At 38.5% G+C, this 72,089-nt stretch overlaps 2 protein-coding genes across 2 annotated transcripts; one reads left to right on the forward strand and one right to left on the reverse strand.

The window, feature by feature from the left end:
• The first annotated feature begins 21,457 nt into the window (after positions 1-21,457).
• On the forward strand, positions 21,458-25,479 carry LOC107789291 (uncharacterized). Its single transcript, XM_016611066.2, has 4 exons — positions 21,458-22,372; positions 23,321-23,473; positions 23,563-23,768; positions 25,139-25,479. The coding sequence occupies exons 1-4, from the start codon at positions 21,887-21,889 to the stop codon at positions 25,344-25,346; spliced, it is 1,053 nt and encodes a 350-aa protein (XP_016466552.1). The 5' UTR covers positions 21,458-21,886; the 3' UTR covers positions 25,347-25,479.
• A 96-nt stretch (positions 25,480-25,575) lies between these two features.
• Positions 25,576-44,613, reverse strand: LOC107789290 (protein DETOXIFICATION 29). The gene is made up of 9 exons (XM_016611065.2): positions 44,189-44,613; positions 43,628-43,823; positions 43,119-43,464; positions 41,502-41,588; positions 27,213-27,269; positions 26,864-27,102; positions 26,371-26,489; positions 26,158-26,244; positions 25,576-25,804 (listed from the first exon to the last, which is right to left on the reverse strand). The coding sequence occupies exons 1-9, from the start codon at positions 44,549-44,551 to the stop codon at positions 25,724-25,726; spliced, it is 1,575 nt and encodes a 524-aa protein (XP_016466551.1). The 5' UTR covers positions 44,552-44,613; the 3' UTR covers positions 25,576-25,723.
• Positions 44,614-72,089: the final 27,476 nt, after the last annotated feature.

The following is a 72,089-nucleotide window of genomic DNA, read 5'->3' on the forward strand; positions in this document are numbered from 1 at the left end:
TGAGTACAATCAATGGAGATAATATGTCTGCATCTTTTAAATCCAGAAATACAAGGTTTGTGTTAGTGTTACGAACCAAGCCTATGATACGTATTGTCCGCTTTGAACCTAGGCCCGCATAGATTTGTCATTTTGGGCTCCGTCATCTCGAGCCCTAAAAGCGTGCGTACCATGTGAAATTGTGTCATACCTTATAAAGCTCTTTACTTTCCTCTCTCATTCTGATATGTGATTCGCCTAAGGTGACATGTGCACCCCTTCTTCAGAAACTTGCCAGCCTAGAAGCCTGCAGTCCTGCTTGAACCGCCCTCATCGGTCTGCCCTCCATCATGGGCATCACATTCACCCTCTTGGGATTCAGTGTCCTCGCCGAGGTTTGCTCCACCACCGAACTGAAGGAGATTCAACTCTAATATCACACTTGTCACGACCCAAGCCCATGGCACGCATTGTTCGCTTTAAACTTAGGCCCGTAATGATTTGTCTTTTTGGGTTACACTACCTCGTGCCCCAAAAACACACGTACCATGTGAACTTGTATCATGTCTTATAAAACTCTTCACTTTCCTCTCCCATTCCGATGTTGAATTCGCCTAAGGTGACATGTGCACATCTTCTTCAGAAACTTGCTAGCCAAGAAGCCTGCTAGTCCTGCTTGACCCGTCTTCATCGGCCCACCCTCCATCATGGGCATCACAATTTGAATGCCAAAAAATATACTTAAAATATTTACCTCCATTATTGAATGATCTGCCTCACCCATTCCACCACGGTTCCAGGATAAAAATGTTGTAGTACATTCATGATCATAGGAAGCTGCAAAATGACTTATCAAAGTCACCAAATATTATCTTGAATGGACGTCTTCGACCAAGCCACACTTTTTTGTGGAGTGTATGATACTACAACACTGACTGTAGTTTGCAGATTTTTAACCTTAAATTGAGGGTTGTTCCTAATGGGAAGTAACAACAAAGAAGCAATAAAGTTAGTATGCAGTTTATAATGATCTTCTGGGATTACCCTCATCTGACAGATGTGCTTGGAAATGTATTTTTCTATTGTCCACAGATTTGTTTGAGTTTTCCTGTCTCTAAACATCCACTTACAACCAGATTTCCACATCCTGTTAGGTTTCGTGAATTAGCCTCATTTTCATACATGGAAAAATTCTGAAATTCTCCCATTTTCTTTGCATTATTTTTCCAAAACAAAATATAAGTGTCATGTTTGATTTGCTCCGCCTTATTGCGTTCGCTGAAACACTGGGGTTTGAGGTACCGCTACACCAGTGTGGATAATCCATTCTATCCCAGTGTGGATAATCCATTCTATCCTGGGAGGAAATAATCCTAAACCTCGGGTACTAGGAGGAGATTAAGTTCCTTAAGGATATACTGTGAATTCACTCAGATTTAATTTTGTTCTTCCTATGCATTTCTGTTTCTCTTTTACTTTACAAAATTTTCTGGTTTTGAAACACAGGATACCAACAAGCTTAAGGAACTTAATATTTAGTTTCTGTGTTTGTCTTAACATCTATTTGTTGGAGACTAAACAAGAAAGAGAAAAATTCAGTGAGGAACTGTATGAATGTTGGGCACGACGTATTCCAGGATGCAAACAAAAGTGCCTTTTACGCACTTGATATGAATACTAATTATCGTTTATTTGTCACTGAAGTTTTAAGCTAGTGCTTTATGAAAATCAAGGTAACTATTTGACTTGAAATTCTTGTATGATTTAGTGGTTCTAACAATTCTGTCCATATTTTTACAGAGCCGCATGGGTGATATTTACAGTAATACGAAAAGTTGTGACTGTTGAAGCCTTGGAGAAACTCATCTTTGTTATACTTCCAAATAATCGATCCAAGCATGAATAACTAATAATTGCGAATTGAGTGACGGGGATGAATCGTGCTTCTTATCTCATGCAATCAGGATGATGAATATTTCATTCGGAGAAAGGGAACTCATCAAGGAATAAACTTTAAGATAAGTTTCAGATTTTTTGTTAATTTTTCTTGTTGGGAAAAAACTTTCGTGATTTTCTGGTAAGTATTTCCATCACTGCAACAATTTTGATTTTGAATGTGCAAAGGAAAAGATTTTGGTTGTCTTTGTTTCCACGTCAACGTGACAACGGTGCAAAGATTCGTGATTGAGGATGTTTCTACAAAGAAGAAATGTCATTGCAAAAACTCTTAATATGCACCCAAGTCATGAAAGGAAATGGCATGAAACTTGATCCTTTGGGTTGGCAATTACCGGTTGATAAACTTTCTGCCAAATGAAAAATTTATTTGACCAAAAGGATGCAGATTGAGAGTGTGGACAAATGAATATCTCCGGTAATAAAAATAAACACTTGATATTTCCTATTATGAGCACTACGGATATGGAACCATTTATGAAAAGTGCTAATGGCCGGAAAAGTCACAATTTAATCACTGTAAAGGCAAAACAGTGAATGTGACAATTTAAGAAAGTGATAATATATCAGGTTCTACTTTTATGGCGCTATTCATTTTTCTTAATTAAATTATTTGCTCAATATGATTTATGAAATCAGATTCTACAAATATAAAGGGCAGATGTTCATTATGTGATGATCTCAAATCCCATTGGATTGGGGGCGTGTATTGTGTGGCGTTGTAGACTTTGGATAGAACAATGTCATATGAATTCTTTCTGAAGCGAGAAAGCAAAGTGGAGGAACTCCTTATCCGTGGTGAATTGTAAGTTATCAAAATCGGGTTACCCTTTCATACTCTACTTATTTTTAATTGATTTTCTATCCTGTGTGAGTTATGAAATTCAGTTTCTATAATATTAGGATAGATATTTATTAAATGATGATCTCATATTACAAATCTAGAATTATATGCATGATTAAGAATGGCACGTATTTTTGTTATTCCTTTAACCAAATGAAAAAAATTATTAGTATTTGATATACAATTAGTAGCATGCATGGTTTCTTCAAGGAAGTAAGACATGAATTAGCCTTACAGTAATACTTGAAGTATTCTTGAGATCATGAATATAATATATGTAAAGATGAACATATATATGTTTGATTAGAGAAAGAGATCAAACTGTTTAAAGCGTTATAATGGTTTAGTTGGAAAACCATTTGGAAAGGGAATTAAAATTCTCGTGATTTTCTACACCCATTATGGAGACTAAAATCTTGGTGATTTTCTACTCCTGCTTCGAGATCAATATCTGCGTGATTTTTTCGTTGAGATTAAAGTTTTCGTGACTTTTTACTCATTTATCGAAAATTAAAGTCTAAGTGACTTTATACTTGTTTTGGAGATTAAAATCTTAATGATTTTCTACTCCAATTTATTACTCGGTTTGAAGATTGAAAAACTTTCCAGTTTATTAGATTTGTTTGTATCAAATATTACTCGATTTGAAGATTAAAAACTTTACCGTTTATTAATTCTGAATGTGTTAGATTGGGTTGAAGATTAAAAGCTTCGCCATTTATTAATTCTGGCTCTATTGTGATACAAATAACAGTTCATGTGGTTGGCTCTACAAAGTAATAGGGACAATGAATGTGAATCTTCTTTTGAAGAAATATGTTTGGAATATGGTATTATTCATCAAACGACAGCCCCTTAGTCACCGTAATCCAATGAAATTGCGGAAAGAAAGAATAGAACCTTAAAGGAGATAATGAGTGTATTGTTGATAAGTTGTGTTTACCCCAGAACTTGTGGGGGGGGGGGGGGAGGAGCTACTCTTTACAACTAACCGAATACTCAATCGAGTTCCCCACAACAAAATGCAATCCATTCCATATGAAAAATGGAAAGGAAGGAAGCCCAACTTAAAACATTTTAAAGTGTGGGGGCATTCTTGGCTAAAGTACAAAGTTCCTAAATCCAAAAGGGTAAAGATCGGACTGGAAAATATTGATTGCGTTTTCATAGGATATGCAACAAATACTAAGACATAACATTTTCTGGTTCATAAATCAGAAAATTCCGACATTCATATCAATACGGTAATCGACTTAGATAATGCTGAATTCTTTGAAAATATTTATCCGTATAAAAAGGAATGTGAGTCGTCTAGTGAAATATCTAAGCGACCTCGGGAAAAAGCAAAGAAAAATACACCTAATAAGGTGAATCCAAGACGTAGTAAACGTCAAAGGACAACTACTTCCATTGGATCAGATTTTCTGACATTCTTGTTCGAAAATGAGCTTCAAACTTTGAAAGAAGTTATATCTTCCTCGGAAAGAAGCAATCAATAGTGAGATAGAATCCATATTAAATAACCATACTTGGGAGTTAGTTGATCTTACTCTAGGCAGTGAACCATTGGGTTCCAAATGGATGGCATTATTGACATGTATAAGGCAAGACTTATTATCAAAGGATATAGACAACGAGAATGTCCTAACTATTTTAATACATACTCATCGGCTATGAGTATTACGTACATATGGATGTTAGTAGCATTGTCTATGGTGTATGGTCTTGGAATCCATCAAATGGATGTGAAGACAACCTTTTTAAATTGAGATTTGGAGGAAGAAATTTATATGTAACAACCTGAGGTTCGTGATTCCTGAAGGAAAAAAAAAGGTTTGCCGACTTGTTAAGTCACTTTACAGACTAAAACAAGTACCCAAACAGTGATATGCGAGATTTGACCAAATGATATTGTCAAATGATTTTAAAGTTAATGAGTATAAACAAATGTGTTTACGTTAAGAATACTTCAAATCATATAGTCATTATTTCATTATATGTGGATGATATGTTGATGAAATATTTGAAATGTGGGGGCTTTTAGATTATGCATGACAAAAGCCAATGTTAGACGTAATGTCTAAATGATATAATTTTTGAACCTCACCATTACTTAGTGGATATTGATATGATAGTCGGTGAATTCATTACTTGTTCGGTCTTAGTGATGAAACTACAAATTCAAAAGTTGTTTACGTGCCTTTTCAGAAATGATTTATTCTTTCTTGAACATTTATAATGTTTAGCTCTTTTATGAAAGGGTGTCACCTGGAAGGCTATGACTTTTCATGAAAAATGTGTTTATATATTTTGTATAAACATGACCATTCATGAACAAATGTATTGATAAGTTGGTCTATAATGAGGTGAACCAACTGATGAACATGACCAAAATTCATTGCAAGTTGGATTTATTTCATGAATGAAGGTGTTATAATTTGCATATCATATAGAGATATGAATAAATATCATAAAATTGTTTGAAAATGGCGGAGTGATTGCGAAATATATTTTATATTAAAAGGTTATGGCCACAACTGATGCCAATCATTCCAGCTGTTATTATAATATACTATTGTCACATTAAGTGTAGTCAATAATCTGATATGCAATTAAAAGTCGAGACATATTAGTCTACGACATAATGAAGTTTGCATTGAACTGTCATGGCAATAAAATGAGTTGGGATATTTCAAATATATCCATGACTATGCATTGCACTATAATAACTATACTGCGAGTATTGAAGGGTATAGTGATGCAAATTGAATCACCGGATAAACCTAAACTAAATTCACAAGTGGATATATTCTTACAATCAGTGGAGGAGTAGTGTCTTGGAAATCGTCCAAACAAACGTGCATTGCCGCTCTACAATGAAGACTGAGTTTATAGCCTTAGACAAGGCCGATGAAGAATCTGAATAGCTCCGGAATTTCTTGAAGAAATTCCATCTTAGCCCAAAATATTGGCACCTATATGCATACATGGCAATGATCAAATGAAAATAGGAAGGGTTGGGAGCATTATGTACAACGGAAAATCTTGTCATATACGAAGAAGGCATAAAAATGTTAGGCAACTACTCTCTAGAGGAATTATCATAATTGACTATGTAAAGTCAAGCGATAAAGTGTCGGATCCACTTACAAAAGGCCTAACTAGAGAGGTAGTTGAAAGTAGGGGTGTTCAAAATCGAACCGAAACCGAAAACCAAAAACCGAACTGCAAAAGTGGCTTAATAGCTTATTGGTATCGGGTTATCGGTTTAACGGATGGAGAACTGATTGAAATTTTATTATTAACGACTTATCGGTTTGGGGGAGGATTATTTAATTTTCTTATATATATATCGCTAACCCGTTATATAAATATATATATATATATATATATATATATATATATATATATATTCATATGTATATTCATATGTATTCATATGTATATTAAATATCCCTTCCACATTTTCACTAATCCACTATTGAAGAATTTTTATTTTTTCTATTGCTCAAACCTATAACATGCCGACAATCTCCTTCTTTGCGTGTTATAAATGTATAGGTAAATGGGATCCTAATGCACCAGCTTGTTGGCCAAAAGAAGATAGTAACAAGCAATGGCTTGTGTTTTACAACCATTGAAGGTAAAAGTGAAAAATGGTGGGAATACATGCAAAGTAAACTGATTTTTTGCTGGTTTCTGCTATTAACAGTGTAACATGAAGGACCAAAATAGGCCTATGTAATACAGATTCAACTAGGAAGATAAACCGCCCGATAATAGCTAAACCGATACCAATCCGCCCGATATCTTATCAGATGGCTAGCAGATTAATACATTTAAAAGCCGATAACCGATAAGCCGAATCGTTAAAAGTAAATAACCGCCCGACCCGCCCGATAAGAAGCCCTAGTTGAAAGGTCATTGATGGGAATGGGACTATGGCCGAGGACAAGTCATTGTGGCGGTAACTCTACCTAGAAAACCGGAGATCCCAAGATGTTGGTTCAAGGAGATCAAACAAAGTCATTTGTAATGGTTCAACATTGTCAAATAAAATTTTGGTCCATTGTCGTGATGAGATAATGTTCAGTATCAAAGATAAAACGTTAAGGTTTTTTAATGGTTTCTAAGTTTGATACGGGGTATATCAAATCGTGTATCTGCGGGATAACACGTTTAGGAATCATCTATGTAAGTGTGAAGTGTTAGCCGCTTCAAGGAAAATTCTGTAAGGCCAATTCTCTATGCACTTACGAAACCAGGCGGTGTTCATGGATGAAATGAACACAACAATGAGAACCAAAGACGGTTAAGGGTTGATTGTGTGACTTATAGTTGTCTAGGTATACACCAAAGCTCGACGGTTCAAATATATCAAATCTACCGATTGACCGAGTATATCCGACATATGTTCACTACGGAAAGTTCAAAGGGAAACCTACTTATCCAAATGTGATTAATCCTTACTTGCGAATCACACAAGTTTTTTGCATGTTTTTTAAAACATATTACCATTCCCCATTCATGTGGGGGATTGCTAGGTTTCGTGAATGGGTGTGAATGAGAATGGAAGAGGCACCTTTTGAATTGCACCTCTTCATCTCACCCTTTCATTGTCTATAAATTTTAGATGCTTAGCCTCATTTTCATACATGGAAAAATTCTGAAATTCTCCTATTTTCTTTGCATTATTTTTCCAAAATAAAATATAAGTGTCACGTGTGATTTTCTCCGCCTTATTGCATTCGCTGAAACACTGGGATTTGAACTACCGCTACACCAGTGTGGATAATCCGTTCTATCCTGGGAGAAAATAATCCTAAACCTCGGGTACTAGGAGGAGATTAAGTTCCTTAAGGATACACTGTGAATTCAGTGGACTCGAATTTAATTTTGTTCTTCCCATGCATTTCTGTTTCTCTTTTACTTTACAAAATTTTCTGGTTTTGAAACACAGAATACCAACACACCCTTCAATGAATGGTCCATGATTTTATTTTTGCTTCCAATACCTTGAACTCCCTATTTGTCCCTAAACTCCATAATTTCACAGCACTTTTCAATCTATCCTTATTCTTTACTAGGGAACAACATTCCAGGCTCAAAAGCAATTGCATTATCATTCATCTAAAATTTGCAACGAACACTCTCTGACTCACGGGTAGATGCAAACACCTTTGGATGACCCCGAGTATCATACAAAAATGGATTGTTCTCCTTATGAAATGATTGTGTGTGCTGTTGTACATCGTCAACTCGCGGTTGGCTATCATTCTCACATCATGATCAGAACCAGAGTCTTCAATCTCACCTGACTCATATGCATCATTCGGAGCATCGCTATCAGAATCATCACCCCTTCATCGATATGAACATCAGCTTCAGCCTAAGCCACAATATCAGAAAATACTGGAATTTGCAGGATTTCGGTATTCACAGGTATACCGACTGCTTGTTAGTTCCTGGACCATCTCCAAAACTATGACAGTGATAATTACCAATAGAAAATTGTGTGCCAAGATTATTACATCCATGGCCATATCTACTAGGTGTTTCGTCAATTTGTGGTAAAAAATTATAAAATTCCGAATAACTACTCATTGGATCAGTAACATGGCTCATACACTGCAGTCATAGCTCATTGAGATTCAAAGATGGCACATTAGAAATTAGAGAAGAATCATAAAAATTACGTGGGGGCTCAACAATCTCCAACACTTCAGTTTTAACATACATGTTAAGCAAATCAAGATTCATCATTTACCGCATTGTTTCAGGCGCCCTCAATGTTTTTTGCAATGATTCATTATTAACTATGAAATTTCTAAATAACGAGCAATACCCTGAACAATAGAAGATGGCCAAAATAATAAGCCTTAAAACTTTTACATCAATAATTAATAAATAATAAATACATTTGGCAATTAAATAAGAAAAATAAGAAAAATTACTGACCTTTTCGCTAATCTCTTGTGTTGCTATCTTTTGATTAACTATATTCAAGAATAATGTACATTATATTTTATGCACTTTGTGATGTAACACAACAAGCAATTGCACTGGTTGTATAGAGTCCGAATGCCTAATACTAAAAAATAAAAAGCGCGTGAAAATATCGCGCCTATGAGAAATACAATTGAAGGCTCGCCACTAACACGAGCCTGCAGTGTATTTTAAAAGCTGTAATATGCAGAATCTTTTCATATCAATGACAAACCTAAAGGTGTGATCCAGAATCACACCTTCAGTTGTTTTTCAAAATACACTGAAGGTATGATCCTTTATTGCGCCTTTGGTTACTTTTTCGCAAATATATTAAAGGTGTAATGTTTAATAGCGCATTTAGTGTGTCTAAAAGTTCACGTTCAGTCTGGAATTTGACGTTAAACTTGTTCACTGAAGGTGCATTTTTTAAGCGAGTTTTCACCATTAATTGAAGGCAAATGGCCCTTCATTTTGTCTCATTTCGAGAATCCCTTCAAAATTTTGAGAAATCTAAATATAGGAAGAGAAATATCAAAAGCGTATAGAACTGAAAACAATACTCTTTTAAAGATACAAAATTCTTTATCTATATTTGAATCGTATTAAAACATCATCTATTCTGACATGGATAATAAATAAACCAAAATTCAAGTTATAGTGTGAGGAATGATCAAACTACTATTAGAATTTTGAAAAGAGAAATAAGGTTGGAAAAAAAAGTACAGCCAATACAAGTAGGGGGTTATTGAATGATGAAAAGAGTTAAGTTTATCAAATAAAGAATTCACCTTTTACACAACTTATTGAGTAACTAAAAGAAACAAAAGAAGTCTGAATCCTGAAATAAATAGAAAAGGAAAAACTTCTTCAGTTTTATACCATAACCTAGAAACATTAAGATGAAAAAGAAGAAGACTAAGATTTTTGATCATACAAAAAAGAACTGTATATACTAGCAATTTACATTAATTTATTTTTCAGGTCAATGACTTTTGTGTACTGTATAGGCCAAAATCCGCCCTAAGGATATTTAGCGTAATATGACATTAAGTAAAGAGTCGGTCGAGGTCACCCAAGAAGCAACAAAGTCATTGGCCGAAGTGTCGACATGAGCCGTAGTCGAGATGTCGACAAGAGCCGTAGTCGAGATGTCGACAAGGGTCGAGGTCGAGGTTGAATATTGATGATAGGAGCTATAACGTCTAGTTTGCCAAGATAGGATATTAAAAGGGAATATTCTAGTGGATATTCTCTGCACTTGTACTATTAGAGTTTCTTAGGAAAATATCCCGTATATATAGAAAGAAGAGACAATGATAAGGGCATGTAATATTCATTTAATAAGAACACTTTTCAGAAGAAGATTCTTTCTCTCTTGTGAAAATACAAAGATTACCTCTTGATAAAGATTCTTGCTCATATCATTCCATGCTTTTCCGTCAGATCCGAGGATTGTTTAAACAAATCTTGGATCTTTCTGTCACTCATCATTGTGAGGAGCAACATTCATCCAACCCATCTATTATTGGGTGGATCATTCTCCATATTTACTTAAATGCCATTTATTGCTATTTATTACTAGTTACACCTCCATTATTTCTCATACTTTAAGAATATTTTGCACTTATTGTCATCAATTATTTATGGGATCTGTCCTCATTTTCCTTACTTTTTCAAGACTTGCATCTAGAGTTATTATCTTTAATTAGATTTAACCCATTATTACATAAATTTAACAGTTTAGCTGAAAGTTACACTTTTTGGTCAAATAATTTGGCGCCATCTGTGGGGATACTTCTAGCTAAGTCTTTTAGTTTCTTCTAGATCTACAATCGACACTGGTTACTGACGTAAAAAAAAAGAAGAACATTTTTATCTTTGAATGCATAGATCTGATATGGAAGATAGCAAAGAAGAAAGAACGAGAATAATGAGTGACCTCCCAACCAACCTCATAAACATCATCCATGAAAGCTCCAAAGCAGTGGACTAGGACACAACGCCCAATGCCTCTCATAGGCGAGGTGGATCACCCCCTCCCCCACTGCAGCATCAAAAAATCTCTTGGTACAACCTCCACATCCGTGGGAGAGGAGGCACCACCAGCGATAAAGAAGCTCCTTGAGGCCTGGCTAACTGATACACTGACCAGCGTCCTTCACAAGCTCGTTTAGGACACGGCTGCAGTAAACGCAAGAACCTGTGCTACACCACCAGTGGACGGGCAACATGATCAACCTCCTCCCACGATGATAGGTATTACTCACAATGTCGTTAACAATGCATGCGACGACGCTCTCACAACCATTATGAAAAGGATGTAGGAAATGGAAAACGAGAACAAGGCACTTCGAGACCAAATGAGAGAACACCAAGAAAGGGTCGATAAGATACCGGTCGCTCCTAAGCTATTGCCGAAGAGAGATGCCGGTCGGTTCGTCGAGCAACCGTACAGTGATAGCGCTGCCCCACATGCCATACCAAAGACCTTTAAAATGCCACCCTATCTGAAAATATACGATGACACAACTGACCTCTAGGATCATGTGACCCATTATGTCACCGCCGTGAAAGGAAATGACCTCGCCAAGGAACAAATATCCTCCATTATAGAGAAACCCTCACGGGAGGTGCATTAACATGGTATTCGTAGCTGTCTGCACGTTCCATCGAAACCTTTGAGGAAATGGCCGATAAGTTCGTGACGGCCCATGCCGAGGCCAAGAAGGCCAAGGCAAGAGTAAATAAAATCTTTTCTATCAAACAGCCTCCGGGAGAGGGGTTGAGGGACTTCCTCGCTCGTTTTAACTGAGTAAGAATGACCTTGCCCAATGTATCAGAAGGAATGGCGGTAGCTGTTTTTCAAAACGGGCTGAGAAGAAATGGTTCAAGCGCGACAAGAAAATTATTAAGTCGGCTTATGAAGTATCCCCCAATAACTTGGGATGAAATACATAATGCATATTCTGCCGAAGTTCGAGCAGACAAAGACGACCTCAACGAGCCGACCCATCGACTGACCTCGGTACAAGCAGAATCCAGAAAATATCAGAGAAATGATATCAGAAGAGATCCCATGGCCTCACGACCAAACCGGGAACGACATCTCCCATATGTCAGAACTACTGCTGCGTCCTCATCTCGCCATGAAGAAGACCCATCCTGATCAAGAACATGGACTCACCGGAATGAGAGAGGTATGCCCCATTTACTATCCACTCACAATTTTTGCGTGTCACTCACAGAGATAGTCTACGCCTTGGAGAAGCTCGGACTGAAGGTTAAATGGCCACGAAAGATGAGGCCGGACCCGAATACTAGAAAATCAGACGCCCTCTACGAGTTCCATCAAGAGCGAGGACACAAAATCGAAGATTGCGTTGCCCTAAGACAGGAGGTCATAAACATGCTGCGACAGGGACACCTCAAAGAATTGCTGAGCGATCGGGGAAGGACCAACTTTGCCAGGGGACATGAACAACATCAAGGGCTGCCGAAACCGCCCTCTCCAGCCTGCACCATCCACATGATCATCGGTGGTGGGGACGACACTTCCATCAACAATGTGAACTTCACCACAACCCATAAGCTCAAATGGTCGATCACCCATGAACGGTATGATGAACTCGAAGAAATTATCATCTTCGATAAGTCAGATACCAACGGTTTGGCTTTCCCTCACTATGATGCCCTCGTTATTACTTTACGAATTTTAGATACCGATATAAGGCGTATTATGGTAGACAATGGAAACGGCGTGTGTATTATCTATCCTCGAGTACTCGCACAAATGAAACTCGAGGATAAGATAGTGCCACGCTACATCACACTAACATGCTTTAACAATGCAGTTGAGCGAATGTCCAGCGAGATCACACTCCCCGTCCTAGAGAGTGGCGTCACTCTGGAGACCATATTCCACATCATGGACCAGGACATGACATACAGCACCATCATAGGGCGACCATGGATACACACCATGAGTGCTATCCCCTCCAGCTTATACCAAATTATCAAATTCCCAACTCCATAGGGGATATTCAGTATACGATAGGATCAACGGACATCCCAGGAATGCTACTGCATCGCCCTAGACTGTACGGCCACCCAACAAACAAAGGACAAAGAAAAAGAGGCATAGCAATCAACAGGGTCGAGGTCGGTAAACGATGACAATGAGGACGTCATCAGAGACCCGGATATGGTCGATCCTGTGTCGAGGCCACATGATCGACTATAGATGACCTCGACCCCGTTCAACTAGACAGCATTGACCATATCAAGAAAGCTTACATCGGCTGCAAACTTTAGGAACCAGTTAAGTTTAGTGAATTTTTAACTGCTAATGTGGACTTGTTTGCTTTTAGCGATGCAGATATGCCAGGTATCCCAATGGAGATTGCCACGCACAAATTAAACATCGATCCGCTCTACCCCCGGTGAGGCAGGTTCGGCGTAAGTTCAACTCCGCAATCAGTGACATAGTGCACAAAGAAGTGAAAAAATTATTGGAAAATGGCTTCGTCAGAGAGTCGAAGTACCCCCAATGTAGTCATGGTGAAAAAGAAGAATGGCAAGTGGCAGATGTGCGTAGGTTTCACTAACCTGAACAAAGCTTGCCCCAAGGTTTCATTTCCATTAACTCATATCGACCAACTCATCGACGCAACAACCGAGCACGAGCTGCTAAGTTTCTTGGATGCCTACTCGGGCTATAATCAGATCCTAATGGAGGAAGAGGACCAGGAAAAGACCACCTTCATCACCCACCAGGGGACGTACTGCTACAAGGTCATGCCTTTCGGAATGAAAAATGCGAGGGCAACTTACCAAAGGCTGGTGACGAAGATGTTCAAAGAACAACTCGAAAAAATGATGAAAGTCTACATCGACGACATGCTGGTCAAATCCAAAAGGAAAGAAGATCACATCAACCACTTGAGAGAAGCCTTCGACATACTCAGGCAATACGACATGAAACTAAACCACGAAAAATGTGCATTCAGCGTGGTCTCAGGGAAATTCTTGGGTTTCCTAGTGTCGCAATGAGGTATCGAGGTCAATTCCGACCAAATCAAGGCCATCGAAGGGATACCAGAGCACTTGACCACTAAAAAGCAGGTTCAGAGGTTGACTGGCCGTATCGCTACCCTTTCTAGGTTCATCTCACGATCCTCCGATAGGTGCCATAAGTTCTTCGGCATACTAAAAAAGGAGAACGACCTCCAATGGACCCCTGAGTGCGTCCAAGCCCTGAAGGAGTTAAATATGTACTTGTCCTCGCCACCATTGCTCTCAAAACCAGAACCGGGACAACCACTCCTCGTCTATCTTGCTATGTATGAAGTAGCTGTGAACATAGTCCTGGTCCAAGAAAATAAAGGTACGCAATCTCCCATCTATTACATTAGCAAAACACTAGTCGATGCCTAGAAAAGATACCCCCATCTTGAAAAACTGGCTCTGGCCTTGGTCGTAGCTTCGCAAAAGATTAGACCGTATTTTCGATGCCACCCCATCTCGATCGTCATGAATTTCCCTTTAAGAAGCATTTTACACAAACCCGAGCTATCGGGCAGGTTGGCCAAATGAGCCATTGAACTGAGCGAGCATGATATTACATATCAGCCGCGAACGGTGATAAAGTCACAGGTCCTCGCACACTTCGTCGCCGACTTCAGTGCAAAAATAATGCCCGAAGTCGAAAAAGAAGCCGCCCACACTTCTCCCCAAACATAAGACCTCTAGGTCCTGTACACCGATGGCGCGTCTAGCGCGTTAGGATACGGGTTGGGACTCATGCTTGAAGTCCCAACAGGAGAAGAGATTCGCCAGTCCATAAGACGAGGCCGAGTATGCGGCCGTAATTGCAAGACTGAGACTAGCACTCAAATGCGGGGCGAAGCGACTAAGATTGCGCTACGATTCTCAACTCATGGTCAACCAAGTCATAGGGACTTTCCAAATCAAGGAGCAAAGGTTACAAAAGTACCAGACCGAAATCTGTAAGCTACTATTCATCGAACTCGACCAGATCCCCCAAGCGCAGAACACCGGGGCGGACGACCTCGCAAAATTAGTCGCAGCTACCAAAAACATTACAACCGGAGAAAGAAATGTGGTCTACCTCCTCAACTCGTCGATAGATCAAATCGAGGTAAGAACTATAAATCTGACTTGGGACTGGCACAATCGTATTATTACATATTTGCAGGACGTCGTACTCCCCAACAATAAAAAAAAAGGCCAAAAAGTTGCTAATGCAAGTAGCTAGATACAACATCATCCACAACAACCTGTACAAAAGGACATACGATGACCCTCTTGCGAAATGCTTAGGCCCAAATCAGACGCGGCGCGTCCTTGAAGAAGTACACAAAGGCCACTATGGAGCTCACTCCGGCAATCGAGCTCTAGTCAGATGCCTCATACGGGCAGGGTATTACTGGCCCACCATGAAAAATGAGGCCGTGGACTTTGTGAAAAAATGCGAGCAATGCCAGAAATACGCCCTAATGATCCACCAAGCAGGCGAACACCTACACTCAGTAACTTCCCCTTGGCCGTTCATCAAATGGGGAATGTACATCGTGGGCCCTCTCCCGGCAGGACGAGGTAACGTACGATTTCTCTTGGTTTTAACTGACTATTTCTCTAAATGGGTGGAGGCAGGAGCATTCGCCCAAATACGCGAACAGGAAGTGATCACCTTCATATGGAAAAACATCATATGCCGTTTCAGGCTCCCCAAAGAAATCAGATGCGATAACAGACCCCAATTTGCAGGAAAGAAGGTCGCCGACCTTTTTGAAAAATGGCACATCAAAAAGATACTCTCAACGCCTTACCACCCCGGGCAACGGGCAAGCGGAATCCTCCAACAAGTCAATACTGAACAACAAGAAGAAGAAACTCGAAGACGCCAAGGGTCTGTGGCCGAAAATATTACCAGAAGTACTCTGGGCCTACCAAACAACTCCAAAGACGAGCATATGAGAAATGCCATACTCGTTAGTCTATGGGACTGATGTAGTAATACCGGTCGAGATCGGGGAGCCCAACCTAATATACTACCATGAAAGCGGACCCTAGAATGATGATAGTAGAATGCAAGCATTCGACGAAGTCGAGGAACAAAGAGATATGGCCTACGTGAGAATGGTCGCCCAAAAGCAACAACCAGAACGCTATTATAACAAAAAGGCAAAGATCAGGCCACTCAAAGTCGGGGACTACGTGCTTAAAGCCAAAACACAAGCAAGCAAAGACTCGCGGGAAGGCAAACTAGGAATAAATTGGGACGACCCCTAGAAAATCACGACAACAACAAACAAAGGATCATTCACACTAGATACAATGAAAGGAAAGCGACTACCAAACAACTGAAATATTACACACCTCAAGTATTTCAACTTTTAAAGAATGAGATCCCTAAAGTCGCACTCTTTTTCCCTCACTCAAGTTTTGTCCCAATTGGGTTTTCTCGAGGAGGTTTTTAACGAGGCGATGATGGGGATACTTCAGGATTGAAGTGCGCACAGACGAAAGCACTGGACAGCTAGTTCATTGCTCGACCTCTTAACACTTTTCCAGTTCGACCAAGAAAGGGACTAGATAGACTGGGACTGGGACTGAAATGCCAGCCGGCGCCCGAAAAATATGTAAATCTCTCCAAGTATATGAACAAAGCATAAATACATGAGTTTATTTCTATTTTCCCCAAGTGCAGGTTACATTTGACCTCGTTCGAATTAATGCCTATATCGGCCCTCGGCCACAACTAAGCACATGTTACATTCGACCCAGTTCGAATTAAAGCCTATATCGGCCCTCAGCCATAACTAAGCACATGTTACATTCGACATCGTTCGAATTAACGCCTATATCGGCACTCAGCCACAACTAAGCGCATGGTACATTCGACCTCGTTCGAATTAACGCCCATATCGGCCCTCGGCCATAAATAAACGCAGGTTATATTCAACCTTGTTAGAATTAACATCTAGTCGGCCCTCGGCCATAAATAAACATAAGGTGCGTTCGACCTCGTTCGAACTAACACCTACTGACCCTCGGCCATAATCAAACCTAGGCTTTGCTTCAACCTCGTTCAACCTACTCGAACAAAGTTATTATGACTAAGGCAACCAAGAAAAAGAATCAGGTACAAATAACAAAATTAACATTTCATACTTAGAATATTTTTTACAAAGGTTCGAATACTCGCTTACAATAAATGTACACAAGACTGTGCCTAAACAATAAAGGAAAGGAAAAATAACTAATCGCTGCCTGGCTCAACAGCACCACCAGCTTGATCGCCCAGGCCATATCCATCTGCCTCTTTGCCATCGCCATCGCCAGCGGGATTCTCATCCTCGTACCAGATATCCTGTTCAATTCGATCCACACCCGCACCCTCCTCATCATCACCATCCTCCGGTGTAGCGGGATCATAGCCACAAGCAAACCGAGCTCTATGTGCCTTAGCACGAGCATCCTCAAAGTAGGCTTCTGAAATAGCTCCCGCCCCTAGCAGATCCCTAAATGTTTCCAGTTGGGCCTCAGCGTGAATCTATTCCTCGTACAAATCCCACGGAACATCAGGAAAAGCAGAAGCACGGGAAGAAGACGGCTGAGCCAATAACTGTGCCTTCTAGGCCTCGAAGCAACAACTCGATCACAAAGTCCTGAAGCTTCTTTTCCAGCTCCCCTATCCGCTCATCAAGCCGCTCCTCTCTGAGCCTGGCTGTCTCCAGAGCACTCTCCCGCTCAGATCGGAGAATGCGGATCACGATCTCCAAAGCCCCCGCTTTCCTCGTAGCCGACAACTGGGCCAACTCCGCCTTCTCCAAACCCGCTGCCTTCTCAGTGATCTCGCCACTCAGAGCGTCTGCTTTGAGTTGACACTCCTCGAACTCGGCGCGCAATGAGACCACTTGGTCTTGAAGGTCGGTACATTGGGCCTCGACACCCCTGCTCACCTCAAGCTCTTCCTCTTTGTCCCTTAACGCCCCCTCGAGAATGTTGCATTTTTCGATGACTCTTACCTACTCATCATCCTTCTCCATCAGTTCATCTCGGAGAGCCTGGATATTGGCGCTCTTACCGAACCGTCTGCATATCTCGCGATTTCACGATATTTTTGCTCCATCTTCTGAAAAATAGCCTTACGCCTCTCCTCTCGTCGGGCGTTCTCAATCTCCAAAATCACAGTCTAAAAGAAAAATAAAAAATGAAGAGGGATCAAAAAACTTACCCTAAGAGCGAGGCCGACTATGCTCCTAGATAGAGTGGCATCCTTCAACTTTTCGAGGGTTTTACCCTCCGCATCAGAATAGAGGGGACCAAGAGAAGGGACCAACAAATCCCGATCCATAGGGATCGCGATAGTCCGCGTGGTCCCCTCCAACTCACCTCGAGTCGGGTAAGTCCTTCCCCTATCATCCTCACCTCCTCGACATACATGTCAGAGCCTGTCTCGTAACCTTCCTCGGCTACACATTTTCCTTTTAAGTCGGCCCTAGAAGAATGATTCTCGGCCGGTCGCGAGGTTGATGGCTCGTCCTACTGGAAGTCAATAGGGACTCCAGCTGATGGCCCTTCGAATCCCATCACGGTATCAGGGAGAGATGTACCCTCTTCGGCTTCAGACGGTGGCGGAATCACATGCGGTAATTCGATGCCACCTCCAAGCTTTATGGTCTCCATTTCTCGGACGACGAAATCCTCCATCACTGATCTCCTCTTGCGGGGAAGAAAGTTACCTCCACTTGGCGACGATTCCTCTTCATTATCCTCGTCTACTAGATGATGCAAAAGGGAAGTCGGGAGTTCTTCTACAGATGTAGTCGACGGCCGGCCAGACCTAGCCGCGACAGAAGAAGGAATAGAAACGTACAATCGGGCGGGCCTGGCCGCGGTCATAATGGGAACAGACCCCGAAGAAGAAGCAACCTTCCTCTTACGAAATGAAGGAGGAGAGGCCTTCGGTCTATTCGAAGGTCCTCGGGCTGTAAAAGAAAGATTAAGAGAATGTCACTTCCTATGCAAAACTATAACGAGCAAGTGACTATGAGGCCAGAACAGTATATATAAAAATAATAATAATAAATAATAAAAATACATAGATGAACTCACCGGTCATGAAAGATGTGGGCCCTAACCTCTTGAGGAAGGCCGTCCATTCACGAATCCCCACTGTGTGAGGCAGAACCTGACGGACCCAGTCATGAATGTCCCCGACCAAAGGAGGGGGCGTAGTCTCGGCTACACGAAGAAGGGACGGAATGTCAGACTACTACTGAAACATGCAAAACAAATGGGAAAAACAAACGCTTGACAAAAAAAGATACTTACGGGCATAATTCCAAGTCACAGGGAATCCGCTCGCGTTCGCCACCATGTCCTCGGTTTTGATCAAAAAGTAGTTGAGCCAGAACTGGCGATTTGCCTTATCATCCATCTTCACCGTCAGGCACTTATTTCCTCGGTGGCGGAGGTACAACATGGTCCCCTTATAGAAACTGGGAGCGAAAAGATGCATCAGGTGGCGGAGTGTGACCTCGACCCCGGCCAATTCCGCAAATTTTGCAAGCATGCAGATAAACTTGTAGATGTATGGAGAGAGTTTGGCCGGGAAAATATCATAATAATGACAAAACTCTTCCACCAATGGGAGAAGAGGAAAGGAATAGCCAACATAGAAAGGATACGCATAAAATGCGCAATACCCGGGGCGGTGTATTTGTACCATATCGCGCTCCGCTGGGATCAGATCGATGTGGGCAGGAATTTTGAACTTAGCCCTAAGCTCGGCGAGATCGATCTCCTTCATCGTTGATTCCGAGACCTCAGGGTCATCCTCAGGCATCCTCGAGAAATCAGACCTAATTTTCTCATTACGAGGAACTATTTCCTCCGCCGTAGGGAAGTTCTCTTCCTCAGCGGCGACAGAGATCCTATCGGCGTGAGGGGGCATCAGCGCCGCCAAAGGGGTAGGATCGATTTCCATACCAGGAGAAAAGGATGCCTTAGTCATATTAATTAAGGAAGGATGTTCGAGCAAGGAAATGTTAGAAGCAGCGAGAGTCGCTAAAACCACTAAGAAGTTTCAAACAATGGGGGAAGGAGAAGATGCAAGATTTGCTGGGTACAAGAAATTTCGTAAATGTTGAAACGTTACTCACATACCCCTATTTATAAGGATGCATGCATCGAAACCAAGAAACTATCCATCATTACATGATTCTGTAACCGAAGCGGCAGGCTCTATCAGGAGGCGTGCGCGAAACGAAGCAACATCTTAGGAAATTGCGCCATAATGACGTCAGCTGCCATGACATCACCTTGATTCGTGGGATTTGCAACCCTATAACTTACGGTTCGCCTTAACCATCACGGCTCGTCAATCTCGTCTAAACACTTCGATCACATTACACAGAGTCCATTCATCAAGGCCGTCTGGTGTCGGCCTTAATAAGAGGAGGGACTAACCGTATAGGCCAAAATCCGCCCTAAGGATATTTAGCGTAATATGGCATTAAGGAAAGAGTTGGTTGAGGTCACCCAAGAAGTATCAAAGTCATTGGCCGAAGTGTCGACATGAGCCGTAGTCGAGATGTCGACAAGAGCCGTAATCAAGATGTCAACAAGGGTCGAGGTCGAGGTTGAGGTTGAATATTGATGATAGGAGCTATAACGGCTAGTTTACCGTTATAGCCATGATAGGATATTAAAAGGGAATATTCTGGTGAATATTCTTTGCACTTGTACTATTAGGGTTTCTTAAGAAAATGTCCCGTATATATAAAATGAAGAGACAATGATAGGGGCATGTAATATTCATTTGATAAGAACACTTTTCAGAAGAAAATTCTCTCTCTTGTAAAAATACAAAGATTACCTTTTGATAAAGATTCTTGCTCATATCATTCCACACTTTTTCATCAGATCCGGGGATTGTTTAAACAAATCTTGAATCTTTCTGTCACTCATAATTGTGAGGAGCAACATTCGTCCAATCCATCTATTATCGGGTGGATCATTCTCCATACTTACTTAAATGCTATTTATTGCTATTTATTACTAGTTACACCTCCATTATTGCTCATACTTTAAGAATATTTCGCACTTATTGTCGTCAATCATTTTTGGGATCTGTCCCCATTTCTCACACTTTTTCAAGATTTGTATATAGAGTTATCATCCTTACTAGATTTAACTCATTATTATATAAATTTAACAGTTTAATCGAAAGTTACACTTTTTGATCAAACATGTACATTTCATACAAATCTTATACTCATGATTGAATCTTAACTAAAGCTTAAACAAGTTCTTAAACCAATAATACGATACTTAATTGTTGTAATATCTTACTAATCATAACTAGTACACACGTATATACATATAATTATTTTAGACCTTATACTCCGTCCGTTTTAATTTATGTGAACATATTTTCTTTTTAGTCTGTGGCAAAAAGAATATCCCCTTTCCTTATTTGAAAATAATTTACCTTTATTTAATAATTTATACCAACATAAAATATATATATATATATATATATATATATATATATATATTATTTTATACTATAAATTTAAAAATATTCTCTTTTTCCTTAAACTCCGTTCCAGTCAAATGAGTTTACATGGAATATAGTTTATAGATCTGGAGTATAGTATTGAGAATGATAACGACTTCCTTTCAAGTTGCATACTGAGAGGGTTCATCGTGTTTTATTCCACGCCGTCGATGGCATTCTGATCCGCCTCATCAACGGCGGAGAACGGTGGATCACCCGTGAAACCAGAAAAGGCTCGTGCCGTGACAGAGCCTCAAACTTGAATTTTTTTTAGGCCCTTTGCACTTTGCTGCCACACGGCTCTCGTTAACGAAGGGCCACGTCTTCCATTTTCTTGCACCCATTATTGCCCAGACAATTTCCAAATATTTACAACAAACTCAGCATCACAAAACCACAAAAGAAATGGTCTTTTTCGTCATTTCTGTACTGAAATATCTACTTTGAATTTCATTTCAAAGCTTCCCCAGTTTTGAAAATTCCAACTCCATTATTCCTCCTTCACTCGTTTGAACAGTCCATCATCGGACATGGCGGTAGTGGTCGGAAACATAGCACTATTACTCGACGGAACTCACGTGACCACCCCACGTGCTGCTGTCGTGTTACCAGATCGCAAAACAAGAGACGTTCTTTTGAACTTTTTTGTAAAGAAAGACCCGTATCAGAATCAAAGCATGTACACTTGTAGTGGGTTTGAAAATGAGAAAGATAGAGTAAATCCGAAAGTGGGTTTTAGAGGAAAAGTGAATTCGAAAGTGGGTGCTGTGGATTACGAGAATTTAAGTGATGATGAGAATGGAAATGGGTTTGAGGATGAAGGAGAAAGTGGAGAAGAGTTTGATTGGGAGAAAGAGATGAGGAGGAGAGTGAAGGAGATAGAAGAGATGAAGGAGTTGGAGAAGAAAGCCGAGGAGTTGCAGAATCGGGTTGATGAGGAGTTTGGTGAGGAAGGTGAAAGTAGCGAAGAGACTGAGGAAGAGAAGCGTGAGAGAGTTCGAAGAGAGCTCGAAAAGGTGAGGCTGCTTTACTCTTGATGTTATAACAGTCCTTGTTTTTTTATTCTGTCGTATTACTACTGATTTTTTTTATACTGGTGATGTTTGGAGTAGTTTGTGCTCTCACAACTAATCGATTGAGTACCTGCTACTTAACTTAGTCCATCTAGGTTTAGGCTGGCAAGAAGAGATCACCTAAGGAACCTGAAAGTTGTATATATGTGTATCCTACAAGCAGTGGCGGGAAGTTCACCGAGGGGATTCAAAAAATAAAAGATAAAAAAAAACATGCGAAGAAGCTAAGGGGATTCAACATCTAGGGCTGAACCCCTTCCGCCCACCTAGCTCCGCCCCGGTCCATAAGATGCTTTCTCTCTTCATCTTATGGTAACCTGTTTTAGGTATTAGCACTTGGAGATGAATAGCTATTGAAGCAACTTATAAAAGGGGCAGTGTGGCCTTTTCTGATGTACTAGTGATAGTCTTATTCATCTTTCGTCTAGGTTTGGCTAACTGCTAATTTAATTTTGAAGCATGGTAGACAGGGAGCAAAAGAAGAGAAACTAAGGTGGGTAACATACGATTGCAAAATTGTATCCGGAATAGCAGAAATGAGAGAACTATTTCAGAATCCTCTGTAGCGCTTCATTTTGTAGTGCATCAGTGGCTAAAGCCTATTTTTCAGTAATTGGGAATGGTTTTCTAATTTGAGTAGGTATTTATTTGCAACCAAGAAACTCCGGAAGAGCTGAAATTTGCTGAAAATTACTCTTAACAACTATTATTGCATATATATATTTCACTTGCATGCTTCGTAAAATACTTACTGTTGTATGTGTTGAAGCTTTGTCGTGATGATGTTGATATGGGTGAAATTATCTTTTAAATGACTTGGTTAACATTAGGGTTTGATAAAAAATATCAGATCCTTTAAATTATCATTTTTTATTTTGGTTTGAAATTTAGGTGGCAAAAGAGCAATCAGAACGCAGAAAAACTGCTCAATTAATGTTTGATTTGGGCCAGAAGGCTTATGGGAAGGGCATGTATGGACGTGCAATAGAGTTCCTCGAGGGTGCTCTTACTATCATTCCTAGACCAACCTTGTTCGGTGGAGAGGTTAGTGGTGACCACTTCCTGAATAACCACACACAAAATGTGCTAATTTTTGTTCTAAGACTAATTGCCTATGTTCAATGAACTTTCAGATACAAATATGGCTTGCTATGGCTTATGAAGCTAATAACCGCCATGCTGACTGCATTGATTTGTATAAGCAATTAGAAAGGAAACATCCCAGTATCAGCATCCGACGTCAAGCTGCAGAGCTTCGCTATATATTGCAAGCACCTAAGCTGAAGATATCTCAAGAAGAAATGGTTACCATACCACTAATTGGTTCTAGCTATGATAGGTAAGTCCCAGTCATGCAATATTATATTGCTTATGTTAGCTAATTAAGACAGTATCAATTACTTGCCTCTAAGCTGAGGGCGTGATATGCAAGTGCTTGGGGAAATCAATATGGTTCGCTAGTGTTGCGTTTGTTTTAATATGATAATGGCTTAAGCATAATGTTACTAGCTAGCATCAATATAATTGTAACAATAACGTAATTAAAATTGTTTGTGTTCTTTTGCATGCTAGTTTTAGCATCCATGGACCATGGATTATTGGAAATATGAAAATGCTTCCAAGATATGTACGGGTTAAAGCATAGAAGTAGCAGAGCAGTTGAACAATTGAAGTTTTTTAATGTGCTATTCTGCTATGTACCCTCTCTTCTCCCTCTTTGCCGATAAATGTAAATTTTTTTGCGGCAGTGGATAGCAAGGGTCAGGTTAGGAATGTGACTTCAGATGATTAACGAGAACTTTTTCCTGTGTTGACGCTTTGGATGAATGAATTATTTAGGGGTTGTATTCTCCTTCTTCCTTTCCTTCTCTCGTTCTTTCTTTCTTTTTTCATTTCTCATTTTGAAGTTTTTTGTTTCATGGTTGAGGGTGCCTTTTCCTGGTAGGACCTTTGGAATCTCTTCTTTCTTCTTAAATGAATGAGGGTACCTTTTAATGTGAAGTAGATTTTCAGCTCATAATGTACCAATTTTAAGGGGTATGATCAGATATGAGACCTTTCTAAGAAACTGAAGCTTGTTGATGCTCGGATAATCTAACTAGTTGTATTGTAGACAAACCTATTGAAGTTAGAAACTGGGGCAGAGCTAGTCTTTCGGTTGCGAGTTCGGCTGAACCCAATAGCTTTAATCCAAACCTTGTATATGTCTTAAGAATTCATTGAATTATATAAAAATTCTTTATCTAAAACCTAATAACTTTAAAAAAATTAAAATTCTGAACCCATAAGTTTCAAATCCTGATTCCCGCCTCTGGTTAGAAATTGATTGAATGAAATATATTAGACTCATTTACCCATGCAAGAAGCCTAGCAGTAACTGAATGACAACATTAGTATAGTATGCGATGCCACAATCTGGTGTAACATGTATCAACACATTAGTATGGAGTTCTGAGCATATTGATTTAACATATACAAATGAGGAATAGGTAGGTAACATTGTTTTCTTCTTTTTACTAAATATTAGGCTGTTTGCCCATTTTCGCTACTTTGGGGACAATTCCTTATTCATGATAACATTCGTATGAAGTAATTCTTGAAGAATCATGCGGTTAGAGGAACTCATGCTTCCTGTGGGGGAGTGATTCCAAGAATCGTTGAAGATCAGTGCGAAATTCCCTTCATTTTTTCCTGTGCTTCTTTTTGCAGTTATGCTGGAACATGGACTGACAAAAACAAGGAGAAAGATGAAAGACAAAGTCGATCAACAACAAATCAGCTTCCATCAAGCAGGGACTGGTTGGGGGACTTTATGGTGTGGAAACCAGCAGTTGGTATGGAGAATAGCCAATCATTCTGGGCAATTTTAACAATATGGATAGCTTTGGTTGGAGCTGCACTCTTTTTGCAAAAGTGAAGTTTATACAAGTAAAATGTTTATTGTCTAGCTTTCTATTCTTTATTGGTATAGGCTGATGTGTATTGCCATTTTTATGCCTGTTGTATATTACCATTTTTAATATGATTATTAGCAAATATCGATTCTGCCATGCACTGGACTTCGCATTTATCTTCAGTTTACATGTTTGATGGTTTTTCTTTCTCCTCCCAACAGAATGTTAATAGTTTCTGGGGCAAGCTAAAAGTGAAAAAAACCCTCTTTTTTCGAAACATTAGATTCCTTTGTGTGAATATTGAAAGAATTGACATAAATGCAAAGTATGATACTTGATCTCTATAATCATTTGTGGCATTCAGCTTAAACAGGCAGTATAATTTCAATTTGGCATGCACTCAGCTAACAAGGTTTTCACCATTTTCTTTCGCCTCCGAGTCTCCTCCCCATCGTTTTATCCTGTCTCTGGCAAGGGAAGCCTGTACCAGATAACCGAAGTGAAAATAAGTCAACATCTCTTTTAAATATGAGATTAGTTCTATGCATTGATGGGTAACAAATATTTACACTATTGGGTTACTGTTAAGGTAATTATACGTAAATAAACATAAAAAATATGATATAAATGATAACTAACTTCTATCATGGGTTAAACTACTACTACTACAACAACAACAACAAGAAACCCAATATAATCTCACATAGTGAGATCTGAGGAGGGTAGTGTACGCAACCTTATATTAAACTAAAACGATAATATAAAAAATCTTCTCATTGCCCGTGTATATAACTTGAGAAAACAACAGAGTTTGATTCTTGATGTGTGCCTTACCTCCTTGTTCCAATTAGTTCGAAGGACCATCATGATCAAGACACCAGTTTGAAGAGTCATACCTGCTAGCATCCCATACCAGATTCCCTGAGAATTTCATGCACAACATTTGTAAATAATAAGAATCTTGGAGCTGATGAGAATCTTGGAGCTGATGTTCGTATGGCAATTGATTAAACAATTTTGTTTCAAGTGAGATAAAGGAACTCATACCTTAACACCAATGTCAAGGAGGAAGCCAAGTATAAGACCTATGGGAATACCAAACAAATAGTAGCAAGCTATGTTTACATATGCAACATATGCTTGCCACCCTGCTCCAATGGCCACCCCTGCAATTACAGGAAATCTACCAAGTCACCAACCTTCACGCTTAGACCATCTAACAATTGTATATATCAATCGAATCAACCAACCATATCTCAATCTCAAACTAGTTGAAACATGATTTTTTTTTAAATGGCGTCACTTGCATACCATTTGCTCACGCGAGTGTTCTTACATTTCAATTTTTATACATGTGGTTGTCTACTTGAGTTTTGCGTAAAAGAGTTCTCTTTACAAATATTAATTTGATGACTTTGGCGCGATAAAATTAAAAAGTTAGGTGACCATGAAATTATCCCAAATTTTCTATATTCCGTCCGTTTTATTAGCCAATAAAATAATTGTGCAAAAAAGATCAAAGAGCAGGTAAGTTGAGTACCAGAAAGAGTAGGTTGAAGACTGCTAACAATAATGGTGACTGCTAACATAGGTGTGAGCTCATATACAACCTGCTGGACTTCCTCATTATTTGAAAACAATGGAGGATACCAACTCCGAGAAAAAAGTAGAACCAATGAGAGGAAGACGCCGGCTAAAAGAGAAGTGATGGAGGCTATTATTACTGAAAATTTTGCAGTTCTTGGATGCCCTGCTCCTAGTTCATTCGATACTCTCACGCTGCATCAAATGATAACAATTTTAAGGGTGTTGCTTGCTCTAACAACAACGTGCGAATTAAGTGACAGTCATTAATTATAATCTAAATGGGATAATATATATACACACACCTTATTGCGGCATTGAACCCAAGTGCCACCATGAACGTCCAGCCTTCTATATTCATGCTGCAATATTTGAAATAACATCAACTTAACCAAAAAAAGAAAAAACATTGCCCAACCCCATGCCCATATATGTGCATATGGTAGTCACTAGTGGCATTAGGATTTCAATAAGCAATATTGATCTATTTATCAAATTAGTGTATGGAGAGCATACATGGAATCCTAGTTGAGAGCAAAGTTCAGGACCAACAAAGAGAATGGAAAAAATGAGAAAATTAAATTGCTTTCACTATACGCGACTGCTTTATATACACAGTTAGCTAACTAGTTAGCCAACAATCTATATTAACTATCTGTTAAATAGACCAAAAAGCCCTTGTAGCAACGTGTCAAGTGACTCCTTCTTTAATAGTCCCCCTCAAGCTACGTGGTGCAAACACATTAAGTACACCAAGTTTGGAAATCAAGTATTCATATTGTATGTTGCCAAGTCCCTTTGTCAACAAATCAGCTGATCCCTGGTATTGATATACTCAGTCTTCACCATGCCCTTCAGAATTTTCTCCCTGATAAGGTGACAATCTATTTCAATGTGCTTCGTTCTTTCATGAAAAATTAGATTTGTAGGTATCTATATGGCTATCTTGCTGTCAATATGGATATGAACCGGTAGTTTCACCTCAATCCCAACTTCCTTTATTAATCTTAAAAGCCATGTTAGCTCTGCAACTATTGAGACAAGGCTTCTGCACTCTGCTTCTGCAGAGTTCTAGACACTATGGTCTGCTTCTTTGACTTCCAAGAAACCAAATAATCTCCTAATTTTGATGAAGAATTCTAGCACTGACTTCCTAGAGTGTGGGCAAGCTGCTCAGTCAGCATCAAAAAATGCTGTCGCAGTTCCATTGTTGCACCTTGACAACAACACTCCTTGTCCTGGTCTTTGTTTTACATATCTAACCACCCTTCATGCAACATCAATGTGAGACTTCTTAGGTTGCTGTAGGAACTGGCTAAGAGTCCACACACCAAATGCTATGTTAGGCCTGGTTATTATAAATTATAGTAACTTCCCAATTAATCTCTGATACATTCCTATATCAGGCAACAACTCATCTCTGGTGCAACTTGATGCTCCTACATGATCATCAAATTACTTAGTAGTTATATTAGTATTGACTTCAAGTAGAGTACCAGCTGGTTTAGATGCTCCTAGTCCCAGATCACATATCAGCTCTAAGGCATATTTTTTATAATGCATCAATAATCCATCTTTACTCCTTACAAACTCTATTCCAGGGAAGTACTTTATCTCTCCTAAATCCTTCATCTTAAAGGCTTGTTGTAAGATTAACTTTGTACTCTCTATAAGTTCTAAATGACTACCTGTAATCAACATATCGTCTACATATACCAAGATTGCTATAATGTTGTTGTCAGTCTTCCTCATAAATAGCGAATAATCATGTTGTCTAAAACCAAAGCACAAAAGAACTTCTGAGAGCTTAGCATCATACATGGCTTCTATGAGTCTGCATATCTCTTCCCCTCACTCTGAAATCCCTGAGGCGATTCCATATAGATTTCATCAAGCAAGCCATCTTATAAGAATACATTATACACATCTATCTGATGGATATGTCAATGTTGTGCAACTGCAATAGGTAAGATGGTCCTAATTGTTACCATTTTTACAACATGCGAAAAAGTCTTCGAGTAGTCAATCTCTTCTCTTTGACTATATCTTTTTGTCAATATTAGTCTTGCTTTGAACCTCTCTACCTCACCTGTGGCCTTATACTTCACGATATATACCCACTTGCAGTTTTTCCTATTGGTAAATGAACTACATCCTAGGTGTGATTGCTCTACGGCAGCAATCTCAGATTGCATAACCTCAACTCACCTAGGGTTCTTGATAGCTTTAGCATCGAATGATGGCTCCACAATAGAAAATAAAGTTGCTATATAAGCCTGATATGACGGTGCCAAGGTCTCATAAGTCATATAGTGAGAGAAAGTATACGGAACATCTTGATAAACTAGCAAGGTTACAAAGTCCTTCATCAGTAAAAGAGGATTTATATTCTTGGAATTTCTCCTCAGAGGAACCCCAAAAGGAGGAACCTCAGAAGGAAGCACATAATTTTGAGGCATGAGATCATTTTGATGAGCAAAAAGTTGATTAGAGCGAGGAAGTTCTGGCTCATCAGCATTAGCTTTTGGCACATCAGCATTAGCTATAACACTCTCATCAACATCAGTTACTAGGTTGATATCAAGATCCACATGAGAATCACTAGTGCTTTTTGCATCATCAACAGACTGTAAGGATAGTCCTGTTTCAGACCAAGAGTCTTCTTCATCAGGCACTACACCTCAGAATTGAGTGTGTTCAGCAAGACCCGAACTGACAATAGTTCACTTCTTGAAGGGAAAAATATTTTCTTTGAAAGTAATATCCCTATTAACAAAGAAAAAGTAATTAGTTAAATCAAGGAGTATATAACCATTTTGAGTTTCTAAGTAGCCCATTACGATTGTAGGAATTTTTCTAGACTTGAACTTGTTAGCCTCGTGGGATATCTTAGCATAACACAAACACCCCAATACCATCGAGTTCCTTACCACCTTCACCTTCCTAGTAAAGAGATCCTAAAATATAAGGAAATCGGGGAAAAATATAGCAGAGCATTACAGATCCTTAGTCATCTTAGATACTGAAAGAAAATTATACTTTGGATCAGAGACCATGTGATTTATGGCGCTTGTGTCAACTATCTATTCTTCATGAGGACTATCATTTGCTTACTCTGCTCCCCCTTAGCAAAGCAATTACCATTACCAACAGAGGATTGGCCCTCAGTAATCACACTATAGGCATTTGCACTGTAGGACCAGCTCCCCTTTCTTCTTAAGTTAAAGTCAGGAGGATACCCTATAATCTTGTAACATTTCTCTTTGTTATGGACTTTCATTTTATAAAATTCAAATTGAACACTAAAGTTCTTTTTAGGTTTCTAATAAGTATCAGTCTTAGCAGTAAAGAGTGATGTGGATTCATAATGGCATTAGGTGCAAAAGACTTAACACGAGCATTTGCAACAATTTATTCTCTGACTCTCATTCCTCGTAATCATAACATAAGCTTGATTAATAGAGGGTATATGAGCCATCAACAGAATCTAACTTCTAGCTTGGGAATAGGATTCATTCAACCCCATCAGAAATTGAAATAACTTCTGACTCGCATATGTACTACATAATCTCTCGATTTCACACAATTGCAACCATGAGAAGGTACTAGAGTCTCAAACTCATACTAAAGGTCCTTATGCCTTGAGTAATAAACGGATATAGATGATGTACCTTGAGTAGGAGTGGATATCTCTTTGTGCAAGTATAAAGACTTGGAGGCATTAACTTTGTCAAAGCATTTATGAAGATCTACCCAGACCGCCTGAGCACCGTATCTATAGACACTCCAGTAATTAGCTCCTTAGACACAAAATTCATCAATCACGCACGACCAATAAGCCCTAATCTTCAATTGGTGATAGCCCGATCTCAAGTCAATCTTCGAGAATACCCTGGTACCCTGAATCTGATCTAACAAATCATCAATAGGAGGCTATAAATACTTGTTCTTGATAGTGACCCTACCTGTGATTAATATCCACCCTCATAGAACTACCTTTCTTCTTCACAAATAACATCGGCACACCCCAAGGAGAAATACTTGTCCTGATGAATGCCTTATCCAAAACTCCTGTAACTGCTCCTTCAACTCTTTTAACTTAGTTGGAGCCATGTGAATTGCAACACTCTCACTAGTACCATAATCCTTTTTGAGTTTCTCCTTCACTGAGTACTATCCAAAAAACCTAGCTTGTTGCATCCCATGAGTGCGATCTTCATCGAGCGACTCTAAAGAGAATAATTCCCGGTTCCAGTCAATTGAACAGAGATAGGAAAAGATCCACATGTATCAGAAGCATAGAAATAAAGTGGATGATTGTGACCGAGTTTAACCTCGAATTCATCGTCTTCAACTACGTCTGACATTGTTACCCACCGTGAGCAATTAACGAAACAAAATGAAGAAAGACGAAACCCCATACACAAAAGAGATCGAGAAGAAACCGCCTTTGAGTGGATCTAGAATCTCTAGCCCAAAGGTTCTGATACCATGTCAAATTGTTGAATTGAGAGCAAACATAGAACCTTATTTGAGAGCAAAGTTAAAAACCAACAAAGAGAAATGGAGAAAATGAGAAAACTGAATTACTTCCACTCTATGCAGCTGCTTTATATACGCAATTAGCTAACTAGTTAGGCAACAATCTCTACTAACTAACTATATGTTAAACACACCAAATAGCCCATGTAGCCACCTGCCTCCTTCTCAAATACCCACTCCTTCTTTAACACTATTATAACAATTCAGCTTGTAGTAAATTTGGTCATTTAAAATTATAATATGAAGTTTTTGAGACTTTACATTTTGTCCTAAATAAATAGTACATTTTAACATTACAGGATTTTTGGTTGGTGTTTGATTATTGTATATATATGCATATTCTCTTTTAGAACACATATAATTAAAGAGATTTTTTTTTCTTTTCAAAGCTACACAAAATATGAGTTAGTAATATTTAAGGAGATATAACAGAGTTAAGCCTAGTTTGTATACGGGTATAACCGAGGGTAATATATACGGAGTCAAATGAAGCAAAGGCACGATTATACGGGGTCGGAATCAAAGCCAGAACGCCTCGTACTAAGGTACGAACGGAGTGGTCACCACCGGGCTTGATAAGACATTACTTCCCCGATCCCGAAACTAGCTCCGAGACCTCGGAAGACACAATAACGGTTACCCACGACTATCACGGCGCAGATTTCGGCCCGTATCGATAGCGGATCATTGATTAACAAAAAATAAGATTTTTTACCTTTCTTAGAATTGTACTAGGGTTAAAACTCTCCTACTATATAAAGGGGGTAGTTTTTATTGTATGGACACATTGTAACACGCATAATTTTTACTACTCTCTAGCTATAGAAAAATTGTTGCTTTACTGTTCATTGTTCATTCTCTATTGGCTCCGAACCGAGGGTCCGATCGAGGGCAAAACTATTGTCCAACCCAAGTTCCAGCTGGGTCATAACAATACAACTGGTTTGATTATTCATTTTATCTTTTATTCATTTATCTAACATCCTCAATTACTTGTATTGAATCAATTCACATATTCTTAAAACCACGTAAAATTTTAATTGTTATCCATTTTAAGGGTAAACAGTTTGGCGCCCACCGTGGGGCTAAGAATAATAGTGGTGGTTTAATATAAATCTCCATAATACACTCTATTTTATACTTGTTCTTTAAGGTCTCAATTTCATGTCACCTTAAAAATATCAAATTCTTAGTCCGCTCACTTGAACGTTGAGGATGGGCCTGGCCATCATGGAAAAAACAACAATCTGGTGCCTAGCAATGAGGTGCCCCCTGCTGATCCCAACGGGGTCCCAGTCACATACACAGTCAATGCTAACTCACATGTGGCCATCGACGCCAACCTCCCTACAGACCCCGAAAATACCGTTCGCGGAGGAACCCGACCAACGACTCAAGGAGCACCCGAAGGCAAAGGTGACAGGGTTTCTCTACGATTGATCTTCAAAATTCTGCAGGCTCAGAAAATGGCGAGAGCGCAGCTGCAAAACCAAAGCCACGCCCCCAGCAGAGTTGAGCCCGAACAGCCCCGGAAAAACACCCGAAGAAATGAGCAGATCACCGAAAGGCCGGGCGAAGCTGAGTCCGATGTGAGCCCTGAAGTAATGAAAATGTTAGAGGCATTAACGAAACGAGTGGAATCTGGTGAAAAGAAAATCGAGGCAAACGACAAGAAGGTAGAGACATATAATTACCGAGTTGATCAAATCCCAGGAGTGCCTCCAATATTGAAGGGCCCGGACTCCAAGAAATTTGTCCAAAAGCCTTTCGCTCCGAGCGCGACACCGAAACTAATCCCGAAGAGGTTTTAGATGCCTGATATTCCAAAATATAATGGAACCACGGATCCAAATGAGCATGTGACCTCATACACATGTGCCATCAAAGGTAACGACTTGGAAGACGATGAAATCGAGTCAGTGTTATTAAAGAAGTTTGGGGAAACTCTGTTAAAAGGAGCGATGATATGGTAACACAACATGCCCCCAAATTCCATTGATTCATTCGCTATGCTCGCAAATGCTTTTGTGGAGGCTCATGCCGGGGTCATTAAGGTCGAGACAAGAAAATCGGACCTTTTCAAGGTTAAGCAATGGGACAACGAGATGCTTAGGGAGTTCATATCGAGGTTTCAAATGGAACGGATGGACCTGCCTCTGGTTGCGGACGGTTGGGCCGTTCAGGCATTTACTTAGGGACTCAACCCCCGAAGCTCCTTGGCTTCGCAGCAGCTGAAACAAAACTTGGTAGAATACTCGGCGCCATTGGTTCTTCTCACTGTTGAAAAAGAAGAATAATTTTTTCTGGACCCCGGAATGCCAACAAGCTTTGGAAGAACTTAAACGATACCTTTCGAGTCCTCCACTGCTCCACACTCCGAAGGAGGATGAGTAACTTTACCTCTACTTGGCAGTGTCCCAGGTGGTGGTACGTGGAGTTTTGGTCCGGGAAGAGGAAAGTATGCAATTTTCAATTTACTATGTCAGTAGAACTCTAGGCGAGGTTGAAACAAGGTATCCCCACCTGGAAATATTGGCGCTCGCTTTGTTAAGCGCAGAAAACTAAAATTGTACTTTCAATGTCACCCCACATGTGTTGCAACCTCTTACCCACTGAGAAACATCATGCACAAGCCCGGACTCTCTGGATGATTGGCCAAATGGACCGTCAAAATCAGTGGGTACGATATTGAGTATCGACCCCAAACTGCCATAAAATCTCAAATTTTGGCCGGCTTCGTGGTCGACTTTACGCCGACCTTAGTGCCCGAAGTCGAAAGAGAATTATTGTTAGCCTTGGGGACTACCTCGGGAATTTGGACCCTTTTTACGGACGATGCCTCAAACGCAAATGGGTGCGGGCTCGGCATTGTGCTGAAGCCTCCTACGGGGAATGTAGTTAGGCAGTCTATTAGAACTGTAAAATTAACTAACAATGAGGCCGAGTATGAGGGCATCATTTCAGTTCTCGAATTGGCTAAAAGCCTTGGGGCCGAGATGGTCGAAGCTAAGTGCGATTCCCTCCTTGTGGTAAATCAAGTCAATGGGACATTCAAAGTAAAAGAGGAATGAATGTGAAGGTATTTGGACAAGTTACAGGTAATGCTGCATCAATTCAAGGAATGGACTCTACAACACGTGCCCCGAGATTAGAACAACGAGGCCGATGCTTTGGCTAACTTGAGGTCCTCGGTTAATAATGATGAGTTTAGCTCAGGGACAGTAGTACAACTCATGAAGTCGATAGTAGAATAAGGTCACGCCGAAGTAAACTCCATGAGTTTAACTTGGGATTGGAGGAACAAGTACATAGATTACTTGAAGACTTGAAAATTACCCTCGGATCCTAAGGAATCGAGAGCTCTGCATACGAAGGCTTCCAGGTTTAGCTTGTCCGAAGGGACTCTATTCAGAAGAACGTTCGACGGCCCACTGTCCATATGCTTGGGGCCGGGAGGTACCGAATATATCTTGAGAGAAGTTCACGAAGGCACTTGCGGGAACCATTCGGGAGCAGAATCTTTGGTTCTGAAATTAATCAGGACTGGCTATTACTGGATTGATATGGAGAAAGACGCGAAGGACTTTGTACGAAGATGCGATGGCTGCCAGAGACATGCACCGATGATCCATCAACCAGGAGAGCTACTCTATTCGGTCTTATCCCTATGGCCGTTCATGAAATGGGGAACATACATTATCGGTCCCCTGTTATGGGCACTGGTAAGGCTCAATTCATATTATTCATGACCGATTATTTTTCTAAATGGGTCGAAGCTCAAGCGTTCGAGAAAATCCGGGAAAAAAAGTCATTGACTTTATTTGGGACCACATAATATGCCAATTCGGATACCGACCGAGATCGTATGTGATAATGGGAAACAGTTCGTCGGCAGCAAGGTAAATAAGTTCTTCGAAGATCATAAGATAAAGAAAATACTATCAACACCTTACCACCTGAGTGAAAACGGACAAGCAGAATCTACGAACAAGACCATTTTCCAAAATCTGAAAAAGAGGTTGACCGATGCCAAAGGAAAATGGAAGGAAATCCTGCCCAAAGTCCTATGGGCGTACCGTACGATTCCAAAATCTAGTACCGGGGCCACCCCGTTCTCACTGGTCTACGGTGCCGAAGCCTTAATACCGGTCGAAGTGGGAGAACCGAGCCTCAGATTCCAATATGCGACCGAAGAGTCGAATGGCGAGGCCATGATCACGAGCCTAGAACTATTGGATGAAAAACGTGATGCCGCCTTAGTCCGGATGGCCACCCAAAAATAATGGACAGAAAGATACTACAACCGAAGAGCTAACCTCCGACACTTCAAGATCAGGGACTTGGTGTTGAGGAAAGTAATACTACACACTCGGGACCCGAACGAGGGGAAGCTGGGACCGAATTGGGAAGGACCATACCGAATCATCGGAGTTACCGATAAAGGCTCATGCAAACTCGAAGAGGGAAACAGTGTGCAACTGCCGAACAATTAAAACGTGACACACATAAAATGGTACTACTACTAAGGTACAATCTCAACTACTCTTTTATCATGTTATGAATCAAACTAACACTTGCAGGCAACACTCAAGAATGGATGTGGCTATTAGGTCTGAAAGCACGCGTTGCACTCTTTTTCCCTTGAACCGGTTTTGTCCCAAAATGAATTTTTCTGCAAGGTTTTTAACGAGGCAACAGTAAAACAAGCTAACTTAGATTCGAAGGCCGGTCTTAAATCGTAGTCAATGGGTGTTCATTCTGTATCAACAGTATCCGATCGACCTTGAATATTGGGGGCCATAATCCCCGGGTTAAGGCTCTTAGCAATGAAGGGAGGACACTTCGTACTTGAGTAGCTAAGGCTCGGTAGTTAGGATACATTGTAAGGGCCAAATGGTAGTAAAAACCGTGCCCACGTAGCCCACCTTAGCCATGATATAAATTTTTATCATGTACTTTACACATTGAAATGAAAGAAAGTTCCGCGTTGCTATTATACATTTTCTTGCCTCTTAAAACCCTGGATCCTAAGAGCCCAGGGTCTACCCCTACTCAGGGACTATCAAGCCCAAGGGCTACCCTTACTCGGGGACTATCATCCGAAAAAGGTTCGGACGAACCGGGCTACTAGATCCCATTTCGAACCCAAGAGCTACCCCTACTCGGGGACTATCATCCAAAAAATGCTCGGATGAACCGGGCTACTAGATCCTGGGAGCACCAAACCTATTGGATAGTTTCCAAAAACAAAAGGCTGCGGCCGCCCAAAAAATGGCTCGAAGACGTCCGAAGCTCGTGATCAAAAGAAAGGCCTTTATAAAAATTCAAAACCTGCTAAAAGGTTACCCTCGGCAAAAGCACCGTCTAAAATCACTTAAGCATCTTGAAAAAACTTCCAATCATATCGAGTTTTTAAAGCCTCGAGCAAACAAGGTTGTATCGAAGTCAGTCTCCATTCGAACTTCTGAAAAAACGGACGCCCTATAACTATATTGGATTCTATGATAAGGCATTAGGGACATTGCAAGAATAGAAATTATTAAAAGATGCTAAAAAAGTAGACACTCAGAATTGCCAGAAAGGGAAATTTTTATATATTCCAGAATATACTTACAAAGGCCCAACAAAAATGGCCTCAAAATAAACAAAAATGTACATAAGACAAAAACCAAAAAAGTACTAAGGCATCCACACCTGATCTTCACCAGAGCCCGACTCTTCGCTAGAACTGTCGGAGCTTTCGGGTTCCTATGAACCCTCGGAACCCTCAGAGCCTTTTGCATTTTCGGGCTCATAAAGCTTCCTCGCCTTGGCTTAAGATTTTTTGGCTTCTTCGATCTCAGCCGACATGTCAAAGCCTCGAGTGTGGATATCCTCGAGGGTCTCTCTACGGGATAACCGCTTCATATATTCGGCCTTTGCCTTCAGGCAGACTTCGGCTGCCTCCACATCGGCGTTGTATTGGGCCACCATTTCGTTGGCATCGGCGGAGGTAGTAGCCAACTAGGACTTTATTGCCTCGTATTCTCTACTGAGGGTGTCCCTATCAATGACAACCAAGCTCAGTTGTGCTCAGAGATCATCGTTCAATTGAGACCACTTGTCAGCTTTCTCCTTCGCAACCCATAGTTGGACCTCTACTGATGCCAGCTTCACCTTGGCAGTTTCCTTATCCGAAGCCAGAAGGTCCATTCTGCTTTTCCACCCATCGGCCATGGCTTGGACCTCGTTCATCTCGGCTCCGGAGTTGGTTAATTAGGTCAATATTCTGTTGGACTTGTGAGGTTGTATTGTTAGTCACCACGGCAAGCTCCTCATTTTTTAGTCACCATGGCAAGCTCGTCGTTTTTAACCTCAAAGACCTTTACCTTTTCAACCAGGTCGGCATGATCCCACCTCAGGATCAAAGTCTCCTTCTAAGCCCTGTCCAGCTCGGCCCAAAGACCATTGATGGCCCTATCCTATTGCTTACTAAGGAGATTGAACATATCCTTTTTTCGGGCATGTTCCTTGTGGTTGAACTCGAGCTGGCTGATTTCCAAGCGATATTGAAGTAAGCTCTCATGGTGAAGCACTGAAGCCTGTAAAGAAAGGGAACTAAGTAAGAAACGTCAAAGGGAGACTTTAAGTGGTTCATAAGGGAAAGTTTGAAGGTTACAAAACCTTACTCTGTTCAATGCCTGTTGTACCTCATTGAAGAGACTCAACGTGCCCACCTCGTTCATCTTTGACTGGTCCTCCTCGGTTAACAGGCATCGGAGGTAGCTGGCTACGCCTACTGGAGCGGATAGGACCCGAGCATCCTTCGAAACTGTGATAACAACCGTCCTCTTGCGCTCAGGGTCCGCGTTCAGCGCAGGAAACTGCCTCACCAATCTTGGGCTCGTGCTCGGCCCGTCAGTTCCCATAGGTACGTCCTTCTTCGGTATCTCCAGGTGCCCCAACCCGAAAACATCTTCCAATGTAGACGTATCCATGCCTTCTAAGAAAGAGTGGAGAAGGTCTTCTGCACCTTGTGCCCCTTCACTTGATTTTTCTTTGCCGGCTTGGGCCTCTTCGAGCATGGATTCGGTGTAGGAGGGCGTCTACATGATGTCTATCACATCAGTCGCCTCTTTTGATACAGAAGCGGCTTCTCGGGAGGTCTTAGCCCCCTTTCCATCTCGGCCTCTCGAATCAGGGGAAGGTCGTCCTCATGACCCTTCCCCTTGGTTGCCGCCTACTCCCCCGCAAGGGTCAATCCATGGGCAACAAAGATATCATCTTCTTCGGGCTCATCCCTAAGCCGGTAAAGCAAATGAGAGTCTGGTACCCGTGGCACAATATTCCTTTTGGGCTTATGGGACCGAGTGAACGACCTCCTTTTTATCTTCACCTCGGACCCCTACGAGCCCGAGGATTTTCTTTTCCTCCGCTGCAGCCCCGGGCTGTCCTGTAATGGAGGGATCAACGGATAGGGATGTATCCTCGCCCCCTTTCAGCGGCCTAAGTTCAGTGGTCTTAGGCAAACCTGCGAAGGAAAGAGAAAGGATCAGCGTTATATATGTTCGAGGCATAATATTGACTATTCTAAGAAGAGCCTTACCATGTGAACGGGCCTCCCATAGGCCCTTTGAAAGATTGCGCTACGAGCGCTCAAAATATGACATCTGCTTGCAGATGCCTTTGATCCACTCCTTGAGCCGGGGGACCGCATTGGGAACCCGAGCAACAACTGCACGATCACAAATACTGACGTTGAGAAGGGGAACAAAAGAAAACTCGACACTTAAGGAAAATGTGCACTTACGCATTGCATTCCACTTCTCGGGGAATGGCAGAAACTTGGGAGGGATTAAATCTTCGGTCTTCACTCGAACAAAGCACCCCTGCTAGCCTTGGTCTCGGTCCTCGTCGATACTCGAAAAGGGGGCCTTGCTGGCCCGGCGAGTGATCTTGATTAGTCCCTCTCGGAAGATTCAGAGACTGTATAGGCGGAGCAGGTGGTCGAGGGTGAACCGACGAGACTCGGTGTTATTCGCAAAGTAACAGAGGAGGATCACGATCTTCCAAAGAGACAGGTGGATTTGCCCAAGGCACACCTCGTATCTTTTGCAAAAGTCCAAAACAACTGGGTATACATGGCCTAGTGTGAAGGGATAAGTGTAAACACTTAAATACCCTTTCACGTGAGTGGTGATGTCGTCCTCAGGCCCGGGGACTACCACGTCCTTACCTCCCCAGTTACAATCCTCTCGGACAATGGGAAGGGTATCTTCGGTGATAGAGCATATATACCTCGATGCCCTTTCACCTCGGTCTTGTTTGGACGAGGCCTTCTTGATTTGAAGTCGTCTAAGGTCGAGCAGCCCCCGGGAATAAAGCTCTTCATGGGGGGCTCTGGAGCCGATTCAGCGGCAACCATCTCGGGAGCAACCGCTTCGGGAGCAGCCATCTCGAGAACAACTACTTCAGGAGCGGCCGCCTCGGTACCTGTGACCGGGTGAGAAGACAAAGAGGCAACTTGTTGAGGAACTGATTTGGAAGTTTTAGCCATTACTATCTGAGAAAGTTTGAAAACTTAAAAAAAAGTATGAAGGTTTGAAGGAACAAGTTTGAAGGCTAAAGAAAAAAGTACGAAGATTTGAAGGTAAGATAAAGATCTGGGTAAGAACCTAAGAACAAATATGAAGATTTGGAGATCAAAGATGAAGATATGAAGGTTTGAAAGAGTTGGTAACAACTAGAAAATTCGAAGGTAGAAGCTTGGATCGGAAAGTGGAAAAAGAGCAAAGGGTAGAAGCTTTTATAAGGGTAGTACGCGACGTTTCATATTCAGGAGCGACCAGCCGATGATTGACACATGTCCGAAGTCAGAACGACATGACTGATGGGACGTTTCGGCTTCTTTGTCCTTTTGGTTGTAACGTACGAAGGAAGGAACCGAGGAACATTTATCGTTTCCCATCATTTCGGTAAACCTACTCTCTAAGAAACGAGGGGAATATCTGTATACAGATAAAACCGGGGGTAACCTATACGGGGTCAAAAGAAGCAAAGGACGATTATACGGGGTCAGAATCAAAGCCGGAACGCCTTGTACTAAGGTCCGAACGGAGTGGTCGCCACCAGGCTTGATAAGACATTACTTCTCTGATCCCGAAACGAGCTCCGAGACCTCGGAAGACACGATAACGGTTACCCACGACCAATAGAGGGCCGTGATATCTGCACCCCATCAGATATCACGGCGCATATCTCGGCCCGTATCGGTAGTGGATCAGTGATTAACGAAAAAGAATATTTTTTACCTTTCTTAGAATTGTACTAGGGGTTAAACTTTCCTACTTTATAAAGGGGGATAGTTTTTATTGAATGAACATATTGTAACACGCATATTAAAGGAATACAATTTCATTTTTACTGCTCTCTAGCTATAGAAAAATTGTTGCTTTACTGTTCATTGTTCATTGTTCATTCTCTATTGGCTCCGAACCGAGGGTCCAATTGAGGGCAAAACTATTGTCCAACCCAAGTTCCAATTGGGTCATAGCATTACAACTGGTTTGATTATTCGTTTTATTTTTCATTCATTTATCTAACATTCTCAATTACTTGTATTGAATCAATCTACATAGCTTTAAAACCACGTATAAATTTAATTATTATTTATTTTAAGGGTAAACATAGTTAATGGTTTCATCTTTGAACACATTATTAAAATGAAAGCTATTAATTCCCAAGATCTTCTCTTCTATCTCCCTGTCCCCATTATTCGCGGATTGATATCTATGTAATAAAATATTTTCAAAAAATTTATTAGTTGTACTTTCCGTGAGAACAATACGATTGAGGCTAATAACGCCACGTTGACTCTAAACTTAGAAAATTCCTTAGTCAAATGGTACAGCTACTTATTAGTGCTACTATGGTAAATAAATTAATTCAATAAGAAGATTTCGCATCAGCTTTTGGTCCACAGTACGAAAGAGTTGGTCATTTTCCAATAAGGATTCGTGCCAAATTAAATAAAACTATGTCAATATCACATGGAAATTAAATTGCGAACTCACCAAATAGAAATTGCATCCACAGCTACTTCAGCATTCTTGAGGTATCCAGCAACGAGAATTAGTGCCATAAAGTACCACATCTCTAAGCTGCAATAAATCTTGAAATACCCTTTGTTACCATACTTTTAGCCGGTTAGACTTGGAATTAAGTCTAAACACAAGGAAGAAAATAACAGTAGGAGCAATATAAAAGGAAGACAACTACAAATAGATAAAAGAATTTTTACACTATTAGTGAATTTGAATGATAATGACATACAGTTAAACCTCTCTATAACAGTCTCGTTTGTTCTGATATTTTTAGCTGGTATAGTGAAGTGCTTTTGTAAAGAACATATATTATAACATAATGTAAAAATCGATTGCGAAAAAACTTGACTTTTATAGATTGTTATATAGGGATGCTGTTATAGAGAGGTCTGACTGTATAACCATAATTATACTTTTCGTGGGTCGTGACATATATATATATATATATATATATATATATATATATATATATATATATATATATATATATATATATATATAATCCTAGTTAAGAAATAGATTATAAATAATTTATTAACAAAGTTCGAATCACAGGATTGTTTATTCATTCTTCAGTTTAAGAATTCAGAATCCCTAAATAGTTCTTAATCACATGATCAATACTGCCCAAATGGTGCCGGGATTCCAGAAGCTTTTGTCACAGTTGGCTACACAGCGTAATTATATCCTTTTATTTTTCTATCAATGCAGCAGTTAGCATCATTTATTTGACCGTTGAATAGCGAAATTGGGGGATCTAAGTTTATTTATATGAAGTACAACAGAACATGGGCATAATTAAAGTCCTCTTCGTCATTTCCTTTTCTTGTTTGAGGGGAAGTTGACGGTTGAAGGAGAGGAGGATGAATGGTGTTTAGTCTTTCAAATATTAAGATAAAGATAGGTCAACAAGAAATGATCACGTCTATTTATTGCTAGTAAATATTAAGACCGAGACATATAAAGATGCATTGTTGATAACATAATACGAGTATACGACAGCTTTTATACATGAAACTTATGTCTTACGTTTCATATTACTTAAAATTATCATCAATAGAAGTCCCTAACTTCCTTTAAAGAAATAGTTTGGATAGTGATAAAAATTTAAGAAATGCTACTAGTAAAAGCTTCAAGATTTGCATGATCAAAATTATAACTTACATGTGTGACATATGTAATTTTATTTTATTTGTGTATATGTTTGTTCTTCATCTAACTTCTAACCAACTTTCGGAAGTAAGTCCTTTTTGGGTCTTTCCTATTGGATAAGGACCATTAATATCATAACGTAATATTATAAGTAAAATGGTTCTAAGTATTCTTTTCTGGGGTTGAAAATGGTTTGAAGTATGAAATCATAAATGCATTGCGTACTAATAAATAAAAGCTGAATAATCTAACTACACCACAAGAGTTATAACTTAATCTATTATTGCAGATCACATGCCTTATTTTATTCGTTGCAGGTATTATGAATATACAATTACCTTTTAAATAATTTTATAATGTAATTTTTTTTTGTATGTTATGTCTGTTTATAAAAATTAAACTTATAATCTAAACGACTTCAATCAAGAAACTCACCAGAGCATGACAGCCGATGCAAAAGATAGTTTAACAAAATCCCAAAGATTTTGAAAAGCCTTTAAAGAAAATCCAGACCAAGCTTGTCCACAAGTCCCACTGAAAATATACACCAGCTGAGCCACCACTATGAACCACCACGAACCATTCAGCACCACCGCACCACCCACCAGTCCCCACCCTAACTTGATCATCAACAGCCAACTGAGCAATGTGTGTCCGATTAGACCAATCGCCGCTATGGCCGCCATCACCATGATCTTGCTTTGAGCTTGCAAGAATTTTTGTATCGGAAAGTTCAGTGCATAGGCGAACAACTGTGGAATCATCCACACAGCAAACATACCTGTAAATCGGTGAATTCAAGATTTAGAGTTAATAAATTCAGAATAAGTATGATATTGAGTATCTTATTATATCTATGTATTTAATTTCCTTTTTTTCTTCATTTTTGTTTTGCATACGCGTGCGGCGTGTATAAGAAATGAGTTCTAACTGCGTCTGTATACCTGCCCATTTCGATATATCTGCCGTTTGACCGATGAATTTGAGAAGTGGGGTGGCGAAAATGTAAGGAAATATTAGAACCAGGGCTGTGGTAGTGAGGATTACCCAAGATCGTTGCATATAAGTTCCTAGCATTTCAAGTTGTTTTGCTCCAAATGCTTGTCCACATAGTGTCTCCAATGCACTTCCCATGCCCAACTGTGATCACAATAAACCTCGTTAACAGCAAAGACGAATTCAGAATTTCGTAAGTCAGTCATCGATTTTATTATGTGTAAATAATTTTTATATGTATATATGGATCGAGCCAAAATCCATGAGTTCAGCTTATCCACAAAGTTCATCCTAAAATCCATCTAGCTCTAATTAACAATATTTATTAATCTCTCCTAAAATGATAGACAAAGATCAAGTTCAACCTACTTTCATAGCCAAATCGACTATAAATTATGGTCTGTTGAAAATAAAATTTTAATAAGTAGTAATATATGTAATTTCAGTTTTTTCTATTTTTAAACAATCATATATTTTAAAGTCATGTATAAGGTAGAGATGTATCATACCATGACACCAAAAGCAAAACCAGCAATGACAGAGTTTTCAATGGAGACGGCCGCTAGTTGAATGGTACCAACATGACCAGCAAACACTTGAGTTACGGCACCGATGGAGTATTGGCAAACAGAAGTGAAAATGGCTGGAGCAGCAAGGTACCATAGTTTCTTGGACTCTACTGAAAACTCTCGGATTAAATCTTTCACTCCACGGATTTGTTGGATATCATCTTCGTCAGCTTTGAATGAAGAATGAGTAAAAGACCAATTTGATGGCTTCAGTATTGGGCTGTGCAACTCATGATCATCTTCGTTGTAATTTCCTATTGGTGTCAGAAGTGGTACCTCTGTATCCTTGGCCATCGTTTCCATTAATGGGAGGAAAGGGCTAGTATTTAAATTATTTGTTCACTCTTGGTTGTTAGAAGTGTGGCAGACGAGGTTTTAAATAGAATGGCATAGCTAGTATTTGATTAATATTTGTTCATTTTTGTCGTCATTAAATAGTCTTTACTTTTTATTTTTTTATACTTAGAAAACACTTATGAACTGCTTATAATTTTTAAAGATGACCAATGTATAGGTGGCGTGGACTGTATATACAGAAAATTCTCTCTCTCTCTCTCTCTCTCTCTCTCTCTCTCTCTCTCTCTCTCTCTCTCTCTCTCTCTCTCTCTATATATATATATATATATATATATATATATATATATATATATATATATATATATATATATTGAGGTTCTTCTTCCTCAAAAGTTTGTCCAACACTTTAGGTAATTTATTTAATTATATTTGTCATCTAAAGAAAGAAAAAGGTATTAACCTCCAAAAAAGAGACTTTCTCTATCCAAATTTATGTGATGTGCCTTCCTTTTCAGTCTATTCCCAAAATAATACTATTTATATATTTAAAAAAATAATTAATATATATACAGTTCACAGAGGGTGAACCGTGGTCGTGACAATGAAGATATTCGAACTATTGAGGTTCTTCTTCCTCAAAAGTTTGTCCAACACTTTAGGTAATTTATTTAATTATATTTGTCATCTAAAGAAAGAAAAAGGTATTAACCTCCAAAAAAGAGACTTTCTCTATCCAAATTTATGTGATGTGCCTTCCTTTTCAGTCTATTCCCAAAATAATACTATTTATATATTTAAAAATAATTTAAATTTTAGACTTTTTATTTTATCATCAATGAGATGATTTATAGCCATACAACTATTTATGACTTGTTTTAAATCACATATTTTATAAGTTTTTTTCCTTTTTAAACTCATGGCCAATCAAAGTGCATCATCTAAATTGGGAGAGAGTCCTCATTTCTTCGGAAAAAGTACAAGAAATTTTTTTATTCCTATACAATATTTAAAACTTATTTATCAAAATTGTCCTATTTTTGTATACTATCCGCCCTAAACAAGGATTGCTTAGAATTTATATACAATCCATTATTAGTACCTTAAATTAGGGGATTCAGTTACACCATTTTTCTTTTTTCTCTCCTCTCTTCTTTCCCTATTTTCTGCCGCCTCTCTCCATATATAATTCATTAGTGCCTTAAATTATGGGATTCAGTTACACTTTTTTCCTTTTTTCTCTCCTTTCATCTTTCCAATAGTGCCTTAATTGTAGTATAGCAATTATAATAATATCGAACCACGCTGACGTAAAATAGTTCAAGACATAATTGAGAACCAAATCTTATAAAACTATCTTAATAGTTTGAACTAGAAAGTAGCGCCAAACCAAAGCAATAGTGTGATGACCCGATATGTTATTTTGAGATTTAGCCTCTATTCACGTGTCCCGAGATCTCGAATAGCTCCGTTTAGCGTTTCTCAATTTTCGTGTGCAGTGCGTGTCCTAATTCGGAAAATCTTTATGTAAAAAATTGAATAAAATGTGAAATTTTACCTTAAAAATGACTTGAGTTGATAACGATCAACATTTTGTGTAAACGGACCTTGATCAGTGTTTTGACGGTTCCGGTGGGTCCGTATCGTGATTTAAAATTTGGGCATATGTCCGAAATTTAATTCGAAAGTCCTTAACTTGTTTTGACTCATTTTGCCGAAAACTAACATTTTTGAAAGTTGGAAATTACTAAGTTTGACCGTAAGTTGACTTCTTACCTAATGAGTTCGTATTTTAATGTTAAAACTTGGAATACTTCCGTATTGCTATTTGAAACTTGTCTGCAAAATTTGGTTCTATTCGAAATTCATTTGACATGATTCAGACGCTTAAATGTGATTCTAGTGTTCTTGAGTTTCACTTTGAAAGTTCATTCGTTTGGATGATTGATTCGTAGATTTAGATGTTATTTTGACAATTTGATTGCGCGAGCAAGTTCGTATGATGTTATTAAACGTGTGTGCATGTTTGGTTTGGAGCCCGAGGGGCTCGGGTGAGTTCTGACGTGTTTCAGACGAGTTTGGTTAAGGTTGGAATAGCTGGTGCACTTCTAATGGTGGTGCTCTGCTGCAGATCTCGCATTTGCGAACAAGTGTTCGCATTTGCAAGCATGGGCTGGACTGGGTAGCCTCGCATTTGCGAGGAATATGTTTGCAATTGCGAATGAACAGTGATGGCATTTGCGATGATTGAGTCGCATTTGCGACTCAGTGTGTTCTTAGATTACCTTCGTATTAGCGAATGATTTGTCTGCATTTGCAAAGGTTGGGAGTTTGCATTTGCAAACCAAATATCGCATTTGCGACTTCGGTAGCTCTAAGACAGGGTTTGCATTTGCGATATTCACAATTGCGAACAAGATATCGCAATTGCGACATCCGCAGCTGGGTAAAAGAGGGGAAAAACGAGACTTAGCTCATTTCTCACAATTTCTCAACCCTAATCACCCTAGAGGCGATTTTCCAAGAGATTTTCCTTCCTAAATTCATTGGTAAGTGACTTTAATCCATTTTCTTTCAATTACCCATTACATTTCATGAAATTTCAACATCAAATTTAGAATTTTCATGGTAGAAATTAGGGATTTGGATAGATTTGGGGTTTTTGCTAAAATTGAGATTTAGACCTTGAATTGGGGTTGGATTACAAAACAAATCACATAACCGGGCTCGGGGATCAATGGGTAATCGGGTTTTGGTCTGAATCTCGATTTTTACCAAGCGAGCCCAAGGTTGACTTTTGTTTACTTTTTCAAAAATGATATGAATTGAACCTCTTTCATTTGTGGGTAGTTTCTAAAGCTTATTTTGAATCATTTGGTCAATAATTTGCTAGATTTTGATGGTTTGGAGGCTTTTTCAAAAGGCAAGGCCGTGGTTGATTGATTGCTTGAGTTGCGGAGCAATGTAAGTGTTTGTTCTAACCTTGATTTGAGGGAATTCGGAACCCTTGAACTGCATGTTATGTAAATTATGTGTGAAACGGCGTATATGCGAGGTGATGAATGTATATGCGCTGTTACATTACTTGCTTCCCTCTCCTTGTTACTTCATAGCATATCTTGTTTCATGCCTTAATTGCTACATACTTATTTGACTGCCATGCCGTATTTGCTACTTGCCATTTCGTATTCCTTGTATTAAATTGTCTATTCCATCCATAATTCCATACTTATTTGCTACTTGTGTCTATTTGCTTTTCTTGCATATCTAAATTGTCCTATGTCTTGCTTGTCTTATAGTTTCGTAACATTTGTTCCTTTCAATAATGTAGTTTTATTTGTATGAGTTGTTAATTGGTAGATACCGTTGAGTTGGTAAAGTTGAAGCATTCGAGTTGTTAGAAATTCTTGATTAACATGTTATTCTCTGTTATTTCGTACATTTTCTCTCTTGATGTAGAACTTCTTGAAATTTTGGTTGTTGAATTGCTATTGCTATTTGAAATTATTTGGGGAGCGAGTTGCACCCCGCAACGGAAATTGAAAGGTAATGAATTGAAATGGTGGAATAAGGACAGATTATCATATTGACAGATAATGATATGGTGGGATCGGGTTACGTGCCGCAACGAATTGTATAAAGTTAAATTGTTTGTGATTGTTGGATTGACCTTGGTATTTGAGATGAGTTTATATGACTTGTTATTCTGGGCCCTCTGCTAGTTGGATTTTTAGTTCGTTGTTATGAATTAACTGCTTTATTTCCATTTCTGTCTTTTCTGTTATTATTATTATTATTATTATTATTGCGTACAAGTTATTGTAAGTGACCCGCCTTAGCCTCGTTAGTACTTCGTCGAGGTTAAGCTCGACACTTACTGAGTACATGGGTCGGTTGTACTCATACTATACTATGCACTTCTTGTGCAGATACCAGAGTTGGTCCCGGCTGTGCTAAGTGAGGTTGCTCGGATCTAGCTATCAGTGAGACTTGAGGTATAGCTGCACGACGTCCGCAACCTTGAAGTCCCCTTCTATATCATTTTAGCTATTTATTTTGATTCAGACAGTTAAGTTTATTTCAGACCATTATCTGTACTATTCTAGCTCGGAATCCCAAATAGACTTGGATAACACCAAAGTCCTCTTAAATTCAAACTTAAGAAATTCTTAAAACTTTCAAAATGCCAACTTCCATATTAAGCGCCAAAATGCTTCCGGACCACCCGATTCTCAACCCGAACATACACCCAAGTTGAGCACTAGGTATATCAGACCTTTTGATATTCTTGAGAGAGAGAGTGTGAGGTGGCCTACATGCTTGCATTGCCACTTAGTCTATCAACAGTCCATCCGGTGTTCCATGTGTCCATGCTCCGAAAGTATCACGGTGATCCGTACCATGTGTTAGATTTTAGCTCAGTCTAATTGAAAAAGGATTTGACTTACGAGGAGGAGCCGGTGGCCATTCTAGCTCGGCAGGTTCGAAAGTTGAGGTCTAAGAGTTATCCTTCAGTTTGAGTGCAGTGGAGAGGTCAGTCGATCGACGCAGCTACGTAGGAGTCCGAGTCCGATATGCGGAGTAAATACCCACATATTTTCACAAGTCCAGGTACTTTTCTATGTCTATTCGAGGACGAACGTTTGTTTTAGAGGTGGTGAATGTGATGACCCGATAGATCATTTTGAGATTTAGCCTCTATTTCCATATTTCGAGACCTCGATTAGCTCCATTTTATGTTTCTCGAGTTGCATGCACCGTCCGTGTCTTATTACGGAAAGTCTTTATGTCAAAAATTGAAGAAAATATAAATTTTTGCCTTTAGACTTGAGTTGATTATGGTCAACATTTTGTGTAAACGGACCCGGATTCCTATTTTGACAGTCTTGGTGGGTCCGTATCGTGATTTGAGACTTGGACATATGCCCGGAATTTTAATTCGAAAGTCCCTAACGTTTTTTTGACTTATTTTGCCGAAATCTAGCATTTTTGAAAGTTGAAAATTACTAAGTTTGACTGAAAGTTGACTTCTTAGCTAACGGGTTCGGATTTTGATGTTAAAAGTTGGAATAGTTCTGTATTGCTATTTGAAACTTGTCTGCAAAATTTGGTTCAATTTGGAATTGATTTGACATGATTCAGATGCTTAAATGTGATTCTAGTGTTCTTAAGTTTCACTTTGAAAGTTCATTCGTTTTGAGGATTGATTTGTAGATTTAGATGTTATTTTGGTGATTTAATTGCACAAGCAAGTTCGTATGTGGTTATTACACTTGTGTGCATGTTTGGTTTGGAGTCCGAGGGGCTCGGATGAGTTTTAGATAGGCTACAGATTGATGTTGGACTTTGGAGATAGGTGAATAATGGTTCACATTTGCGAGCATGGGCTAGGCTGGGTGACACTCGCATTTTCGAGAAGTTGTTTGCTTTTGCAAACTGTTGACCCTCTCAAGTGCGAAGGAAGTGGTTGCAATTGCGATCACTGACCACTAGTGTACTGCTTCGCATTTGCGAAGGATGGATGCTCGCATTTGCGAACCAAATGTCGCATTTGCGACTCCTGGGGCTCTGAGATAGGGTTTGCATTTGCGACCCTTGTTTCGCAAATGCGGTATTCACAATTGTGAACAATACATCACAATTGTGACATCCACAGTTGGGTAAAAGAGGGAAAAAATAAAACTTAGCTCATTTCTCACAATCTCTCAACCCTAATCACCCTAGAGGCGATTTTCCAAGAGACTCTTCTTCCTAAATTTATTGGTAAGTGACTTTAATCCATTTCTTTTCAATTACCCATTACATTTCATGAGATTTCAACATCAAATTTAGGATTTCCATAGTAGAAATTAGGAATTTGAGTAGAATTGGGGATTTTTGTTAAATTGAGATTTAGACCTCGAATTGAGGTCGGATTTTGAAACAAATCACATAACCGGGCTCAGGGGTGAATGGGTAATCGGATTTTGGTCAGAATCTCATTTTTGACCAAGTGGACCCGAGGTTGACTTTTGTTGACTTTTTCAAAAATGATCTAAATTGAACCTCTTTCATTTGTGGGTAGTTTCTAAAGCTTATTTTGAATCATTTGGTCAATAATTTGCTAGATTTTGTTAGTTTGAAGGCTTGTTCAAAAGGCAAGGCCGTGGTTGGTTGATTTCTTGAGTTACAGAGTGAGGTAAGTGTGGGGTCTAATATTGATTTGAGGAAATTAGGAACCCTTGAACTACATGTTATGTGAATTACGTGTGATACGGTGTATATACGCTGTTACGTTACTTTCTTTCCTCTCTTTGTTACTTTATAGTATATCTTGTTTCATGCCTTAATTGCTACATGCTTATTTGACTCCCACGTCATATTTTCTACTTGCCATTTAGTATTTCTTGTATTTAATTATTAATTCTTCCATAATTCCATGCTTATTTTGCTACTTGTCTCTATTTTCTTTTCTTGCACATATAAATTATCTTATGCCTTGCTTGTCTTATAGTTTCGTATCATTTGTTACCTTTAATAAAGTAGTTTCATTTGTATGAGTTGTTAATTGGTAGATACCGTTGAGTTGGTAAAGTTGATAAATTCGAGTTGTTCGAGATTCTTTGATTATCATGTTATTCTCCATTGCTCATACTTTTGTTCTCTTGATGTAGAATTTCTTGTAAATCTTGGTTGTTGAATTTCTATTGTTGATTGAAATTGTCTAGGGAGCGGGTTGCATGCCGCAACAGAAATTGAAAGGTAATGAGTTGAAATGGTGGAATAAGGACGGATTATGATATTGACAGTTGATGATATGGTGAGATCGTGTTGCGCGCCGCAATGAATTGCATAGAGTTATATTTGTTTGTGACTGTTAGTTTTGCCTCGGTAATTGAGATGAGTTTATATGACTTGTTATTCTGGATTCCCTGTTGTTGGATTTGAATTTGTTGTTATGAATTAACTGCTTTACTTCCATTCCTGTCTTTTCTGTAATTATTATTATTGCGTACATGTTAATATAAGTGACCTGCCTTAGCCTCGTTACTATTTCATCGAGGTTAGGCTCGACACTTATAGAGTACATGAGGTTGGTTGTACTCATACTACACTCTGCACCTCTTGTGCAGATACCAGAGTTGGTCCTAGCGGAATTCAGTAGACTTGCTCGGATCCAGCTGTCAGTGGAGACTTGAGGTATAGCTGCACGACATTCGTAGATCTGAAGTCCCCTTCTACATCATTTTATCTGTTTATTTTGATTCAGACAGTTATGTTTATTTCAGACCATTATCTGTAGTATTCTAGACACTCATGTATTCGTGACACCAGTTCCAGGATTTGCATTTGGATTTCGTCACTTATTAGCTTATTACCTTATTTCAGACTATTCTGTTTCATTATTGTCATTTAATTTGGGAATTGTAAAAAAATGGTTAATAGATATATCTAACGTTGGCTTGCCTAGCAAGTGAAATGCTAGGCGCCATCATAGTCCCGACGGTGGGAATTTTTGGTCGTGACATAAGTGTTGGGTCTAACCTTGATTTGAGGGAATTAGTAATGCTTGAACTACATGTTATGTGAATTACGTGTGAAACAGCGTATATGCGAGGTGACGAGTGTATATGCGCCATTACGTTACTTGCTTCCCTGTCCTTGTTACTTCATAGTATATCCTGTTTCATGGCTTAATTGCTACATGCTTATTTGACTTCCATGCCATATTTGATACTTACCATTTCGTATTCCTTATATTAAATTGTCCATTCTTTCCATAATTCCATGCTTTTCTTGCATATCTAAATTGTCCTATGTCTTCCTTGTCTTAGAGTTTCGTAACATTTGTTGCTTTCAATAATGTAATTTTATTTGTATGATTTGTTAATTGGTAGATACCGTTGAGTTGGTAAAGTTGAAGCATTCGAGTTGTTAGAGATTCTTGATTATCATGTTACATTTTCTCTCTTGATGTAGAACTTCTTGTAAATTTTGGTTGTTGGATTGCTATTGATATTTGAAATTGTTTGGGGAGCGAGTTGCACGCCGCAATGGAAATTAAAAGGTAATGAGTTGAAATGGTGGAATAAGGACGAATTATGATATTAACAGATGATGATATGGTGGGATAGGGTTGCGCGCCGCAACGGATTGTATAAAGTTATATTGTTTGTGATTGTTGGATTTGCCTTGGTATTTGAGATGAGTTTATATGACTTGTTATTCTGGGCCCTCTGGTAGTTGGATTTTGAGTTCCTTGTTATGAATTAACTACTTTATTTCCATTCCTGCCTTTTCTGTTATTATTATTATTGCGTACAAGTTATTGTAAGTGACCCGCCTTACCCTCGTCACTACTTCATCAAGGTTAGGCTCGGCACTTACAGAGTATATAGGGTCGACTGTACTCATACTACACTATGCACTTCTTGTGCAGATACCAGAGTTGGTCTAGTTGCGCTGGGTGAGGTTGCTCAGATCTAGCTATCAGTGGAGACTGGAGGTATAGCTGCACGGTGTCCGCAGCCCTAAAGTCCCCTTCTACACCATTTTAGCTGTTTATTTTATTTCAGACAATTATGTTTATTTCAGACCATTATCTGTATTACTCTAGATGCTAATGTATTACTCTAGATGCTAATGCTACCTTGTTTTAGACTATTCAGTTTTATCATTGTCATTAAATTTGAAAATTGTTAAAAATGGTTAAGAGATATAGCTAACGTTGGCTTGCCTAGCAAGTGAAATATTAGGTGCCATCACAGTCCCGAGGGTGGGAATTCTGGGTCATGACAAATAAAGACATTGATGATAGATAGCACCTAAATTAGATAATTTGAATGTTGGAATATTCAAATTTGATACATCTACAACAACATATAAACTAAAAGCAAATTTTATGCAACTAATTATATAGTATACAACTTATTTATAACTTATCTACAACTTTCATATATCATTTTTACCCAGTTAAATACAACTACAATATCGTACAACTTAAATATAATTTCCATACAAATTTCTATACAAATATGTCTTTTGTATGTATTTTGTATTTGTATATATTTTGTATGTTGTGTGTTCTTCTTCTTCTCTGAAATTCCAATCAAAACTTCCCCTCTTAATACAATTTTGATACATATCAACAATTTTATGTAAAGAAAGTATTTATAACTTAAATACAAATTTCATACAACGATTCATACATTATACAACTATTTTTCAACTTTCACATTAAAAAAAATAATAACAGAATACAACTTAAATATAATTTACATATATTTATAATACAACTTTAATACATCTTCTTCATCTTCGAGTTCCAATTTAAAAATTCATCCAAATAATCAACTCTAATTTTTACCAAACACCCTCAAAATTGAGATATAAACTTCAAAAAATATTTTTGATCGTTTGCAACAACACCCAATCAAAACAAATAATAATTTTTAAAAAGTCGAATTCAAAATCAAAGTTTTGAAGCTTTTGATGGCTTTCATTGGCTGCCAGAGCAACGGATAATGACTGGTTTGATGGTGATAAGCAACGACGTCAAATCTATTATTGAATTCTCTGAAGAAAAAAATAAAAAGGAGATGATAAAAGAGAAGTGAATCATAGAGATCCAAAGAAGAAGAAATCAAGTAGAAAAAAGAGAGAGAGAGAGAGAGAGAGAGAGAGAGAGAGAGAGAGAGAGAGAGAGAGAGAGATCTGTGGAAGCGGTAGATCTATGAAATTTGATTTCCACATTAAAAGTCTACAATCAAGGATACCCATTTAAAACCTATTTGTATATAACTGATAAATTGTATATCAACTTATAATTAAGCTAAAACCTAAATAGTGAGGGTAAATAAATTTATAATATAGTACATATAGGTAAAAATCTCAAAGTACAACTCCCGCCAGAGAAAGAAACACTGACCTGGGCTTGGGCTAGGGCCCTCATTAAAGTGATCGTGTAGCCCATTAGTCAATTTCTAAGAGTAATTTATAGAGAAATTTTCAGAAATCACTATTATTTAGTGGCTATTAACTTTCTATAGCTACTATTCAGTTGTTAAGCGAGTGTATTCGATGTATTCACGCTACTGTATTCATGAATACAGTAGAAAAAATCGCCTAAAAATAGGGGAGTCCAGCTGTATGTGACTGTATTTCCGCTACTGTATTCATGAATATAGTAACGACAATCACCTAAAATATAGGTTTGTCCAGCTGTTTAATAATGGAAAGAGGATAAATTAGGGTGTATCACTCCTAATTTAACTCAACAAAATCAATTCTAACACGTCTCATTATCAACCCAATTAATTAGCATATTTTTTCATATACTAAACACAAAAACAGAGCATTGTATTGTGCTTCAACAAAACACAATCTGCAGAGCTTCAGAGATACATGCAAATTTTTTTTCTGAGATAGTTCGAGGTTTTGATTCAACCGTCCTTGATAGGATTTTTTTTCGTCCGACATTGATACAAGTATTCACAGTATATTTAGTAATTTGATTTACTAGATGGCAAGCTTAACTGTGCTAATTCTTCATTCTGGGAGTGGAACAATAAAAATTGTTATGTCGATTATTCGATAGATGGGATATCGATAAAGGAGTATGCTTCGTACAATAATTTAGTTGCTTCAATTTCGAAGAAAATTGATATAGATTTGAGTTCCAAGTCAATTAAAATTGAATACAAAGTGGAAAGGAATTGCGCGCCTATGGAAATACACAACGACATGGGTTTCAGGGTGTATGTAGAGTTGAAAAAGGAGAACAGGGAGTTAGGGATGTATCCATTGTGTATAACTACATTGGATAAGGAAATTTTAGAAGGAGGAAGTGTAATTCAAAGTGACCTAATGCAATTTGATTCTACATATGGTGTGAATACATTTGATACAGTTGATACACTTGCACTTGCGTCTTTAAACTCAGGTGAACCAATTGAGGTTTTTGAACCGGAAAGGGATTTGATTATTTCAAATACTAATCAAAATGAGGTGATGGCTGGACAAGTATTTAAGGATAAGGCCACATTGAAGGCGGTGATGGAGCAATATGCAATTACTGAAAAGTTTCAATTCCTGGTTGATAGGTCAAATGCTATCAAGTTTGACTGCTATTACATATTAGAACTTCAAAATATATGTTGTATTCAACTGTATGTTTGTGTATTCATAATAGCATATTATGAATACATCATATATTACGTTGTATTTGTAATATATGTTGACTTTCATTATATGTTTCTGTATCAGTGGTTGGAATAGTATGCGCTGCATCAGTTGTAGGATTAATGAACCATCTATATACATGTATTCATAATAAACTATATTCAATATTTTCCTGCTGTATTCGTGTTTCTATATTCAAAACTTTGTTCAAAAGGTAAATGTCGTGTGTCAGTGGTTGGAAAACTATGTACTGAATAAGGTGTAGGAGTAATGCTCCAACTATATTCAAATATTCATAATGCCCCGTTTATATACTGTATTCAAAATTATCCTGCTGTAATATGTATATAATGTATTCATATGTCAAAATAACCAATTGTGTGTGTATCAAAATTTTATTTGTAGCTATACCTTGTTATGTGTTTCTGAGCATTGTGAATACAAATTTAAGGCTTCTAGTATTAACAAATCATAAATTTTCAAAGTGAGGGAGTTCAATGATAAGCATACATGTCCGTTGAAGGATAAACTATATGTGCAACATCAAGCAACCGGTAGGTTGATTGGTGGAATGATTATATCCAAGTTTACTAATCATAAGAGGAAATACACGCCAAAGGATATAATTGATGATGTGAAATTGGACTTTGGTGTCGATGTTAGTTACATGTTAGCATGACGTGCTAGAGAAAAGGCAGTGAATTTTCTGAGGAGTGAACCACCTGATTCATACAATAAATTACCAGGGTACTTATATACACTGGATACAACTTATCCTGGTTGACATATTAGAATGGAAAAATCTCCTAAAAATGAGTTCATGTATTTGTATATATCGCTATATGCTTTTATAAAGGGATTCGATTATTGTAGACCCATCGTCCTTGTGGATGGCAGCCACCTAAAATCAGCATATACATGGACATTCGTTTTGGCTATCACGTTGAATGGTGCAAGTTAGTCAATTAAAAAAAATACATACAAGTTACACTAACATAAAAACTGCTATTCGTATTATTTAATACAACTTTAATGATTTTTTTGTTTGTATGCAATTGTATTTACAGGACATATACTTCCACTAGCATATGGTGTAGTTGATTCAGAGAAAAAAGCTGCTTGGTTGTGGTTCTTTGAGAAATTCAATGTAGCTTATAGCAAATGGGAAAACATATGCATTATTTCAGATAGGAATGAGAGCATCATCAAAGCTGTAACCAGAGTGTATCTTACCGTACCTCATTTTGCTTGTATATGGCATATATGGAATAACGTATACAAGAAATTCAAAAAGAGTCATGAGAAGTTGAGCCAGGTATACTTTTCAATGGAAAACGCATACACCTAAGATGAATTTGATAGTCTAATAGAAAATGTGGAGAAGGTGTATATTCGGGTGAAAGATTACTTGGTATTAGCTGGATACGAAAAGTGGGCTAGGTTGTATGCACCTGTTAACCGGGAATGGACTATGACATCAAATATTGCAGAGTCAATCAATTTGGCACTTGTATCAACAAGAGAGTTGCCAATAAATGACTTCCTAGAAGAAGTTAGGAAGATGGTTGGACATTGGAATTGCAGCAATTGAGAATAAGCTTCACACACGTACACAACACTTGGGAAAAAATATCAAGAGATTCTTACATTGAATGAGGCACTGTCTACACGTATGACTGTAAGTTTTCATTAGTTTACTATAATTACTTGCATTGCTGAAATTATGATATATGAATACATCATGTACTTATTCAGGATGAATACATGAATACAAACTGTAATATTGCCTATTTATTGAAAGCATGTATTCAATCGGTATAATGTATATGTTATTTGTGGTATAATGTATAATAAAGTTGCAATTTGATAGATTAATACATACATAAATACAGGTAATTTCTGATACATGCATATAAATTGTTTGGATACATCCCGACTATATGTGTATAATATATTGATACAGTATATACATGCTGCCTGCATTCACGCATACTGTATGTACTACATGTATTCATGGACAAATACATATTTTGTACATATGTCCAAAACTGAAGTTTCTCCGCTTAATGTAGGTTGTACCATTGACTGAATACTTGCACATGGTGAATGATGAAGGAAGGCATTACACAGTTTGCATCCAAAAGAAAATTGCAGTTGTGGGAGGTTCCAAGTGGACGAGTACCATGCCCACATGCTTGGGCTGTTTTGAAAAGCAAGTTTCTAATGACATACGAGGTCCTCGTGTATCCTCTCCCTGACCGAAGTGAATGGAATATACCAGCACATATATCAAAGGAGTTGTCTTACCACCCAAATAGAAGAGACCTCTTGGAAGGCCAAAGAAGAAGCGCGATAAGCCATTAAGTGAATTGCTTCAAAAGAAGATTCAACATTCGTGTAGTATTTGTGGGCAGGGTGGACATAATAAGCGTACTTGTAGAAATGCCTCACGTAGGAATTAGTTGATGTTTTGATTTTAATTCCTTCAATCCCTGTTTGTGGATGTGTTAAAGACTTTGTATTACTTATTGCTTTCTAGACTAGATGTATTTATGTCACGATCCAAATCTCAATATAGGTCGTGATGGCGTCCAACGTCGCCGTTAGGCAAGCCAACTGTGAACTACCAACTTAATTATTCATTTTATCATTTTCAAAATCGTGAATTTTTATCAGATAGAGAATTTAGCGCATTGAAATCATGGAAACTTACAATTTATGTAGAAATAATAATAAAAGTGTTTCAATTCTAAGCAAAACCACAAATAAGTTTTAGAACATCCTAAAACCCCGTGTCATAAGTGCATGAGTATCTACTAAGAATTACAATAACAATACAACATCTGTATGAAATACAAGATAGACAGGATAAAGTAAATAATTATGATGGAAACTCTGTGTGCTGCGAATCGTAGCATGGACTGCAGCTCACCATAAAGTCCCCTCAGCAGCTGCGCCTATGCTCCCAAATGACCACCGAATGAACCTGTCAGATCCTGCACATTTAGTGCATAAGTGCATCATGAGTACGTAAATCAACACGTACCCAGTAAGTATCTAGCCTAACCCCGAAGAGGTAGTGACGAGTGGTCGACATTGACACTTACTAGTTGTCCAGTAAATCAAATATAAATACGTAGACAAGCATGAAACATGGTAAGTAAACAATGAGTACATTTATAGGAAAATAATATGGTTTACAGCTGAACAGTGAACACAATGTCCTCAAATGCCGGATACCTCTCAAATGGAATACGAAATGGTCAACACCAAATCAATGGTCACATCTCAAGTTAGGAAAACACATAAGTATGCGGACTCCTTATCAAGTATTTCACATGATTCCGCCGAGGCGAGTGGCCCGATCCCATAAGAGTGTTTCATAGAACTGCCGAGGCCATCGACCCGATATCATAAGAGTGTTTCATAGAACTGCCAAGGCGAACAACCCGATCCCATAAGAGTGTGTTACAATATCTTGCCGAGACGAACGACCCGATACCATAAGAGTGTGCTACAATATCCTTCCGAGACGAACGACCCGATCCCATAAGAGTGTGTTACAATATCTTGTCGAGGCGAACGACCCAATCCTATAAGAAAATGAATCTTTTACGGGTCTTTGACCCCACTCACGAATATACGTGTGAGTTATGAAATTCAAGAAAACTTTTCGATGAATACGTACAATGCGGGAGAAATCCGTAAGGGAGGAACAATTTCTACGGCTAATCAAGTAGCTCGTCAAATATCTAAAATAGCGAGTCCATTACTCTACACGAGTCTAGTCTCAGGTCATAATACGAATTAAAGCAATTAAACATGCAATAATAACTCAAATAGTACAATTAAAGCATGGCGTGAGTCTAAGTCTACACGGACATAATCAGGAATTCTAGCATACGCACGGACACTCGTCACCTCATACGTGCGTAGCTCCCACAACATGTAGCATACAACCAATATAACACCTATGGGGTAATTTCCCCCTCACAAGGTTAGACAGACTTACCTCGCTCTGAAGTTCCATAACCGGCTCCATCGCCTCACTAGCACCTCAAACCAATGCCCATCGATCCAAAACTTGTCAAATAATCATGAAAATCAATAAAAATATACTCATACACTCATAATTAATCAATTTATTACAATTCCCAACTTCGCTCGAAAAGTCAACAAAGTTAATCCTCGGCCCACGTGCCTGGATTCCGAAAATATTCAAAGATAAACATTACCAATAACATCACGAACTCAAATATATAATTTATTCCTAATTCCATACCCAATTTTGTGGTCAAAATTCAAATATACCAAATTCTAAATTTTCTTCCATATCCCACAATTTCTACAATATTCCATGTTTAAATTCATATATAATCCATGTATTTATCTTACAACAAGTAGTAATAACTAACCTCATGATATATGGCGAAGATGATCTTCAAGAATCGCCCCAAATCTCCCCACATGTGCTCTAAAAACATAAAATTGAAGAAAATGAGCTCAAAATCCTGAAATTAGATGTTTAATACACTTGCCAGGCTTCCTCCTTTGTGATCGCGGTCATTATCCATGCGATCGCAGTTAAGAAAAGTTCCAGCATCGTTTCCTTCATCGCGATCATGGACAAAATCATGCGATCGCGATGTAAAAATTTTATTTTCTTCTTCACAAACACCCTTCAGTATAATGGCCATAACATTTTGTACACAATTTCAAATGATAAATGGTTTGCTTTTCCAAAAACTAGATTCAAAGTAAAACTTCTATTTTTAGATCATCTCCAAATTCCTTATAGGTTGCAAGATATAAGCTCCTCAAGTCAGACCACTGTTAGTAGAAATTCCTTCTACACGATCGCGACCCTTCCTTCCGTGATCGCGATTCATAAGGCCTGGATTGCACTTTACTCTTCGAGATTGCATAGCACACCTCCAACGCCAGTTATCAGCAGTTCCAAAAGGCCTTAAAGTGGTCCGAAACTACTCCAAAACTCACCCGAGGTTCGAGGAACCCCGTTCAATCATTCTAACAAGTTTATATACCCTATGTAAACTTGTCCGAAGGCTCGGAACACATATTACAACATCAAAACCAAGAATTAAGGATCAAACTCAATTTCTTAAACTCTCTTAACTTTCAAACTTTCATCCTTCGTCTAACGCATCCGAATCACACGTAAATATTTCGTAATGACGCCACATTTTGCGTACAAGTCACAAATCACAATATGAATCTATTCCAAGGCTCGAAATCCCAAACGGATATCAATAACACCAAAGTCTACTTTAACTCGAACTTAAAAAATTCTAAAACCTTCAAAATGTCAGCTTTCCACAATCAACGCCGAAATATTCCCGGACCATCCGATACTTAACCCAAATATACGCCCAATTCCAAAATCATCATACGAACCTATTGGAACCTTCAAATTCCGATTCTAAGGTCGTTTACTCAAAAGTCAAACCTTGGTAAACTCTTTCAATTTAAAACTTCCGAATTGAGAATTTTCCTTCCAAATGAACTCCGAACTTTCCGAAATTCAAATTCGACTATACGTACAAGTCATAATACATGAAGCGAAGCTACTTAAGGCCTCAAACCGCCGAACGATGTGCTAGAGCTCAAAATGACCGGTCGGGTCGTTATAATTTTATTGTTCCTGGATGATTTTTTTAAAAATGTAGATGACTATATACATTACTGTTAAGTTTCTCGATGCATTAAAAAAATGGTGTATTAAGTAAAGCAGGATGTATGTATTTGATGTATATATATGTATGTATATGTATAACAGGACATGTATATATACTGTAAGTGGTTAGATACTGTATGTATGTATGTATGTATGTATGTATATATATATATATATATATATATATATATATATATATATATATATATATATAAAATCGAAATTCAGAAGCTGAAATTTCACCTCTACCATCAATAGGTTTAGCCAACGCATTTATAACACGACCCAAATAAGCCTCACTCACGGGTATCTAAGCAATTCTTCCCGTTGCATTTACAGAGCTTCCTTCTTGTATCAACAAACCATCGCCCATTAATACAACACCAACATTATTAGATTCCAAATTCAGAGCAATGCCTATTGTACCCTCTTCAAATTCGACTAATTCACCCGCCATTACTTCATCAAGACCGTGAATACGAGCAATGCCGTCGCCTACTTGAAGTACGGTACCGATATTTACAATCTTTACTTCTCTATTATATTGTTCAATACGTTTACGGATAATATTACTAATTTCGTCAGCTCGAATGGTTACCATGATTCTTTATTTATTATTTTTTGAAAGAAAAAAATAATACCTACAGTAGAAAGACTAATCAGTTATTTCTTTCATTGTTCCCAACATGCCAATATTGGCACTAATGGTACATAAATGTAACTCGTTGTTCAAACAACTATTCAGAGTTCCTAGAGCTCCTCGTAAGGCTTGTTGGAAAATCCGTTGTCGGAATATATATATAGTGTAGCAAAAAATGGATACAAGACATGTATATATACAGTAAGTGGTTCATGTACAGTTAATGTATTTAATCAAAGTTTTTACTAGACTTCAAATATAGATAAATATAACTACATTAATTTCAGAAAGAGCTAAAATATTCATGTATTCAAAGTATCTAAAATACTATTAATACAACTACATTTGAATACATTATTTTCAGCACTTTTAAGAAAATAGTAAAAATAAAATGGATTGTTGAATCATGAGAAATTGAATATGGAAGTTGAATAATAAATTGGGTTGCTGCGGACCTTGCGGAAGTTCGATGCAGTGTGGGTCATTGTTGATAGATTGACCAAGTCGGCACACTTCATTCCGGTTGTGACTACGTATACTTCAGAGAGGTTGGACCAGATTTATATTCAGGAGATAGTTAGGTTGCACGGTGTGCCAATTTCTATCATATCAGATAGAAGCCCTCAGTTTACGTCACATTTTTGGAGAGCAGTACAGAGTGAATTGGGGACCCGTGTAGAGCTCAGCACAGCCTTTCATCCGCAACCGACGGGCAGTCGGAGCGGACAGTTCAGATTTTGGATGATATGCTCAGGGCGTGTCTGATTGACTTCGGAGGTCAGTTGGATCATTTCTTGCCTTTGGCCAAATTTGCTTATAACAATAGTTACCAATCCATCATCAAGATGGCTCCATTTGAGGCTTTGTATGGTCGGCGATGTCGTTCGCCCATCGGATAGTTGGAGCCCGGTGAAGCTAAGTTATATGGTACGGAATTGGTGAAGGATGACTTAGAAAAGGTAAAGTTGATTTAGGAGCGACTTTGTACACCACAGTCCAGACAGAAGAGTTACGCAGATCAAAAAGCGTGTGATTTATCATTTATGGTAGATGAGAAAGTTCTCTTGAAGGTTTTGCCGATGAAGGGAATCATGAGATTCGGGAAGAAGGGCAAGTTGATCCCAAGGTTTATAGGCCCATTTGAAGTGTTAAGACGAGTTGGGGAGGTTGCTTACGAGCTTGCCTTGCCTCCCAGTCTATCGGGAGTTCATTCGATTTTTCACGTGTCTATGCTCCGAATGTATCATGCCGAATTGTCATATGTGTTAGACTTCAGCACAGTTCATCTAGATAAGAGCTTGGGTTATGAAGAGAAACCAATTGCCATTGTTGATAGACAGGTTCGCCAGTTGAGGTCCAAGTGGATTTCTGCGGTAAAGGTTCAGTAGATGGGCCAACTAGTCGAGGAGGCGACCTGGGAGTCCGAGGAGGACATGTAGAGCATATATACACACTTATTCAACACTCCAGGTATGATTCTAAACCCGTTCGAGGATGAATGTTTGTTTAAGAGGTGGAGAATATAACGACCCGACCGGTCATTTTACTTTCTAGAACCCCGTTCCCCTAAATAAGACTTCCCATACATACTTTTACTATTTTATGACTTACGGGGATGGTTATCTCGGGATTTGGATGCGTTCGGATTGAAATCGGAATACTTGGTTCTGTAAGGTTGGCTTAAAAGGCTAAGTTTGACTTCGATCAATATTTTGAGTAAACAACCTCAGAATCAGGATTTGACAGTCCCAATAGGTTCGTATGATGATTTCGGAATTGGGCGTATGCTCGGGTCGGGTTTTGGATGACCTGGGAGCATTTCGGCGCCCAATAGTGAAAGTTGGCATTTGGGTGAATTTTATAAGTTTGGGTTGAAGTGGATCTTTACATTATAGACGTCCATTTGGGATTTCAAGCCTAGGAATAGCTCAGTATGATGATTCTGGACTTAGAGGCGCGTCTGAAAGTGGATTTGAAGGTCCGTAGGTCGTTTCGGGGTCATTTGGCAAAAAATGAAAATTTGAAGTTTTTGGAAAGTTTGACCGAGGGTTGACTTTTTGATATAAAGTTTGGATTCCAGTTCCGAAAATTGGAGTAGGTCCGTAATGTCATTTAAGACTTGCACGCAAAATTTGGTGTCATTCCGAGTTGATTTGATAGGAATCGGACGCGCGAGAGTATTTTTAGAAGTTTTTGAGTTAATCCATGCGCTTTGGCGTCTGTTTTGTGGTTTTTGATGTCATTTCAGTGTTTCGATCGCTCGAGCGAGTTTGTATGATGTTGTTAGACTTGTTTGTGTGTTTGGTGTGGAGCCCCGAGGGTTCGGGTGAGTTTCGAACGTTCGGGAGGATGAGAAAAACTTTAGTTTTTCTGGTGTTTCTTGGCAGCTGTTGTAGGTCTCGCAAATGCGAGAATTTGTTCGCATTTGCGAACCTCGCATTTGTGAGGAAGGCTTCGCAATTGCGAAGAAGCGTGAGTTGGACAGTGTTCGCATTTGCGACACTTTGGTCGCATTTGCGATCTCAACAGTGTCCGCATTTGCGAACTTGGCAGTAGAAGCCTAGCTTCACATTTGCGATGGATTTGTTGCATTTGCGAACTAGATGTCGCAAATACGACATCTGGGACCTGTGCACAACTTATTAAATGGGGGACTTAGGCCATTTACCTCATTTTCTTTCATCTCTTGGGCGATTTTGTAGCTCTTGGAAGGGGGTTTTCACCTAGCACTTTGAGGTAAGTAATTTCTACACAACATGAGATTATGGGTAGATTAACATGTAAAAATTTGATAAAATCAAGGGTTTTGATGAAAACTTAGGTTTTGGATAAAAATGAGATTTGACCACGAAATTGATAATAGAATTAGATGAAAATCATATATTTGCGTTCATGAGGCTATGAGTAACAATTTGCTTCATAAATTTTCGGATTCTGGGCACGTGGGACTGGTGGTGTATTTTGGAAATTCTTCAATTGGGGTTGGGTAATCGCTTTAATAGTTAGAATATGAACTTTTGAGCCTATATTGACTATTTTATATAACATTTGACTAGTTTCGAGTATTTTTGGCACTAAATTGAGGGTTTAGGCACAAATCTTGGATCAAAATTAGGCTTGAGACAAGGTAAGTCTCTTTTCTAACCTTGTAAGAGGGAATTAACCCCATAGGAGAATTTAATTAAAATGTGCTTCTATTTGTGGGGGTTACGTACGCACGAGGTTACGAGAGTCCGTACGTAGCTACTAATTATGCTATTGTCCAGGTAGTCTAGGACTCATACCATGTTATACTTACAATGTTATACCCTACTTGTTAATTTAATTGCTTAAATCATATTGAAACTTGATAAAGGAATTGTAAAAGGTTAAACTATATTTTCTTGACCGTTAATGAGAATTTGGTATTCCCTTGAATAATTTCCCCTTAATAAATCTTGAATTGGTTGTTGTAAATGTATTTTCTCTTTTGTGGAGTGGGCTGAACGCATCGGTAGCAGATAGATGCATCTATGGTTCGTGTCATTCGACCCTCGACAGTGTACAGTTTAAATATTATGTTGGATAGAGCCGTACGACCTCGACATAATTTGCGTATGATAAATCTTTGGAACCAATTATAATTGATATTTCTTCTTTGGCTTGAGATATAAATTGTTAAATGAGGAAAAATAAATTTGGGACTTAATATTGGTGAAGGAATCATTTACTGTTTCTTGTTATTGGGTTTTTCAGCATTCTTCATGTAATCCATGCTTAATTAAAATTTTGACATATTATTGTTAGCCCATAGTAAGTGTCAAAGTCGCCCCATGATAAAATCATCTCGAAAAGGATGTTTTTTGTCAAAAATGGGAGTCAACTTCACTGAACTACATGCAGTTCATCGGAGTCATAAATAAGGACATCTAATTATAGTGAACATAGTAATATAAAATATAGTTTGATAAACGTTAATAGGATATTAATGAGAAAATCAGAATGTATATTTGTATTCAAAGGTACTAACCGTCTGAGTCGAAGTTTGTCTCGTAGGGCAAAGAATTCCATCTACTTGGATGCCGATTCGTATGTAAAGGTAACAGTGTTGCATCAGCAAGTTTAGCTGCAGGATGTATCATAATTCTTGTTTCAGGAACTGACTTGAAATGTCCTCGCCGGCCAACTCAAATTGGGACACATGTATTTCTCCAGACATTTGAGCGGCAAGAGGTAGAACATCAAATTGTATTCTATTTGGGTCATCAGATAAATCCTAGGCAGTTTTGGGTGGTATCGCACTTGTCACTTCAGATTCAGTAGGCCCTTCATCTCTAAAATCACCACAATCAGGAATCTTATCTGTAGAGGCCTTTGATGTGTCTCCACTTAAATTACCATGTGGAACTCCATCGGCAGGAATGTCGGTAGGCAGTTGTCATGACCCAAAATCTCACCTGTCATGATGGCGCCTATCTCAATACTAGGCAAGCCGAAAATCTCAATAAACCACCATTTCTTTTAAATTTGAAAACAAAATAATTAAATTCAAAATCTCCCAATTTCAAATATAACACTTCCAAAACCTAGTGTCACTGAGTATATGAGCATCTAATATGAATACAATGTCTAGCTGATAAAAACCACTGTCTGAAAGTATAGAACAATACAATAACTGAATGTCATGACCCAAAATCCCACCACAGGTGTCGTGATGGCACCTAGTCTCTAAGACTAGGTAAGCCGGTTTCAATTACATTTTGAAGCTATTTTTTTTAAATAAGTTAACAAAACTAACAGCGGAACAAACTGGATCTGCACATGAGGTGCGGAGTGTAGTATGAGTACAACTAACTCAATAAGTAACAAGACTAACCTCTAGGCCGAAAGAAATGATGAGCTCCGCAGGTACAGTCCAATATAAATAATGGTACAGAAATATAGGCATGCTTTCAAGTTCAACATTTAAACTCAGTACAAGTGAAATAGATCAATACTGCATGATATAAGGAATATGACATCTTAGTAGAAAGGCCTCATGTAAATACTGGTCACAAATTATCCGGTCACTCGGTACTGTTTATGGCCAATCCAGCCCAGGATGTTCCAACCCGTATATAAATACACATCAACTGACAGTCAGTCACCCAGTACCGTATAAGGCCAATCCAACGCTGGGATAATTTATCCCCCAAATATAAATGATACGGACAAGATCCATGTCTAGATAAACTCGTTACAATACAAATAAGTAAGGCAAGTCCATGCCTTGGGAAAATCCATCCCAAATATATATATAAGCAGTAAGTAAGGCAAGTCCATGCCCTGGGAAGTCCATCTCGAATAAATATGATCATCTACGCTCACTGGGGGTGTGTAAAAACTCCGAAGGGGCTCCTTCATCCCAAACGTGATATAAATCCAATATGGCCTACTGCAGGCGGGCAATCCCGATCCGTATAATAACAAAGCCTATAAGGCCTGCTGCAGGCGGGCAACCCCGATCCATATAATAATGATGTACAAAGCCATTATGGCCTGCTGCGTTGCGCAGCTCAATCCCATAAATATCCTAACAATGGACAAATATTACTGAGTGCAAAATGTATATTTTTGAACAATTAACTCAACAGCAACACGACCCCATGGGTCCCAAAATATTGGCACGTAGCCTAAACATGATCTTTAATAGGAGCCTCAGCTCAATTTCTCTAACACGGGCCACATGTTCAGATAATAACACGATTCTTTAATTTTACAACTTCACAGGATCAAGACACAATTTCTGTGGTGCACGTATACATGTTCATCACCTATCGTGTGTGTCACCTTCAACAATTCATATCATACCAAATTCGGGGATTCATACCCTCAGAACCAAGTTTAGAAGTATTACTTACCTCAACCTGTGTAATTCTTTATTCTGCTATGCCCTTGCCATGATAATTGGTCTCCGAAAGCCTCGTATCTAGCCACAATTAATTCGATTCAGTCAATACCAATTATTGTAATTAATTCCATAAGGAAATACTAATTTTTTCAATAAAATCCGAAATTAACTCAAAAATCGCCCGTGGGCCCCCATCTCGGAACCCAACAAAAGTTACAAAATATGAACGCTCATCCAACCACGAGTCCAACCATACATATTTTACCAAATTCCGACATCAACTCAACCCTCAAATCTTCAATTAAAGTCTTTGAAGATTTATACCATTTTCAACCCAATCTTTACCCATTTGAACTCAACACTCTTTCCATAAACCTTATCGATACGTATAAATAATAGTCTTACACCCAAGAATCATACTCTTAATCACCCATCATTACCCAAACTCGAAATTGAAGATTATGGGTTAGAACCTTACCTCTTTGATGAAGAACTTGGGGGATTTCTTGTTGGATTTTAAGGCTTGGATAAGAATTTGATGAACAAGACACTTCATCTACTTCCTCTCTCTAGAACACTCTCACTTCTCTCTAAAATCATCAGATAATTGCCCCAAAATAAGCCCCAAAACCTATTTATCAAATTGGGGTCGGGTTATGAAAATTGAAAAATTATCCCTCCGAAAACAGGTAGGCGATCGCACAATGCACCGCCAAATAGGTATGCGGGTTGCACAATTGATCGCAAAACTGATGCCCAGAAGTGGTGTGCGCTGGGCATATCGGCGACCATTTTGCGGGTCACAAACCTGTTTTGCGGCTCGCATAATTGATTTGCGGTCGCACAATTTGCCGCATAATTGCATTTTTCGAGCGTTTGGTAATTTGGTCATAACTTCTTGTAGGAATGTTCAAATGACAAATGGTTTGAAGCATTAGAAACTAGACTCAAAGATGTTTCATTTAATAGGTAATAAACCATATAAAACTTCGTATCATCAGATTTATACTAATTTGAAATTAGGTCTTGTGCGAACTCACGTGAAACTTTAGTCTTATGAAATTTCCAACTTCTACATTCGATGCCGAAACCTATCGAATCAAGTCCGATTGATCTCAAATTTTGCACACAAGTCATAAATGACATAACAGACCTATTAATATTTTCAGAATCAGATTTCGACCTTGATATCAAAAAGTCAACCCCCGGTCAAACTTCACAAAAAATAAACTTTCGGCATTTCAAGCCTAATTCCACTACGGATCTCCAAATAATTTTTGGACAAGCTCTTAAGTCCAAAATTACCATATAGAGCTATTAAAATTATCAAAATTCAAATCCGAGGTCTTTTACGCATAGGTCCACATCCGATCAATGTTTCTAACTTAAATTTTCAATAATTAGACTAAGTGTCTTATTTCATTTTGAATTCCTTTCGGACCCGAACCAACTAATCCGATAAGTTATAAATCAATTATAAGGTATAAATTGAGCAGTAAATTGGGGAACGGGGCCGTAATACTCAAAACGACCGGTCGGGTCGTTACAACAGTTTCTTTTCCACACCCTTAAGATAAAGAATAATGGAATACATTAATATACTATTTATTTGAATAAAATATATGCAGGAGAATAGAATAAACATAAAGTACCAAATTCAGTGTATGTTGGCAGACATGTATATTATTTAAAAAAAATACAATAATTGTATATTTGTATGTAGGCAGTCCTATATACTATATTCAAATGTATTATATATCTGTATTCAAATGTATTATATATTTGTATGCACAAGTATATCATTGTATTCACGCGTATTTAATTGTATTCACATGTGTTATATAACTTTATTCACAAGTATATCACTGTATTCTCATGTGTATATCTGTATTCTATATATAGCAATAATGTATATAACTAAAAGTATTGTATTTTAGTGTATTTATACAGAACTCCATCATGTATACAATTAAATAAACTGATTAAACATAAATTATTACACAATATATATACTAAACAGTGAAAAAAGTTTAACCTCTGAACTCTCCGCGACAGCTGTATCATATTGTATTTGAATTTTCAGATGGTCACACAAGTTGTCCTTACCACAATCGTGTCTTCCAGTATATTTCTTTCTTTGATATACCTTTTCTGTGTTCTGATTGGCTTTAATATCTTCAAAAAACATTTTGAAATTGTCATTGATCAATGTTCGTAGAGAAGCGAACTTGCCCATCACCTAATAATTAAACCAACAATTAGAAACATGTTAGAATATACAAGAAAGTGAAGACATATAATGTAAAGATGAATATGTTTTAACAATATTTACAAAATTCTTGAATGAGTTTAGATCCTCCCCCAAGACAGACAAATCATCAGATTTAGTATCAATTGGTACGTCATGGTGGATAGAAGTGTCGTTTGTTTCCACATGATGTGATGCCTTTGGATAAACTGGCTTCTTATCCCTCAATGCAGGTTCCTTGATTTCAATCTTATAAAAAGGAGGATTCTTGGCATGAGGTTTAGTAGACACATATGTTATTGGACTCTTTACAGGTGAGGGATCAATTAGCTGCTGTTTGCGCTTCTTGTGAAGTGGTGATGATGATGGACCTGTGCTTGCATCATGTTTCTTCTTCAGCTGAAGAGGGGGTGTATGACTAAAGTCATCAGAATCCTCCTCATTGTGGTCTGTATGAAGAGGACTTTGGTCTATATCAGCGTCATCCGGAGGCACCTGAATAACTGCAAGCTCACTAGTGGTTGATTGAATATTATTGTATTTCAGCTGAAAATAGAAATACACTCAATGTAAATCTCTATTGCTGTATCACTCATAAGTTACTGTATATCTAAATATGGGCAGACATGTATATACTTATATTCTCATATGTTATGTAAAAATTAATAATAATGTATTAAATGTGAAAGCTGTATTTCTGTATTATGTATTCTGCTGTATATTTGTATTTGTGCAATCATGTATATAGTTGTATGCTGTATTCAAATGTATTTTGAATTGAGTTATAACAATGTATTTAATTACATAAACATATGTTGTATATAATATTAGTTAGTTAAATAATAATAAATTATCCAATTTTCCTCGTCGTTGAACATGCCGTTCACCAAGTAAGCAAACGGTGGCTGGTTGTCAGTGGACTTCCAATTGAGTATTCTGGGAATCTGGTTATCAGTTCGGAGTGCAATTTTGGGGTCGACCTTTGAACATCACTCGTATAACCATATTTGCATAGCAAGAAGCATGCCAGTTATCCTATAATACTTCTTCTGGGAATCCATCTTCTGGCTAATAGATTTGAGAAGGGCATTAATGCCTCCTTACCCCATGGGTAATCACAATATCTTTTGCTCTCGACCAAGTCAAAATATAACCTTGGAATGGTTGTGCAATTCTTCTCACTGGATAATATGAATGTATGTATGAAATACAACACATCTATTTTAATGGCATCTCCATTGTTGTCAAAACTCCAATTCTTTTCATTAAAGCATTTTACCAAATCAGTCTTCCTAACAGTCTTTGCTGCACCAAAGTATGTTTTCACAATCCTGTTAGGCCTCTTTGTGTTAAACATAAAATCTTCAACATCACTAACACAATTTAGACCAATAATTATCGCAAACTCCCTGAGTGAAAAGCACAATGTTGTACCATTCATATGTATGAGAAATGAGTCAAGAGAACTTTCTTCCATCTCTAGTACCCTAAGCACCTGAACAACTGATGTTGAACCTCACAATGCTTCATACCGAGGAATATACCAAAACAGGTATTACCAAATAGTTTATACTGCTCTGGACTAAGCTTTTCTTTGAGGTCGGAGATTATTCGGTGTTATTATAGGAATTGATATGCAGCGATGAAGTAGGCGGGTGTTTAACAAAGAATTTTATTTCCTACATACAAACACCTCAAAAAGATAAATACATGCTTGAAAATACAGATGAATATAACTAGTTTGGTACATTACTTTCATTGTATTTAATATAGGTGATTTCTGAGTTCAAATACAGATAAATACATAATTTTCATTATATCCAAAATACAGTACATACAATGACATAACTGTTGGTGTATTTTAAAATATTTTTTTCTGAACTCAAATACATATAAATACAACTAAATACAAAAAATAAAAAAATATTGTACGAA

The sequence above is a fragment of the Nicotiana tabacum genome, chromosome 24 (assembly GCF_000715075.1).
Source record: "Nicotiana tabacum cultivar K326 chromosome 24, ASM71507v2, whole genome shotgun sequence".
Lineage (NCBI taxonomy): Eukaryota > Viridiplantae > Streptophyta > Magnoliopsida > Solanales > Solanaceae > Nicotiana > Nicotiana tabacum.

What these genes read in the sequence shown, in the direction of transcription:
- LOC107789291 (XM_016611066.2), top strand. Translation starts at nt 21,887, where the DNA reads ATGGCGGTAGTGGTCGGAAACATAGCACTATTACTCGACGGAACTCAC. An exon ending in TTCGAAGAGAGCTCGAAAAG is followed by an intron (nt 22,373 to 23,320) that starts GTGAGGCTGCTT and finishes TTTGAAATTTAG; the next exon opens with GTGGCAAAAGAGCAATCAGA. An exon ending in ATTGGTTCTAGCTATGATAG is followed by an intron (nt 23,769 to 25,138) that starts GTAAGTCCCAGT and finishes TTCTTTTTGCAG; the next exon opens with TTATGCTGGAACATGGACTG.
- LOC107789290 (XM_016611065.2), bottom strand. Translation starts at nt 44,551, where the DNA reads ATGGAAACGATGGCCAAGGATACAGAGGTACCACTTCTGACACCAATA. An exon ending in GTTTTGCTTTTGGTGTCATG is followed by an intron (nt 43,824 to 44,188) that starts GTATGATACATC and finishes TTGTGATCACAG; the next exon opens with TTGGGCATGGGAAGTGCATT. An exon ending in GTGGATGCAATTTCTATTTG is followed by an intron (nt 27,270 to 41,501) that starts GTGAGTTCGCAA and finishes CAAATATTGCAG; the next exon opens with CATGAATATAGAAGGCTGGA.